This window comes from Tasmannia lanceolata, unplaced genomic scaffold (assembly GCF_043159265.1).
Source record: "Tasmannia lanceolata isolate RefF3 unplaced genomic scaffold, GAP_Taslan_0.1 ptg000015l, whole genome shotgun sequence".
In the NCBI taxonomy this organism is placed as follows: Eukaryota; Viridiplantae; Streptophyta; class Magnoliopsida; order Canellales; family Winteraceae; genus Tasmannia; species Tasmannia lanceolata.
The window spans coordinates 29,417,443-29,476,885 of NW_027518692.1; the positions used below are offsets into that span (position 1 = coordinate 29,417,443).

The 59,443-nt window shown below is 39.4% G+C and overlaps 3 protein-coding genes across 9 annotated transcripts; 2 read left to right on the forward strand and 1 right to left on the reverse strand.

Moving 5' to 3' along the window:
• Positions 1–16,085: 16,085 nt before the first annotated feature.
• On the forward strand, positions 16,086–18,364 carry LOC143846713 (serine acetyltransferase 5-like). Its single transcript, XM_077355233.1, has 2 exons — positions 16,086–16,710; positions 17,836–18,364. The coding sequence occupies exons 1-2, from the start codon at positions 16,101–16,103 to the stop codon at positions 18,210–18,212; spliced, it is 987 nt and encodes a 328-aa protein (XP_077211348.1). The 5' UTR covers positions 16,086–16,100; the 3' UTR covers positions 18,213–18,364.
• An 8,275-nt stretch (positions 18,365–26,639) lies between these two features.
• LOC143846177 (inactive protein kinase SELMODRAFT_444075-like) lies at positions 26,640–35,358 on the reverse strand. The gene is made up of 9 exons (XM_077354597.1): positions 33,574–35,358; positions 32,051–32,202; positions 31,861–31,955; positions 30,332–31,374; positions 29,634–29,794; positions 28,015–28,091; positions 27,757–27,904; positions 27,350–27,499; positions 26,640–27,037 (listed from the first exon to the last, which is right to left on the reverse strand). Exons 1-9 carry the CDS (start codon positions 33,758–33,760, stop codon positions 26,975–26,977), a joined length of 2,076 nt encoding a protein of 691 aa, XP_077210712.1. The 5' UTR covers positions 33,761–35,358; the 3' UTR covers positions 26,640–26,974.
• A 5,322-nt stretch (positions 35,359–40,680) lies between these two features.
• Positions 40,681–49,745, forward strand: LPXA (bacterial transferase hexapeptide repeat-containing protein). Of its 7 annotated transcripts, XR_013234677.1 has the most exons (14): positions 40,681–40,744; positions 40,851–41,007; positions 41,132–41,229; positions 41,813–41,937; positions 42,277–42,385; positions 43,275–43,367; positions 43,467–43,583; positions 43,675–43,758; positions 43,942–44,046; positions 44,201–44,284; positions 44,358–44,490; positions 44,628–45,108; positions 48,626–48,709; positions 49,063–49,745. XR_013234677.1 is itself a non-coding variant. In XM_077354598.1 (12 exons), the coding sequence occupies exons 2-11, from the start codon at positions 40,893–40,895 to the stop codon at positions 44,475–44,477; spliced, it is 1,050 nt and encodes a 349-aa protein (XP_077210713.1). In that variant the 5' UTR covers positions 40,693–40,744; positions 40,851–40,892; the 3' UTR covers positions 44,478–44,490; positions 48,626–48,981. The 7 variants fall into 7 exon arrangements, 2 of the variants coding, with proteins under 2 accessions (XP_077210714.1, XP_077210713.1); XR_013234676.1 differs by lacking the exon at positions 49,063–49,745 and having other exon boundaries at positions 48,626–48,981; XR_013234675.1 differs by lacking the exon at positions 44,628–45,108 and having other exon boundaries at positions 40,692–40,744; positions 48,993–49,745.
• Positions 49,746–59,443: the final 9,698 nt, after the last annotated feature.

Here is a 59,443-nt window from a genome sequence, read left to right on the forward strand (position 1 = left end):
GGGATTTAGAGAGCTTTTTGCTAACTGTAAATAACCTTCTAACAGCCCTCTAAATACTAAAAGACAAGAAGCTTTCGCCACATCAAAAGACTACTTTAGTATCTCCATATCCACCATTTCATCACTCTTCTTACCAATTGGTCCCAATATCCTAAGAACGCATGATCCTCAGCTAAAAACCCCCCTTTGCCCTTTCGCCAACCTTTACTCAGGGTTGCACATTCCACTATGTACAAACCAACATCTATGTTCAAGACCTTGGCTTCATTTTATGAAGGGAAGTGATAAATCCACCCTTTTGATTACTTGGGACACCCTGCAACAGTGTACGTGGCAATCAGCTCCACCGAATCCTTCTGACGCGAAGTACATTAGCCCCTCTGCAGTAATTGATACACTATTGCTGGGTGTCCCGAGTAATCAAAAGGAGCGGATTTATCACTTCCTTTTATGAAGCCTAAAACCCTTGACTGGGATAGAAACAAAATTGGTGACGAAGGACAGTAATAAAAGAAAGAGCATTTGGTCAAAAGGTACCACAAAATATCTCAAATAGTGAGATAAATCCCTTCAATTTTAAACTTATGAAAGGGTACCATTTTGCTTTTTCTGACAGGACTTTTTACCGAAATACCCTTCACCCTCAAAATATACACGTTAAGCCATAAAAACAGGGAGAAAAAAGTGTTGCTTTCTTTTTCACACCTGAAAAATGGGGTGACCAAGAGATGAAAGGGGGGTATCAAACCTGAAAAATTTTGGGTTGATGTCTGTTGGGCCTGGGTTACCAGTACAAGGAAAATGGGGGTACCACATATGAAAATGAGGTGACCAAAAGATGAAATGAGGGTATCACACCTGAAAATTTTTGGGTTGATGTCTGTTGGGCCTGTAAGGGGTTACCAGCACAAGAAAATGGGGGTACCACATGAAAATGGGGTGACCAAAAGATGAAATAGGGGTATCACACCTAGAAGATTTTTGGTTGATGTCTATCTGGCCTGGAAGGGGTTACCAGGACAATGAAAATGGGGGTACCACATATGAAAATGGGGTGACCAATAGATGAAATGGGGGTATCATACCTGGAAAATTTTGGGTTGATATCTGTTAGGCCTGGAAGGGGTTACCAGTAGAAGGAAAATGGGGGTACCACATATGAAATGGGGTGACCAAGAGATGAAATTAGGGTATCACACCTGGAAAATTTTGGGTTGATGTCTGTTGGGTCTGGAAGGGGTTACCAGCATAATAAAAATTGGGGTATCACATATGAAAATGGGGTGACTAATAGATGAATGAGGGTATCACACCTGGAAAATTTTGAGCTTTTATATCCTTTCATGGCTACAGTTTAAAGATAATTGGTAGGAAAAACTCCATTGGGCCTATTGATATTTTGATTGCAGGTAGAAGAAATTCCATAAATGTTTGAAATTTGAGTGCATTGACTCCGAATTTATTTTATGCTTGTGAATTTGTGATCATGACTGTTTCATCAATTCCAACAGTTTCTGTATTCATCTTCTGTCATTAATGGAAGTGTAGACTTAATGTCATCCTCTAGGTCCCAGAATCACAAAAAATTGGTTCAACATTATGTTGATGTTATTAACATTACAACTTTGAGTTTATACTCTTTTCTTGTTATAGGTTTATACTCTTTTCCATCTTTTTTTGTTTAGATGCTGAAGCTTTTGAGGTGGTTCTTTTCAGCAAAAATTAGCATATAATTTCAACAAAAATCAGCAAAAAATAGCAGTTGTAACTATTGTTGAAGATCCAGGAGTTAATTATGTTGGTTCCAAATAGGGGCGGGGCCAGGAATTTGCACAAGGAGGGCATACAATGGTTGTTATAATAATAAATCAGAACCAAGAACACCCCCCACGCGTGCGCACACTCACGAGATATCATTTCCATTGGATGATCTGATCCCTCCAATCTATAGAGGAGCTGTATATTATGGAAACCTATATAGATTGGAGGGTTGGGATCATCCTATGGATCTGATTTTTGGGGCACAACCGATTTACATTGTCGCCCCATCAAATGGACGGCTTTGATTATCTATGGTCTAGGCCATGCATTCATTTTGGCAAAATATTGAACTGTAGGGGCTTGTACCATGTAAAATCTCAATGTAGGGCTGCACATGGTTCGGTCCGGTTCGGTTTAAGGGAATTTCTTAAACCGAACCGATCCCATCGGTTTAGATTTTTTCCAAACCGTAATTGAACCGATTGGCAGTTGAACCGAACCAAACCGTACGGTTCGGTTCACGGTTTATCTGTATTTTACCTATAAGTAATGGGCAGTCATAAATAGAAAAAGACGTAATGGATTAATATTGGACGAACCGTTTGATTTTGGGGATAATGGATGCACCGTTTGAAGTTTGAAGTTGAACGGCAAAAAATACAATAAAGAGATATCTGAACCGGCTCGGTTCGGTTTTCATATCAATTGTCGGTTCGGTTTTGTGGATTAATATTTTCTGAACCGTGAACCGAACCGATTGGATCGGTTTTGTGAAAATTGTAACCGCGGCCGAACCGGTAGATATAAAAACCGAACCGAACCGTCGGTTCGGTTTATCGGTTTGAGCGGTTTTGTTGTGCAGCCCTATCTCAATGGATCCAATGGTTAGGAAAAAATAATATTTATTTGTTTTAACTCTTCAGTTGCAAGCAATTGATCCAATGGTTAGGACTGGTCATAAAGATTTTTGGGCCATTGAAATCCATAATGGGGGTAGAGAAACAAATCTAGGAAGTCAAATACATGAAAAACATAATTCATGTGGAAAAGGATTTTGGATTGGATGTCAGAAAGTGAATTCCAAGAGTATGAAAATAACAATAAGATCTTCATGTACCTTTAGGCCATGTTTGGATACCTCATTTGGATTTGGATTTGAGTTTTGGATACAAAATACGAAAAATTTTCAGGTGTGATACCCCCATTTCATCTCTTGGTCACCCCATTTTCATAAGTGGTACCCCCATTTTCCTTGTGCTGGTAACCCCTTCCAGGCCCAACAGACATCAACCCAAAATTTTTCAGGTGTGATACCTCAATTTCATCTCTTGGTTACCCCATTTTCCAGGTGTGAAAAAGAAAACAACACTTTTTTCTCCTTGTTTTTATGGCTTAACGTGTGTATTTTGAGGGTGAAGGGTATTTCGGTAAAAAACCTTGTCAGGAAAAGCAAAATGGTACCCTTTCACAAGTTTGAAATTGAAGGGGTCCATCTCACTATTTCAGATATTTTGTAGTACCTTTTGACCAAATGTCCTAAAAGAAAAACTAATGATAGGAAGTAAGTTAAGAGTCATCTATTTCGTCAATCCGCACATCAAACTTGACTCGATTCCTTTTATTGAAAAAATTTCACCCTAAACAAGTTGAAATTGTGTCGTCTTGGAGGAGTCAGTGCAATTGTATGTACACATACAGGGGGGCCCAATTCATAGCATGATCCAAACCATTCACTTGTTGGGCCACACCATAAATAGGCTGGCAGGTTAGGATCATCCTATATAGATGATTTATTGGGTACATCCCTATTTATGTGGCGCTCCTGTAAAAATCAAATGAAAGGACACCCCCATTGGTTGCACGTTACCGAAATAATATAAAAGTCGAAGAACATTAAATGCACTTTGGTGACGTGCAACCATTGGGGGGCCCTTTTATCTGATTTTTGCAAGTCTGCCCTTGAGTTTAGCATTCCTCATATATAACAAGGAGTGCTTGACCAGCTTTGCGTCGAGTGATGTTTAAAAAATTATTTTCTAAAGTCCTATCTTGTGGGTAATAAGCAATTTTTAATAAGCACTTAAAAATATTATGCTAACTAAGGACTTACTGGCAAAAATCCATTTATAATATGGTTGAGTTGAAAACAAGTGAACTCATTTAATAGACGAGAGACGAGGAGGATGTGCATTGGACATTGAGGCCAAGACCATGTGGGTTGCCTCCTGATTTTCTACACTTATTCTTGATGGGTATGTCATTCTGTCGCACTCAAAATCGATCATTACTCTTAGCATGCCTTGATAATCAAGGCATGCTAACTAAGGACTTACTGGCAAAAATCGATTTTCTAATCTGGTTGAGTTGAAAACAAGTTAACTCATTTAATAGACGAGAGACGCGGAGGATGTGCATTGGACATAGAGGCCAAGAGTCCAAGACCATGTGGGTTGCCTCCTGATTTTTCCCGTTTAATTCCATCCCCCGGTGTCATTCTCACCCCCTCATTCTGATCATTTTTTATTTGAATGCTGGAATCATAATAGGATACCAATTCCGGTTCTGATTCTGACAATCCAAACACACCTTTTAGGCCTTTGCTTAAACTGCAGGCATTTTTTGGAAAAGTTTGAAAAGAAAATATATTTCTAAATTTTCTTACTTTTGTACACACAAGAAAAGATAAATCTAAAATGGTATTTGCTAGCGTCCATTACATAAGGCATTTCGAGGATGGTTTGTTACATCTAACAGCAGCCACATAGGCCCACTTTTCAGCAGATGTTGTCTTCATTCACGAGGTGGCTGCTCTCACATGCAAAAGGCCATCCGCGAAATGCCTTCTGCTAATATCATTATTAATTAAAGGTCTCCCTCCCCAAAAAAATTGAATAGGGTTGGTTTTGGTTACGTTTTTCGTGGGTAAAAAAGTAGGCAATTTTACGGACATTTTTTCTTTCCAAACTTTTCCACAAAATTCCAGCGATCCAACAATAAATGAGTTTTGTAATTTGGGATTTGCTAGCGTCCATTGCAAAAGGCATTTTGCAGATGGTTTGTCGCATGTCAGAGAAGCCACAGAGACTCGCTTTTCAGCAGATTTTGTCATTGTTCACGAGGTGGCTGCTCTGAAATGTGACAGAGCATCTGAAACAGCCGTTTGCGATGGACTCTAGCAAATCCCAATTAATTTTTTTGAGATGGTCCAATGGAGGCGGCTTATAACTCTCCTTTTGTAAAGGCAAGGACGCCCTTCACTTTAGCATTCTTCTCATATTATTTCCCTCCTCAACTATGGAAATAAAAGATTTCTTGGTGGAATTCTGAAAATGAAATCTCTCTCTCTCTCTCTGAGTGTGACCCAGACCCAAACCCCTAAAACAACAACGGCTGAACCCTTTCATCATATTTATGCAAGGGCACCCCTGAGTTTAGACCAACGTTACTTTGGGGGACGTTTAAAAGATTATTTTCTACATTTATTAAGCAATTAGCTGGGATTTGCTAAAGTCCATCGCAAAAGGCATTTCGCAGTTGTTGTCTCCATTCAAGAGGTGGAGAGGTGGCTGGACTGACATGCGACAGACGAGCTGTGAAATGCCTTTCCTATGGAGACCAGCAATTCCCTTATTTTATTATGCTAAGACTAATCGGCAAAAGCCCATTTATAATAGGGTTGAGTGGAACACTAGTCAACTCATTTAATACTCATTTACCCTCCTGATGTTCAACATGACTTTGTAACCTCGATCTAATAAATTGATCATTAGCATTGTTGTTTTCGGAGAAAATAATATTCCAATTTTCCTTGATTGTAGGAAAAACATTTCCATGGAATATAACTTAACCAGCTGGAAAATTTATTTCTTATGAAAGAAAATTCCATAGATTCAAACAACACCGGTGTAAGTTACATTTTACTATTTTAGTAAAGAGGCTGTTTCACCTCCCTAATCTGAGACATTCACAAAAAAGTGAATGTGCTGATTTTGGTGGTGTGTAAGTGTGTTTAGTAGCAACAGAAGTGAAATGTTTTTCAATGAAAAAATTCTTGTCATAACAATATTCCCTTCGCCCAATTTTGGAAAGAAAAGATTTTCTCTCTGAAAAATTCTTGGGAAAATTATTAAAAAAATGCAAAGTTTTGTCTAAATTGTGAATAAAGAGTAGTGATTTGAAATTTATAAACAAGGTGTTGTCAAGTGAGAGAAGATGGCTTTTAGGACAAATATACCCTTCCTACCTATTTTTCCTTCCATCTTTTTGCATCTATCCCTATTAGGGGTGCAAGTTTGGCTCTGTCAGCTCTGACCCCCCTGAGCCCGAACATGGTCAGGGCTGGATTTTCTAACCCTAAGGGGGGGTCAGGGTTCTTTTTTTTTTTTTACCTTGACTCAGGTCGGGCGGGTTTTGGGTTAATGCCTCGGGTACCCTGACCTGGCCCGACCCTGAGTTTTCTATTATAGAATTGAACCATCTGTGCATGTTTCTTTTGCTAATGTTTTCTATTATCTTGGATCGATGTTTCTTTAGATTATTATTATTAATTGTCTCTGTTGCCCGCATGTTGTTGAATTCATATTGTCTTATTTTGTTCCCTTTCTCTGTTTATTGATCATTTTGTTCCATATGATAAGTGGTTGCTTTATTTTTGGCACTCTTAACAGGTATTTGCACTAGGGTCAATTAGGGTCGGGTCGGCCCGGCCCGGCCTGGCCCAATTAGGACCCATCAGGGCGGGCCAGGGCCGAGATAATGGGATCCAGGGTTGGGCTAGGGTTTTGAAAAACCCGACCCAACCCGACCCTGTTGCAGCCCTAATCCTTATGCACTTATTACCTTCTCACCTACCACCTTCTTCTTCCTCAAGGATTTTCTAACGTGGAAAACTCCATGGAAGGGTTTTGAAAGTTGCCATTTACAATAGGGTTTCGTATTCACGAGGATTTATTCATGATAAACTTATCGAAGCAGTGTTACAAAATGCAAAGAAAATGGATTTTGAGCTTAAAATAGAATTTTGTTGTTTTCCCCATTTTCAAGATAAATCCATTTTCTTTACATTTTTGGATTCTAAAACATCAAAACCTAGCTTCAATTTATGATTGCCTGAATGACACTATGATCACAACGTATATCCCTATTATCCTTGGAATTATTACTCAATTTGAATATAAAAATTCTTGGAATTATCCCTATTCTGCTCGGAAGCCAGTATACGTAACCAAATTATTGGTTCCTTTCGGAAGTCCGAAGGTTTGTTCGGACTTCCGAGTCGGACTTCCGAACAAACGTTCGGACTTCCGACGAAAGGCAGTAGATTTGGGCCTTAATGTTACTTCACGACCAACTCTATAGGATTATCCATACCATGGACGACTTGGATCATCCAATGTTGTGGACGGGCTTTAATGTTCTGTACGACCAACTCCATAGGATGATCCAAACCATTCATTTGATGGGCCACAATGTAAATAGGTTGTGCCCCAAAAATCATTTCCATATGATGATCACAACCCTACAATCTATAGAGGTTGCATAAGAGGTAGTTTCTATTTAGATCGGAGGGCTAGGATCACCCTATGGAAATGATATTCTGGGACGCAACCTATTTACGTTTATAGCCCATCGAATGGACGGTTTGGATTATCCTATGGTGTGGTATGGGCGGGGCCTACGTTGTTCAAAGATGGGCCCACCATTTACAATGGGCATTAGGAAGTCCGAACAAAGCATCTGAAACTATGTTCGGAAGACCACATCTTATACCCCAGAAGTCCGAACAAAGTTTGTTCCAAAAGATCACATCTGATACCCCGGAACCAACTAGGGAACCACATCTTATACAACGGAACCACTAGGGAACCACATTTTCTACCCCGGAACCACTAGGGAACCACATCTTATACCACAGAACTACTAGGGAACCACATTTTCTACCCCGGAACCACTAGGGAATCACATTTTATACCCCGGAACCACTAGGGAACCACATTTTATACCAAGGAACCACATTTTATACCTCGGAACCACTAGGGAACCACATTTTATACCCCAGAACCACTAAGGAACCGCATCTTATACCACGGAACTACTAGGGAACCACATCTTTTACCACGGAACCACTAGGGAACCATATTTTCTATCTCGGAACCACCAGGGAACCACATTTTATACCCCAGAACCACTAGGGAACCACATTCCAAGAGGTTACATAGTGGTTCCAACACTCTAAATTGTGGTTCTAAGAGTCCAACCTGTGTTTGGTACATTATAATAGTATTTTAGTAGTTTTAAAAGTCATCATGGCTCTATCATTGGTGTTTAAACCTATTGGAACCATTAAGTAGGCCTCGGAACTACTATTTAGTGGTTAAATAGTCGTTCCAAGACTGTAAATTATTGTTCTGAAGTGGTTGGTACATTGTAATACTACTTTATTAGTCTTCGAAGGGATAATGACTGTATCATTGGTGTTTGGAACATATTGGAACCATTACGTAGGCCTCAAAACTATATTTTAGTGGTTCCGAGAGGTTACATAGTGGTTCCAACACTCTAAATTGTGGTTCCAAGAGTCAAACTTGTGTTTGGTACATTATAATAGTATTTTAGTGGTTTTAAAAGTCATCATGGCTCTATCATTGGTGTTTAAACCTATTGAAACCATTAAGTAGGCCTCGGAACCATTAAATAGTGGTTCCAAAACTGTAAATTATGTTTCTGAAGGGGTTGATACATTGTAATACTACTTTATTAGTCTTCGAAGGGATAATGACTGTATCATTAGTGTTTGGAACATATTGGAACCATTATGTAAGCCTCGGAACCACAATTTAGTGGTTCCGAGAGGTTACATAGTGGTTCCAAGACTCAAAATTGTGGTTCCAAGAGTCCAACTAGTGTTTGGTACATTATAACAGTATTTTATTGGTTTTAAAAGTCATCATGGTTGTATCATTGGTGTTTAAAACCTATTGGAACCATTACTCAGGCCTTGGAACCAAAAAAAATTTTGTGGTTCCGAGGAGGTTAAATAGTGGTTCCAATATTGTAATTTATGGTTCCTAAGTGATTGGTACATTGTAATACTACTTTACTGGTTTTCAAAAGGATCATGACTGTATCATTAGTGTTTGGAACATATTGGAACCATTACGTAGGCCTCGGAACCACAATTTAGTGGTTCTGAGAGGTTACATAGTGGTTCCAAGACTCTAAATTATGGTTCCAAGAGTGCAAGTTGTGGTTGGGACATTGTAACAGTATTAAATTGGTTATACAACTGATCATAAGTGTATCATTGGTGTTTTAAATATGTAAGAACCATTACGTAGGCCTCAGAACCACTAAAAATAGTGGTTCCAAGAGCCTACTAGTGTTTGGTACATTTTAATAGTATTGTATTGATTGTAAAAGTGATCATGAGTGTATCATTGGTGTTGTAAACATGTTGGAACCATTATGTATGCCTCGGAACCATAATTTAGTACTTCTGAGGAGTTAAATATTGGTTCCATGAGTGTAAAGTATGGTTCCAAGAGTCCAAGTAGTGGTTGGTACATTGTAATGGTGATCATGAGTGTATCATTGTCGTGTTAAACATCTTGGAACCATTATGTATGCCTCGGAACCATAATTTAGTTCCGAGGGGTTTAAATATTCGTTCCATGAGTGTAAAGTATGGTTCCAAGAGTCCAACTAGTGGTTGGTACATTTTAATAGTGATCATGATGTAGACACCCTCATTTTGCTACACTTTAACCAACAATAGCCTAATATATTGATCCGTGGAATTTTATTGGTAAAGTATGCATCCTCAAATTTTCTGAAAAACCAAAATGATAAAGAGATGTACCTGGTGAGATGATTAGATCCGAAAAATTGAAAAATACTCTGATTGGTGAATTTAGTGTGTTAAATCCATGTGAGAGCCCCTCTATCATGGATTTATATGTTTTAGGTCATTAATATCTCGATCTGACTTTACGGATTATCAATCGGGACAAAATAAGCTAGGGTCACTTCACAGCCCGGGCCCTGATTCCATTCCGAGACCCGATTTCCGTAAATCGCCAGATCAAGGGCAAATCTTGACCTGTGTATCTTTCTTTACCAATAATTTGTGATCATTTAATCAAAATTAGATTGTTCAAGGTTGATTTCAAATCCGGATTAAACATCAGATCACTTAATTGAGCAAAAAAAAAAAAAAAAAACCCAACAAAAAGCCACGAATCAATGCGGGTGAATGAGAGCCGTCAAAATAATTTAACCAAATTATCAATTACAATGCTTTTAGTACTTTAATTGTTGTCAAAATTCATATTTCAAAGGTTAGGATCATTCATCAAAAATTGATCAAGTTGGTTGGACCAATCGAATCGTCAATTTGATCAATGGTTGGAAAAACGATTTGCTGTTAAAAACTGACGGCTCGCATTGGTCAAAAATTCTGAAAATAATATTTCTATGGCAATATTGGGCTTAAATGAAAGAGAAAAAATCAACGATTTTAATGGCGAAAGAATTATCGAAATCGGACTTCAAAATCTCCTGAAAACCGCGTTTTTTTATTTTCACATTCAAAATATTTGAAAAATCTTTTACAAGATTCTAGGAGATTTGGAGGCACCATCTCGTCCATTCTTTCGATTGAAATTGATCTCAACCACCCAATCATATTCCATATCATTGCAAAGATTTCAGGATATTTGGAGACCTAATCTCGCCCGTTCTTTCGATCACATGGAGATTGCAGTTAATCGCAACCATCCAAATCGTTGCCATTCTCTACAAAGGCAACCAAATTGGACATTTCCCTTGCCTTGAAATTTGCTTCCAAAATCTACAAATATTCCAAGGACAAATGGCATCATCTTGGACCTTGAATTATTCCTAAATCTTTAGTGCTTGATCATGGCCGCATAGGTGCCTGCCATTTTGAACATAGCCATGGCTTAAATGAAAGATGCCAAAGAAGAGAGAGAATATTCTAGAAAAATCCGATCTTGTCCATTCTTTCCCCTTCCTTTTTCCATCACTCAATCTCCACCCTACACCTCTAGGCCTTAAAGATGGCAACCTGGCTCATCCATCACCTATAAATACCCATGCTCTCTTCTTTCTCAAAGAAAGAAAAAAGAAAAATAAGACTCAAAGAAAACTACTAGAGAAATCCTCCATATCCCCGCCTTCAAATCTTGTCCTATTCAAAGGATACCCAAAATCTCCATCACTTTTTAAGAGGCAAAGGAGAGAGGATCGACATCAAACAACGGGAGAGGTTCGTTTATTTGCTATTATTTAAGTTTAAGATTCATATTAAATTAGAATTCATGTCGGAGCTAGATTTCATGGTCATCTTATTCATGCACCCACATTCATGTTCATCTCTCATCTTCTTTTATGTTAGAATCATATTAATGAAAATTTCATAATCATAGGATGCATCTCTCATCTCTCTCAATCTATCTTCCTTTATTTTATTTTTACAATCTGAAGCCCTCTCCAAACTTCTGTAGAACCTACTCCATTATCAATCGGCCACTACCCTAAGCCCGCACCCTGGTTCACACTCTGCTTCCCCCTAGCTAGCCCCTGGTTGTACCCTGGTTCGTACCCTGGTTCACACCCTGATTCACATCCTGCTTCCCCTGATTAGCCCCTGGTTAGACCCTGGTTCGCACCCTGGTTGCACCCAGGTTCGCTGCTGGTTGCACCCAGGTTCGATGCTGGTTGCACCCTGGTTCCCTGCTGGTTCGCACCCTGGTTCCCTACTAATTCGCACCCTGGTTCACACCCTGGTTGTACCCTGGTTCGCACCCTGGCCCGCACCCTGGTTCACACCCTGGTTCCCCCTGGTTAGCCCCTGGTTCGCACCCTGGTCCGCACCCTGGTTCATACCCTGCTTCCTCCTGGTTAGACCATGGCTAGTCTCAGGTTTGCTCCTAACTTAGACCCGACTCACTTGACCCTAACCATTAACCCAATCCAACCTAACCAGTAATCACACCTAAGCCCGAACCCACAGCCCCTACCCAAACCGAGTCAGCCCAAGTTCAACCCGAGTCGATCCGAGTCAAACCGAGTCAGCCCTTGTTCAACCCGAGTCGATCCGAGTCAAACCGAGTCAGCCCAAGTTCAACCCGAGTCGATCCGAGTCAAACCGAGTCAGCCCTTGTTCAACCCGAGTCGATCCGAGTCAAACCGAGTCAGCCCAAGTTCAACCCAGCCCATCCAAGTAAACCCAGTCCGGCTCAATCTAATTGGTCCATCCCGTACCTAGCCCGACATCGATCTCGGCATAGACCCATACCCGAAACTACACTACTTATCCATCCCAATGCTCATACCCACGCCGATGTATCCAATCCTATGCCCAGAACCCATGGCCACACAATACTCATCAAGTCGCACCCCATGACCCATTTGACTTGATCCAACCGAACCTAACCCAACACCCTACTTCCATCCACTAATATCCAGGTTCACCACCACCAGTAGCCTACAATAGCCATCCACAGACCTCATACACTCCCATGCTCCATCTATTGATGCCTTATCCCCATCCCATACACTATACATCATCACATACATTCCAACAGACCCAACATGCTTATCCCCATACCCTAACCCCTTATATTCCACATCACTCGACCATTCACCATAAACCGACCCAACAGTTTCCTCTCCCATTCGACTCAAGCGAGTCGCCATAACAAAGTCACCTCATTTGAACTTCACCTAAACCAAGCCCCACCCGAACCCACTTGGACCCAACCCAAGTGAACCCCAACTCATCCCAACCCGAACCTAGCATGACCCAACTGAGTCAACCTGTACCCAACCAAATATAACCCAACCCGATCAAAGCAGATCAGCCCAAGCCGACCCAAGTTAACCCGAGTGAGCCCGGGTCCACTCCGAGTCAACCCGAGCGAGCCCATGTCCACCCCGAGTCAGCCCAGTTCCAACCCCAATCTAACTCGGTTCAGCCCTAATCCGATTCAGCTCCAACTCGGACCCGCAACCCGACCCCAATCCGATTCAGCCCCAACTCGGACCCGCAACCTGACCCCAGTCCGACTGAGCCCGGTCCAACCCAGGCCCGACCTAGCTCAATCCAAATCCATGGACCCTAACCCAATCCAAACCCATAGACCCTAACCCGCGCCCAACCCAACCTGAGACTCAATCCCAATCTAACCCGAACCTGACCCAAGGCAAACCCAACCCGATCCAATCTAACTTGACCCAATCAAATCTAACCCAACCCGATCCAATCTAACTTGACCCAATCAAATCTAACCCAACCCCAAACCAAAATCAACCTAACCCAACCTAGGATCTAAACCAACCCAACCTAAGATCTAACCCAGCCCAACCCAGCCATACACCCAACCCAAGACTATTTGGCCTTGTCCCAAAACCCCATCCATTAGACTCTACCCAAACCCAAGGCTCACTTAGCCTTAACCCAAGCCAGTGGTTTACTGGACCTTGACCCAACTCAACTTAACCCATTTCCTGCAACCAAACAGCACCTAAACACCCATTTCCAGCAACCAAACAGCACTCAGGAACCATTCCCTGCAACCAAACAGCACTCAGGAACCATTTCCAGCAACCAAACAGCACTCAGGAACCATTCCCTGCAACCAAACAGCACTCAGGAACCATTTCCAGCAACCAAACAGCACTCAGGAACCATTTCCAGCAACCAAACAGCACTCAGGAATCATTCCCTGCAACCAAACAGCACTCAGGAACCATTTCCAGCAACCAAACAGCACTCAGGAACCATTTCCAACAACCAAACAGCACTTGGGAACCATTTCCAGCAACCAAACAATGCCCAGAAACCATTCCCTGCAACCACAACACCCAAAAATCCTTCCCTGCAACCAAAGAACAATTTGGAACTCTTTCCTAGCATCCAAATGGCAGCAAAGCTACCATCTACATGTCCAAAGCACGGTGGAACTACGTGTGGCTTGATCCCCACCACGGGGTACGTAGGCAATTTGGCACTCCCAAGTTCAGTCGCACCTTTCTCCATCATTCTCGTTCCCCTACACCCTTCTTCATCCCTTCCATTCCCCTATTCACCCTTTCCTTTTCCTTAAACCCTTTTTGCATGTTAGATATTTTCTTTTACTTAGTTGAATGATTAGTTGCATGTTTAGATCTCTTTAAATTATTCTTATCATAAGCTTAGAATCACATGCTAGTTGTTTTGCTTTTTAGTATGCTAGTTGCTTTCTTTGCATGATTAGTTGTGTTTGTTAAATTTGAAACTCAAAAGAATTCAAAAATCTTAAAAGAATCTAAGAACTTATAATCGTCTACGATGAAAAATCCCAATCATAAAATTCTAGGCTCTAAACTTAGAGACCACACTCTAGATTTTCAAAATAGAATTCTTAGAATCCAAAGTTCACAAATATACTAAGAATGTAACTTAGGTCCATTGCATTAAATCTAGGTTCATATAGCATAGGTCACTCCACTTCAAATCAATCAACCTAATTCAACTCAAATCAAATCACATCAATCTTAAAACAATCACATAGGCACATAGGCATGTAGTTGCATGTAGGATGCACTCCTGGCCCGCATAAGTCTAAACTGTGAACGGCTAAAAAAATTAGAATGCATTTAGGTTAATAAAGTTCACATTCACCTCATTTAGGAAATGCATTGAAATTAGATCTTAGGATGCATGTCACATAGTTCGCACATTAATGTAGAGTTAGATGAGCCATTTAAAAGAAATTCGAAAGAGTTAACTTTTGAAATTGAAGACCGATTATCGGGCTGGAATGGTGCATGTGGTGGTAACTCCCCATACCTTCCATTCTTGCAACCAGGTAACGAGTCTAGATTTCTGGTAAATTATGGGTCCTAGATCCCTCATCTAGGTGGCGACTCTGTCACTCACTTTTGCGTGGAATTCGGATTGCCTTAGTGATCCCAAGTTCACGGAAAAGAGGAATTAAATTACACCTTGCTAGGCTCGGCGGCTTACCCCTGCCTTTATGGGTACTGGGTTGCACATTTGATTGCACCCTATGGCTTGGTTGCTGCCTGCTCGGTTGGGTAATTAAAATCAATAATAAAAAACACACACCATTCGCGTAGGTACGAGAGACCAAGAGAGCGTGGCGCCTCACGCGCCGCGATCCTCTCGCGGGATCGGGTCCCACACATGAGTATATCATTAGTGTTGTAAACATCTTGGAACCATTATGTATGCCTCAGAACCATAATTTAGTGGTTCCGAGGGGTTAAATATTGTTTCCATGAGTGTAAAATATGGTTCTAAGACTCCAACTAGTGGTTGGTACATTGTAATAGTGATCATGAGTGTATCATTGCCGTGTTAAACCCCTCCAAGCCCCATACCCAAATCCAAACACTACCAAAAACACAGTGGGCCCACATTGTTTAGATCATCCAAGGCATTCATTTGATGGGCCCTCACATATATAGGGTGTGCCGAAAAAATCAGCTCCATCGGATCATCCTAACCTTTCAATTTGAGGACGCACCATCAGCTCCTAGCCCGACTCGGAAGTTCGAACAAAATTTCGGACTTCCGAATGGAGTCCAGTACAATACCCATTCTACTGGACTCCATTCGGAAGTCCGAAACTTTTTTCGGACTTCCGACCAAATTTTCAGACTTCCGAATAGAGTCCAGTAGAATGAGCATTCTATATATGTGAGGGCCCATCAAATGAACGTTTGGGATGATCCAAACAATGTGGGCACACTATGTTTTTGGTAGTGTTTGGATTCGGGTATGGGGTTTGGAGGGTTGTATGGGGTCTTCTTCATTAGCATTGATAGTGTTTCAAAAGAGGGGGCCTACCTTATACAAATTGAACCACGGGGGGTTTACTTGTAACTTTTCAAACATTAGAGGTTAAGTTGGATGTGTACAGTCCTTGTACAAAATGGAGGGTTAGGATCTTCATGTGGAGATATGCGGGTACATCCTATATACGTCACGGTTTAACAAATGAACGGTTTGGATCATCCTTTGAAGTGAGCCCCACTGTTTGCAGCATATAAAATTCCTGCAGAGAGAGAGATGGGGAAGAAGAAGGTTTTTAAAAGACAAGAGTATTCTTGTCATTTTTCGTCCCTAACAAGACCAGACAACAAAGAAAGGTGGCTAAAAAAAGGTTTTTAAAAGAAAAGGGGGAAGGGTATTCTTGTCATTTTTCGTCCCCCGGCAAGACGTGTCAGCCCTCTTTCCCTTCATTCACAATTTAACAAAAACTTTGCATTTTTTTAATAATTTTCCTTTAATTTTTTTTTTCTTGCTGGCAATGGCAGACAGGGCCTATAAGAGTTCTGAAAATGCAATATCTCACTCTGTCTCTCTCTCTCACTCTGACCCTGACCCAGACCCAAAACCCCTCAAAACGGCCGAACCCAACACCACCATGCCTTCAGGCAATCTCTCTCACCCACCACCCCAACAAATCGAGATAGACATAGAAGAATCAATCCTCTGGACTCAAATCAAAGCCGAAGCCAAAAGAGATGCAGAGTTAGAACCAGCCCTAGCAAGTTATCTCTATTCCACAATCCTCTCCCACCCTTCTTTAGACCGATCCCTCTCTTTCCACCTCGGTAACAAACTCTGTTCCTCAACCCTCCTCTCCACTCTCCTCTATGACCTCTTCCTCAATTCCTTCTCCTCCGACCCTTCTCTCCGCTCCGCCGTTATCGCCGATCTCCGGGCCGCCCGAATACGTGACCCTGCCTGTATCTCTTTCTCTCACTGTCTTCTTAATTATAAGGGTTTTCTTGCTTGTCAAGCTCATCGTGTGGCTCATAAGCTTTGGACCCAATCTCGTCGCCCCCTCGCCCTCGCGTTACACTCTCGGGTTGCTGATGTATTTGCAGTTGATATTCACCCTGCTGCCCGGATAGGTATTGTGAAACTACCCATTACTCCAAAAGATTTAGTTATTTAGAGTTGGTGTTGTTTGATCATTTATAAAGATCATGTAAAATTAGGTTAAAATTTCCATGCAAATGTCTAAAATTTTGGTAATTTCAGTGGAAATCTATAACAATTCCGTGGAAATTTTGTAAGTAAGGGTGATTTCGGCAATTTCAGTTGATTTTTTGGCAAGTTTTCCGCCTTTAGAGTTGGTGTTATTTAATCATTTTTACTTCAACACTCCACTTACCAAGGTTTTAAATTTTGGTTTTGGTGGAAATTTCGGCCGAAAACATGTAAAATTAGGTTAGAATTTTCGGAATTTTTAATATTTCCATGGAAATCTTTAAAATTTCGGTCAAAATGTTTAATGCTCAGTGGAAATTTTGTAAATAAGGGTGATTTTGGCAATTTCAGTTGAAATTTTTGCGAAAATTTTGAATTTCAGTAAAATTTCGGCAAAATCCTCTAAAAATCTGATTCATGGTGTATTTTGTTTCGTGCTTATCCAAAACCAAAATAGTTCGGCCGAAATTTAAAACTATGCCCCTTACCTGTGGCCCCTCTTTTTTTGGGTTTGCCGTACACGTAGACATTCTCTGATACCATGTGAAACAACCAATTACTCCAAAAGCTTAAGCTATTGGAGTTGGTGTTATTTAGTCTTCAACACTCCCGTTACCAAGGTTTTAAATTTCAGTTTTGGTCAATACCAAAATCGAAATGTTTTGGTTTCGGTAGAAATTTTGGCCTAAATTATGTAAAATTAGGTTAAAAATTCCGTTGAAATATCTAAAATTTCAGTTGAAATTTTGTAGATAAAGGTGATTTCGGCAGTTTTGGTTGAAATTTCGGTAAAATTTTAGCAAAATCATGTAAAATTTTGATTCATGGTGTATTTCGTTTCGGGCTTGTCCGAAACTGAAATATTTCGGCCAAAATTTTGTTTTTCGACCGACATTTAAAACCATGCCCCTAACCTGTGGCCCCTCTTCTTCTTTTTTGGGTTGGTTGTACACGTAGACGTGCTCTGATATCATGTGAAATAACCAATTACTCCAAAAGTTTAAGCTATTAGAGTTTGTGTTATTTAATCATTTATACTTCAACAGGTAAAGGCATCCTCTTCGATCACGCCACCGGTGTGGTCGTCGGAGAGACGGCGGTAATTGGGAATAATGTTTCAATTCTGCATCATGTGACGCTTGGGGGGACGGGGAAGGCCGGGGGAGATCGGCATCCAAAAATTGGAGATGGGGTTTTGATTGGTGCCGGGGCGACGATTCTTGGGAATGTGAAGATTGGGGAAGGGGCTAAGATTGGGGCTGGGTCTGTTGTGTTGATTGATGTACCGCCTAGGACGACGGCGGTTGGGAATCCGGCAAGGCTAGTTGGCGGAAAGGAAAAGCCGTCGATGCATGAGGATGTTCCCGGGGAGTCGATGGATCATACGTCTTTCATGTCTGTGTGGTCAGATTATGTCATTTGAATACTTTGTAAAAGGAAAATACCCTTTCTGGTGGGTGATTAGGTAATAATATCAGTATGCTAAATGTATTAGATAACAGGCTAAATGAATACGATAAATACTGTTTTTATCAAAAATAAGATGACTACTCTTTTATAAGTTGGTTCTGTTTATTTTTTGGCCTCTCGTGATTGATTCAAGGTCATGAAAAATGGTTCCTTTTCTGTCTTTTGCTTTTCTAGTGTAGAATTGAAATGATATGAATGTGATCTCTTTCCATGTTTTGCCTTTGAGCAATTGCTCTCTTGATTTATTTGGTTTACTGGATGGTGGTCTTAATGTGTTTTTTTCTCTTCTAGTGCTTGTTGGTTTGACCATTTTGATGAATTGCTCCCTCTCACAATCTGAAATTCAAGTTGACTGCCTTCTTCCACTGTTCACCATTTCTATGAAAGAAATGGGCTGTTTTTTTTTGGAAATAATGTTGGGTTTGGTAGGTTTCTGCAGTAGTCAATCAGTTAAGTGGTTTCAGTTTTGCTATGGAGTGGTGCGATTGAGCATATGAGTGTACTGGAATGCCAAATTCGGTAGGGATTTTTACTTTGGGTCCATTGTTCCCTTTAAAGATGCTTGGGATAGTGGGATTGGGAGCTCTAATTTGTTTAGGATCTATTATGCATGGTAGATGCATGGTGGTTGATGCAGAGGTAGAGCTGTTTGGTCCTAGGCATAACTTATGTAAGATTTGGGAGGAATAGTTGGGGCTCTTTGGAATTTGGATACCTCCAAAAGTTATTTCCATATAATCTCATATGCAAATGGTTATGAAGTGAAATATGATGATTTGTAACTAATGGTTATAATGGTTTTAGAAAAGATATAATTAATGGATTCCAAAGAGGCCTTAATGTCTCATTTGCAGAGAAGATCAAATGAAAATAATCTTCATATTGCCAATGAGGACCAAATTTTGTAGTATTCAAAGAGGCCCTTAGCTTATAGATATTCAGCTGATCATTGCTAGAATTCAATTCACATTCAATGAAACCTGTTTGGGTTCAAGTGGAGGCGAAAAGGAAAAGGAACAGACATTTGATGGAGAAACCAATTGTAGAAAATCGATAAGGGTTGCAGAACTCCTTGTAAGTTATTGATTTGTGTGACCAATTCATGGCAAGAGATGCAATGAATTATTATTTTTCAATGATTGCAAGTATTGTTTGCAGTAGAGTTGAATAAATTTCTTTTCTGGAACCTGATTGTTGGAAAATAACTGATTTGATGGCATACACAACATCAAAATCATCCATGACATACCCATTTTACTAAGAATGCTAGTGTGCTTGTAAAAACCAATGCTACCCATATTACTCTTAGTCTTTACATTAGGAACGTTACACAGACAAACATCAGTCATTAGCAAATACTGTCCCTCCTTAGAGATTTGCACAATTCTTTGACAAGATTCAAGATAGGATATGCGAATCTGCAATCATCTTTAATAACATGAGGTCCGCAAACAGTGTGGTAGATAGCCTAGCTCGTCAAGGGGTGGGGAAGTTGGGTTTGGAGATGTTTGACTTCCTTTCCCCGTGATTGATATTATTCCTTTATATTGTCCTTTATATCTCTTTGTATTCTCCTCTTGTACCTTGGGGTCGACCATCTCTGTCTTCTTTTTCCATTGAATGAAATTGCAGCCTCAACTCAACTCAACTCAACTAAAGCCTTTGTCCCAAACTAGTTGGGGTCGGCTAATTGAATGAAATTGCAGCCATTCCCAAAAAAAAAAAAAAACAATATTACTGCTTTGATCAGAAACATTTTGGTGATAGAACTTATCAATAAGTAACATAGCTATGTTAATTGCCTAATATAGGAAAATATTGACACCAGTCATATCATCTCTATGTTTGTAGAGAAATCAGAAATTTAGTAATTAAAAACTAAGAAGATACCGTAACTCTAATATATAGGAACACATCTGAAATGAAATTTGCTTCTAGTAGTAGGCCAAGCTGAAGTCGTCATTCTACTAGCACGAACTTAATTCGATACTATTGTGATATATAGAACTTCGTGATCTCCAAAAGCCCATTTGAACTTTGTAGACAGACATTGATGCACTCAAATTGTAATGCTAACCACAAAAAGTTTGATTATGCCCTTTTCCAATAATAAAATATGAAAATGAAATCCCTATACGGTTTTAACTTTTAAATTCCTACCGAAACCGACACGAAAGGGCCGAAGTATTTCCATATCCATATCCATATCCACCAGAACTGATGTGGATCAACTTTTGCAAAGTTCGATATCTGAGCACAAGTTGCTCACGATGAAAAGAAAATTTACAAAATTTCTCTAGTGAGATCCAGTTCTGAAATTTAATTGTTGGAATTTGAACGTGGCAGCAAGTTCATTTGACTTAACTTTTTCTGAAATTTGATTGTTGGAATTTGAATGTGGCAGCAAGTTCATTGACTGAACTTTTTGTCATACTCGATTGGACCTGGTAACATATGAAGTTAAATCTCGGTTCTGATGAGGATTTTGACCACCCCTGACGTAGCAAATGGATGTCACAGCAGAAAGGCAAAAGGAACTATAGAAGTAGAATTTATGAGCCATAAATTTAAAACAAGCTGCAGGGAACTAATCTGGAATTTGAATTTTAATGAGATGGAGAAAGACTGATTATTGTCAAATAAAAAAAGGAAGAAGAGAGGAAAGAAAGAAAAAACTATTCAAAAAAAGAGATAGGAAAGATCTTACATCGAAAATCTCCTCCTCATATCCATGAATGGAGGAAAAAAAACTCCACTCTCTTTAGCCCACAGCTCTCCTCAAACACCAGTCACCAATCACACAATTCAGCAGTAAAAGTCCCCAAAGCCTTGCACTTAATGCCTATTTACAGGCAATCAAGGAAATTTCTGGACGGACTGCTGGCTGCTAGATGTCATCGTATGATGTGGCAGTGAAAAGTGGTCCTCAATAGTCCCCTGCTTCCCACTTGGTTGCCCAGCATTATTTCACCACTCTCTCTTCCTTTGTCCACCCACTTACACACATTTGTATACATGTTCTCTCTCTTTGTCCTCCTACTTACCCACTTACATCTATACCATAGAAGCACGAAGGGGTGCAGGGGCGGAGAAGTGTGGGAGCGCCGTGGGAGCGTTAATGTAATATTTTCATCATGTCTTTAAAAATTCAAGTACATAAAAAATAGTAATTTTTAACTATTGTCATATAAATCTTTCAACGTTTAAGCACATCAAAAGGAGTAATTTCTAACCGTCTTCATTTTCTTGCCCTCTCTCCTCATGCCTTATGAAGATTTGCCTTCACGCTTGCTTCAATGAAGTACTTTGAACAGTTGGAGGAGTTTGATGCAAGTGAGTTGGTGAGGGGGTTACTAATGGAGTAATAGGAGTGGGTTGGGAGTGCCATGGGAGCAGTTTCCATCTCTTCAGGATCGTGCTCCCTGGAGGCTCCTTCCGAAGGAGCGCCGAATCGAGGCTCCAAGTCGGGAGCGGCACCCCTAAGGAAGATTCCTGCTTCTAAGATCTGTGCACACATGTTCACTTACCCCACCTTATAAGCCATTGGGATTTTTACCATACACTACACACAAACTAATGCCTAGCCTCATCTCCTTACAAGTACATATCCCTACCAAACACACATGGGACAATAAAGAAGGCAACTATCCTAGGCTAAATGAAGCACATACTCCTCGGTCGTGCCCGTGTCTACATAAGACTCTCCCCCTCTTAGAAAGAGCTTTCCCTCTAGTTTGCAGCTTTCTTTAGGCGGGGTCGACACCGGTCTAAGGGTTGTCAGGGATGTCATCCCTTTTGTTCGACCAAGGAGGCATTGAAGCCAATACCTGGGTAGAATACAAAGCTTCCCATTGTAAGCTCCTTCCGTCGGGGCCTATCCATGTCATCACTTTGCTTCCTTGTTGACAGTGTGTCGCACCACTAGGTCACTTCCGACGGTACCCTTTCTCTATTATTGTTTTGAATTCCAAATAAATTTTCTGCCACGTAGCTCTTCTCATGAGTCAAATGTTTCTGCCACAATGTTCTTCCATGATCAAGAAAATGATCTTGAAAGAAAGCCTCTGCCATGTCAAAATGGTCCTCTGTCATCTCAAGATCTTGGTCATCAACTACCCACACACTTGGCTCAATCCAGCTGGCCTCTGCAAATGCTATCGTCTCCCCATCATCTTGTGTGAAGTACTCCACTGTATCCACGAAGTCAGACTGACAATCCTCCCAAATCTCACTCTATGTACTGAACCCCTCTGTCTCAACTCAAGAATATGTCGTCTGCTCTCTTGGCTCCTCAATGGTAACAAGCTGATCCTTTGTCTCCTCACCAGTGGTAAGACCTCAGGACAATTCCCAATCTGCCCTATCAGCTCCGCAACAATGGCAGGAACCGTAATCACCACATATGCCTCCATCTCTTCCTCATCCTCACTAGCCGCCTCATCCTTAGTGACCTCAACCTCCTTTGGAGGAAAGGAAGACGCACATGCTGGGGTCCGTCGTCTCTGCAATTGAGCAACTAGAGAACGGAGATCACACATCTCTTGTCTCCATCTCAATTGCATGCCCTTATACTCTCTGCGTCACATCTCTGCTTCACGCCTCTATGTACCCTCCTGGCGTCGTCGCTGATATTAGTTCGGTGTGTATAGGCACCAGAAGTGATCACGTACTGGCACCCATCGAATGACCGGAGGCTCTCCCAAGGCACAACGCTCCCTGTCAATGCTCAGCCACATGTACTTGGCTCCTAATTCCACAGTCTCTCTGGCATGTCGTAATGTCCAGTGATGACTTCAATAATATCGGTGATATGCATTGAGGCCATCGACCCAATTCAGACACCCGATCCTACCATCACCACAGCCAGTATTGCCGTAGAAATGAGGTACATCCGGTGGCTCCATCAGTTATGTTGATCAAGAGTGTATATCGGTGCTCAAAATAGATGCCGAAGTGGAAATAAAACCAAGATCAACTCTGATAGTTACCTAGCTAATCTAGACTCAACTAAACAGTCTTAATGTGCTAACAACTGATTATACCATCCGTCCCAGAGTGTGTCCTGCCACCGAGGTGGACTGTCCTGACAAACCATGTCGTGTAGACTATTCTTGCATCTCAATGCTCAGCCAATTGCTGAAATCGTGCTGTGGAATCCAGTCTTTAAGCTTTGTTCTTGTGGAAGTTTCTTCAGCCATGGTTTTAAATTTTGGTTTCGGACCTCACCGAAACCGAAATGTCGGCTGAAATCCGATGACATATTAAAAAAATATTTTATTTATTACAAAATTCCGGCTGAATTTTGAATTTCCTAAAATTTCAGTAAAAACAAAATTTCGGCCGAAATTTCTGTCAAGATAAAGTTCGATTTTGGTAGGACTGTCAATCGGGATGGGTAAGCTCGAAGACCGCCCGTTCGGCCCGCTAAAAGCCCACCCATAATTAAAATGAGGGCAAGCCAAACCAAGCTTGGTCGAAAGTTGAAGCCCGAACTCTAATTTGGGCTGAGCTTGATCAAGGGTCGTCCAGCCCGTTATAGGCCCGCGCCCGATAATATATTTACTATATAATTTTTTAGGATTTTTTATGCCCTTAAAAATAACAGTAGATATTAATTAAATAGGTACCTAAACATTCCCTGTTACTCTATATGATATTAAATGGTTTTCTAGTTCAACACTCAAATAGGAATACTTTCAACAGGTTTTTTTTGGATGGAATGTTCAACAGGTTTTTGGTTGTTCACTTGTCTTTGAGCTAGTATCTGGTCTCCTTTCTCTGTGCTTGCCTTATAGTCTTTTCTCGTGCAGAAAATAAGAGGTGATGTGCAAGCCTGAACCCAGCTCGAAGCCCGTTGTGGAGTTTAGGCTAAGTTTGGACAAGCAAATTTTCTAATTTAGTCAAGCCCGAACTCGGCTCGTAGCCCGTTGTATAGACACGGGCTGAGCTTGAGCACCTCAAGCCCGCCCAAGCTCGGCCCAATTGACAGTCCTACATTTTGGGTATGTTTGATTTCGGTTTCGGTCTCCACCAAAACCCGAAATTTCGGATTTCGGTCGAAATTTGAAACCATGTCTTCAGCTTATGATTCAATTCGTTTTGAACTGACTGGAGTCTGGATTCTGCTGAAGTGAGGTTGGGCTGGATCTTCTGGTTAAGGCACCCCCGGGTAAGTGAAGTGTGTGCAACACTACGCCCACATTTCAGGCAAATTGCACTTCACGTTGGCTGCAGGTTATCTGTTAGCAACTCAGCTCTTGGCTGCAGGTTATCTGTCACTGAATTTGCAAGAAGAGTGATTGAAGTTTGTATTCCATAATGTCCAGCACAGAGGAGATGTATATGGAAAAGAATACTCCAACGTTAATCGAGCTAGGAATCTTGATCGGTATGCAGACATTATAGGAACAGAGGAATGAGGTCAAATCTAGGCTGAAGGAGTTGATACAATCAGTTCCAGATGCCAACTGAGCAAGATCAATTCGCCAGAATCTCGTGAATGTGTAGAGAAAAGGTCTTAGATCTTGGAGATTATGTACAGTTCGGCACAAACTTCCTTCAAATGAAATTGAAAGGAAGAGAACTGCTCGAACTTGATCCCATAGAAGAGCAAGATCTTCGGCCATGATATCACAACAGCAGGTCTGCAATTGAATTTGTCTGTCATTGACATTCAGTTCTTGACATACAAGCTTTCAGGTCTTAATTAAAGTTCAGAGCTACTCGGCATATGGATTCAGAACCTCGGCACCATTAGCTAAAACAAACTTGTCTCTAAGAAAACAGAGAAATGATCATCCAGAATTAAAATCAAACCTCAGTCGTGGATGGTAGTAGGCCCATATAATTAGAAAACGTCCAATTACAGAACTCTACTAGATAAGCTCCCTAATGCTTATCAACTTGGGTTTAGCTTAATCTGATAACACCGTTAACATGATGTGATTGGTCGACACTAATTCATTCATACAGATTGAAGTTAAGTGCAGCAATTATTAAATTAACCTTATAATCACTTACTAATTATGGATACCAATGATAATCTCACATTTAATCTCTTCATCAATTTATAGGCCCATAATCAATGGCAGCTCATTTTAGTCTTACAGGCAGCTCCATAGCAAGGCTTAAGAAATAAATAGTTTGTATCATTAGGTAAGTGGCACATAAAACAATGGGGAATTGTAATAACTTTTGACAGATGGTTAAACCATAAAAGACAAGGCAGGTATCTGTAATTATCAAAACATTGTAGTGTCACGGAAAACATGTTTTTTTCTGTCAAAACCCATTGACGTTGCGTTCAGTTTTCATCCCAGTTACTTTTCAAAAAATCCAACGTGGATTCCGAGAGGAACGAAACTGAAGGGGAAAACTTCACAAAAAGAACTAAAAAACTGTACAATATTTAGGCCGAAGTTTACTTAGTTTTTAAGTACATTGGGCTCTAATGATTTAACTCTCAATAAATTAGCCTAAATTTATAATCTTTAATGGTTCAGAGCAACCACACAGGCTCATTTTTTAAGCAGATTTTGTTTTCATTCACGAGGTGGCTGCTCTCACATGCAACAGCCCATCTGCGAAATGCCTTATGCGATGCTAGGAAATCCCAAAATAATATTGTTCAAAATTCATGCGGTACGCAAGTACATAAAAAATGTTATTCAATCTCTTCAATGAAATTCATTGTATTGATTGCTAAGGAATTCATTGTGATGGTTACCACAGTCATTATGCTGCATGGCAGTGGTAGTGATACCAATGACAGATGCAGACAAGCCAAAAGCACGATATGCGACTTTACAGTAGCAATAAGAGTCGGGGGTGCTGAAAAGACATGGGCAGAACAAATATGAGGAGTTGGAAGAAAGTAAGTGTCACAGGACTAGGCGTAGAAGGGAGGGACGTTGATGGGCAACAACTACCAAATAATTAATACTCTATTGCCTACTAATATCAATTATTAGAACCCCGAAAACATGAGCAGGACAAGGATAAGGAGTTGGATGAAAAAAGTGTCACAAGACCAGGGTAGAAAGGGAGGGGTGTTGTCGCTGATGGGCAACAACCCAGAAATATCAATTATTAGAACCCCAACCGTATTTATCAAAACCTACTTAAAATTGACTAACATCTCGTCATACAATAGTGCTATTTTTGAAGAATTTTAGGCTTTCATACATGTGTGCGCCCACGGGGACGCAGAGAGTATATGCGAAGCCCATTGGTTTGTGATCCAAACAATTCATCTATTGGGCCTTAACTGGAAAATCTCCCACAGCAAACAATACACAAGCCTTGCACCAGCAATTTCCCCAACCAAAATGCCCATGAAACAAAGACTTGGCTTGAAATATCAACCCCATTCTGAAGAACATTCACAAAACAGCAACCAAGTTTTCTTCCATACCTTTCCATTCAATGAAAGTTCTTATCACTTCTCAACAAATTACAAAAACTTATAATGCCTACTACTATACAAGCAAAACCCTACTAAGAATAGAAGACAAAATACACATTGCATCTCACACATGTTGCATGTGCATACCAGCTTATGGATCATCGTCACACGAGGTTCGCCTTGCCCTTTCCCTCTCCCAATAAGCCGCTCTCAAAGCCTCATATGAAAGCTTCTCATTCAAACCTTCTGATGCCTCGTTCAAGATCGGGCCGCTGTATTGCTAATGATGTTGCTGCTCTGACCACACCCTACTATTGTGGTGCTGAATTATAATTGGAGTCCATGACCATGTCGCCCTCCAATATCCGGAGCACCTTTTACCAAATAAGATAGAACAAAGAAGAGTTAAAACTTGAGAAAACTTCACCCCGTTTAGGGAGATATCAGCACAACCACATGCTTTGATATTTTCACCAACTCATGTTGTCTTTAAGTATTTAAAGAGCTCTCAAAAGGTTATTACATACCTACAAAATAAAAAAGGTTATTACAGTTCCCAAAAAGCTCTCCAAAGACAATTAAAAAAGAAAAGACAAGCTGGGTATGTGCAACTATTAAAACATGGTGGTGCTGATATCATTTCCCCCTGTTTAACCAAAAAAAAGAAGATGGTTTCGGATTCTCACCTGAGACATGCGAGGCCTGGAATGGGGATCACGACGAATGCACAAGGACGCGGCATGGAGCATGCAATAGACCTCATGTTCAGGATAGCATTTCCCCAAGTGTGGATCCACGAGTTCATCAATTGCATATTCTTCCAGTAAAGGGCGTGCCTGTACAAAAGAAACAAGGCGGAATATGGTGATTTACTAAAATGCAACTGTGTATGCCTTCTATGATACTGAGGCCCCGTTTGTTTTGGATTTTGAGAACCGATTTGAGTCCAAAACTGAATTTTATGTTTAATTTTGAGTCCAATAATCAGTTTTGGACTCTTAGATGGTTCTCAAAATCCAAAAACAGGCCTTAAGTATATGTTGAATCGAATTTGGAGGAAATTTAAAATCTAGTAATCCCTTTTGGTCTTTACCCATTCTGTCAAGCATTGCTGCCCCTTGGGCCGGGTAATGTCCACAGCTTTTCTCCCTGTAACGAGCTCCACAAGTACCACTCCGAAGGAATACACGTCAGTTTTTTCTGTAATTTGGCCGCTTTGGGCATATTCTGGTGCCAAGTACCTAGATAGGGGCAGAGAGCTTTGTCATCATTTGAAGGCAAACGAAAAAGAAAAAAACATATTGTTGCTGTTCTAGATTTTTTTCTTGGTTAGTTTTAACTTTAGGTTTACCCTAAGGTTCCTATAACTCGCGTCTCTACACCCAGGTCTCCATCTGGTTGCCACCTGGCCAGGCCGAAATCTCCAACCTTCAGAAAACAAAGGTTAGGTCAGATAGCAAACTATTTTTTATGTAGGAAGGCTATGGGACAGAAAATGAAACTCAAAATTCTATAGGAAAGTACAAATATCTATAGAAGTTGCAGGAATTCTCTGGATGCTGAAAAACTGAATTTAAAGGATGGACAGCTCATGTGTAAAGACTAGGTTCCAGACTCAACACGATTTAATCTAGTTAACTGAAACCTAATAGATTGGAGAGAAACACTTTAATGACTTGAATGAATAAAAAAGACAGTCGCAACAATTGGTTCATACAATTACGAATCTATCGCTTTCCAGAAGCAATAATGAAAAAAGCTTGCAGAATTAAACAAGATAAGGAAAACAAATGCAGGAATATAAAGTGGCATGGGGGTTTAGAAGAAGCTGCTTGGAGCATCATGAGAGTTTTGTTGTAGGGAAAATGAGTTTTAGATAATGTGTCGCTTGTGAAAGATGGTCACCAGAATTTGTTGCCACGGATGTGTGCTGCCACTCCAAAAGTAAACACTAAGATTTAAAAAAACAAGCACTTGAGAGCACATGCTAGTGCAGATCCACTATGATCCACACTTTCCGAAAATATATTATACGAGTAAATGCACGATCTTTAAAACTTATGAGGAGCAAGTTATAGTAATTCATCTGCTATTATCAAAAATAATTTTGGAAACGATTATCTGCAAAGGAACACAATAAATTGCTTGTTCTGAAAGCACTGAGAAGCACAGGTGGAGATTCAGGGATATAAATGTGACCTGAACTTTAAGCCTTGAATCACAATCAAAAGAAGAATACCCAGCTGTTGGAAATGGGAAATCTGAACTCAGTTTCTCTGAAAGCTGACAAGTTCAATGTGTGTCGATTTAAAATCTTTTTTGATGGCAGTGGCATTACACTTTGCCTTTTTGCATTCAGACATTCGCAAGAGAAATGGCTAGGGTCAAACTCCAGTTTATTTAGTTCAAGAGAGTTCTATAGTTTTATTATCTTTTGGAACTTCTATATGCATCCAATAATATCAAATATTTATTAGAAGAGTGAAACAAAGTTGAAGTTCACTTCCAAGAAGCATTTAAAAATATAAAAAAGTTGGCCTCCACGATGAAATCATGTAAAAAATACCATGCAAACAGGGGCGATGCCAGAAAATTTGCACAAGGGGGGCAAAAATTATAGTAATTTTTTATCTATCTTAAAATTAAGATAGAAAAAATTTCTATCTAAAATTTTGCACAAGGGGGCAAAAATTATAATAAATTTTGCACAAAGAAGGGAGATAAAAATGGTAACATTAAAATTTTAAACTTATTTTCTATCTTAGGAATGATTGGAAAGGGGGGCATATTTTTTAAAAAGGGGTAGGTATAAAAAAATATTAAAAAATAAAGGTATATTTTTTTTTTCCAAAAAATAAGGGGGGCAATTGTCCCCCTTTCCTTACAAGTGGCATCGCCCCTGCATGCAAATTCATGACAAATATAAATCCCAACAAAGTCTGAAAGAGGAGAGTTGTCATATGCGTATACCAGTGGTTCAAAATCATGGGTGATGAGAATATTGTTTGGCCTCATATCGCGGTGGACAATGCAACCCACTCTACATTCTTCATGGAGATATCGCAACCCTCGAGCTGCCCCTACTGCAATTTTTTGACGTGCAGACCAAGCTAATCGATCATGATTGCATCCTGTAAATTTCCAAAAGATTAAATTCAGAATACTTTCAATGCCATAATAAAAAGCAGAAACACCGCTAACTCTTTTAATTAACAAAAGGCAATCATTGACAATTACCAAATACAACCAAGAAACAATAATAGCATCCACTGACTAAAGGACCTTAGCTTTTGAGAAAGGGTGGTGAAAACAAAAGTGACAATAGTTATTTTAAAATTTTATGGTATGCTTATAATTCTACATTCTGGTCATGTTATGATGGTTAATACCTCCACTAACCAAATTGACTGAAGTCTGAATATATTAGATACCTCAAAACTCCATGTTAAAGAACCTGAACAACGCTAATATTAAGTATTTTAGTAATCCTGGAGGAGGGAGGAGGAAGGTCGTTCTATCATATGAGGATACTGGGGCCATTCTTATAATTTTGGAGCATTTCTTCATAAATGGGCTACAATTAAGGTCAACCAACCTTCTATGGATGATTCGGTGATGCTTAATAAGTTCCAATATAGGCAACGCACCATGGATTGCAAGGAAATTACCATAAAGATGAGAATCCAGAGATCCATTGCAGATATATTCATAAACCAGCAATCTTCTCCTGTTCTCGACAGAGAACCCAATTAGCATCACCACATTCCTATGCTGTGCACAACTTAGAACTTCCACCTCAGAGCAAAACTCGAGGTCCCCTTGAGAGCTAGCCAGTTTGTGTTGCTTCACGGCAACTGCTTGGCCATCCGGTAAGACCCCTCTGTGGACAGATCCAAACCCCCCTTCAGCCAAGAAATTTGCTTGTGAAAACCCACCTGTAGCAAGTTCCAGCTCAGCATAGCTAAACCACCTTGGGGGTTTTCCAAACACAGGTGTTTTGTGTTGACATATCGAACACAGTGGAGGAGGATCAAGAGGCGCATTTCTTGATAGGGAAATTGCTTCTCTAACATTTCCACTGAAGTCCAGATCTGGTCTATAGTTCAGCATAGCAATTCCAGCGTCTCGGTCAAGTTTAGAGAATTTCTCCAGCAAGGCTTTGGCCTTGGAATTCTGAGCTCTATCATTATGCCATTGTGAGCTTTCCTCAATTTGCTTTGAAGATATGCGGCCAGCACTAATAATCTCTGCCATCCATGGATGGAAGTCTAAACTAGTCGAATGAGGACTCAAATTTTCACCATCTGTATCAGAGGTAGTTGCATCCGAATTCTGGTTTTCCTTTGCCATCAAAGACTCCCCTCTCTTAAGGCATCCATTCATTTCAGAGATAAAAAATGGCGATGTTCCGCGATCTGAACTTGATACCGAGGAAGTCCCAGCATCAGTTGCGGTGAATGGAGTCCCAAGCTCCGGACTGCTAGATGGAGTCACGACTGGCCCCCGAATAGAATTCTGAGGTTCATCAACATCTTTTGGAGGTTTTTCAGATGCTTCTTTTAATCCGGGAGGCAATGGACAAGCCATTTCAGGCTCTGTTTTAGGTGATCCAACCAAATTTAAACGAAGAACTTTTGGTTGAGAACGCTTCATAACCACAATGTTGCATTGCAGCTCTTCCATACAGCGTTTCTCCTCCTGCTTCAACTGTCTGTATAGAGAAATTATGGAAGTAAGCATTGACCAAGGAAGCATAAAGGAAAAGATTCAAAATAAGAGCCCACTGAAAAATAATCTAAAAAAAGAAACAGAGGAAACAAAAGCCCACACTTAAAGACATTTAGGGGCCGTTTGGATACGCGGATTTTATACTCTTGGATTTCCTCAAAATCCTGGATGGGAGACGAGAGAGGAAGGAGACCGTCCATCGTTTTCTGATTTCTCGCCCTTCTTTCCTTCGAAAGAGAGAGTAGGAGATCATCCATATTTCCAGGTTTTAGAAATCTTAGGATGGGGAAGAGATTTCTAAAACCTGGATTTCTTACTTAAAATCCAGGATAATGGATTGTCAAATCCAGAATTTTACACCGCTTTCAAAGTAAAACCTGGATTATAAAATCAGAATATCCAAACAGCCCCTTAAAAAACACTTATAACTGCTTGCTTTTAAAAAACACTGTTCTAAACTAATAATTACTTGTCCAATACAACCCAGTTAGCTCGTGCCCTCTTGGATTCTGCAGCTACTGCTCCACACGGAGATCCAGAAATGACCTTTATCTTGACGTTTATCTGTTGAATAAAATTGAATGATAGTCAAGATTAAGCAAGAAACTAAGAAAGGGAAGCATGGAAGGATTAAAAAAAAAGAATATTAAGGGCTTAACCTTGTTCGGGTCATAAACATCATGAAGCTGAAGCATCATTTGGGAACAGGAATCTGTAATGTCACCCTTTTGCTCCGAAATATTTCCTGAATGAGACCTTCTGTGTCCACTAGCACAATCTCCTGCAAATCTGGGGAAACCCCATTTTCTGCCTGAAGAACATTAACAAAGCACTCTGATCAGAAATCACCAGCATCTGAATCTTGTAAGTTCACACAAAGAAAAAAAAAGAAAAGAAAAAAGAATAATGTGGCATGTCTAGGCATAAATTTCATAAGTTATCCCTATTGCAGGAATTGGTTTGGACATTCTTGACGATATAAGTCAATTTCATAATAACTCTAAGCTTCAGACCCTGAGACAGAGCTAGCAAAGAATATACCAGCCAACACCATGCATCACACAAATATCTTTGAGGAAATCAAGACCAAGGGCGATTAAGTGAAAACAATATTGCAGTGACGTGACAGATTCTTACATTTTCTTAGATAGCAAATAGTTTTAAATTTCGGCCGAAATCCAAAAATTTTGCCGAAATATTTCGGTGTCGGTTGGACCGACGGCGGAAGTACATGGAATCGGAAAAGTATATGATTTCGGCGAAATTGAAATTTAGGAATCTCGCCGAAATTTCGTAGTTTTTATCCCTTTTTACAAAATTTCTACTGAAAATTCCAAATTTCCATGGAAATTAATGAAATTTCAGAGGAAGAATTTTAAAAACCGAAAGTTTATAGATTTTTTACTTTATTTCTCCAGAAACCGTCATATAAATCCTTGAGCTAGCATACTGAAAAGATGCATCACAATCATTGGGCAATTCAACATGAACACCAAGAAATAGATGTTTTTTATGCATTGTAAAATGATATGATGTATATCCATAACAAGGTTCAATTGAAGGTCAAACAGTTCAGCACCCAACCTAGCAATGCATCATCTACTGAGGTACCCAGGAAGGGAAATGAACTTACCAAGCTAATCAGCTGCAGAGAGAAACAAGAAGATCTATCAACAAACAAGCAATTGCCTTCCTTCTTCCCCAAAACAAGGCGAGAATGCACCAAGAAGAAACCCAAGAACTATTCAATCAAAACAAAACAAACTAAGACATATCCTGTGTTTAAAAACGCAGATGCGCCACGGAATGAGGCCGAAGAAAATCCTAGTCGACTCGGCACAACGCTGTCGAGTACTCGGTTTACGCAGCTGAGTACTCGGTTGACGTGGCTTGAGTACTTGGTTGACGCGGTCATAATTTGGGAGTGAAAGGAGTTTTTCTTGACACTGTAGGGCACAACGCGGAACGAGGCCAAGGTACAAGGGAGTCTATTCGGGGGAGTCCACGATGACGGGGGAGTTTCAAAACTAAGGAGATAACAACAAATAAGAAAAGAAACAGCAAATATAATGGCGTGTCTTCATCTGATGATCACCATAGCATTAAGATGCCAAGGGCTTAAAAATTAATATCCATGTACCAGAAGGTATAAGTATAAAAGAAAAGAGGAAGAAAATTGTACCAGAACTGTGTGCTGGTACTACAACCAGCAATGTTATACAATCTCCTGGTTGAACAACATGTGTTAAAGCCCATACTAGAGCTGTCCTAGGAATTTCCTTGGAAGCATTTACCGCAACAACAACCTTCTCGGCAACATCAGAGTCCTTATCCTGCTTTCCAGTCCTTCGGTGCAGATTGGTATTCATCACACCTATAAATCCTAATCAAAACCTTGCTCACCAGAACCACCCTGTTAAGCCCATTGCACAGAACTCCATTTCTTTCTCTGAGAAAGGAAACCCAGAAGCAGAAAACATAGAACAGCCAAAAACAGATAGATGGGTCTCCCCAAACGTTTTGGGTTCTGAGTACCTTTTTTTTTTTTTAATATACCAATAACAGCTATCCTTCAAAGATACCCAAATACCCTTTTCTTTATCTTCCTTTATTTTCTTCTGGTCAGTAGCCAAATAGGCTCAGATTCTCTAAATTGCAAGCTGAAACCCTAAAGAAGTAACCCTTTTCTTCTTTCTTTTTTCTTAAAGATACCTTTTGAAAACCTTCTTCTTCAATAGATAAATAAAGTCGCTCTTCAGAACCCTGAGATTGACAATTCTAGGAACATAAAACACGAAATTCCAGACAAATCACTATCTAATCGAGTGGTTTGAGAAACTTTAAAGGAAAAGCATCAGAACAACGTTATTGTGAATGTACCAGGGTCCCGTGCAGGAAAACGACACACAGCTAAAGCAGATCTCAGTATCCTCCACAGTATAACCTGTTTTTGTATTATATTTTATTTTTGTTTTTTGAACGACCTCCAAAGTATAAGTGTATAAACCTCCAAATCAAAGGATCAATTCACTGAAATGAAAAGCATCAGCGAAAATGTGTACTAAATACTAATCTTATCTTCTTTAGCCTAACAAAATCAGGATCAAACTATCCAAATCACAAGGCGAAGAAAATGAAAGGTCCAAACAAATGAAGTTAGGGCAGTTGAGTGCAATCTAAGAAATCTAAAACAATTATCTACAAAAACCTTAAAAATTCTTCATAGATTTTAGCTCAATAACCTCGGAAACCTTCAAATCAAGCACGAAAACCTTCCAAACCAGACAAAAATTCGTCTCTTCTCAACCGCATTCTCCATCATTTCCGGCAAGAAATCCAAAGATATCGTTTCGCATTATTTCAATGTTTTCTTCCCTCACGTCTCAAAAAAAAGAGGGAAAACACTAATTACAAGTTTTCTTTCAATATTTTCTTCCCTCACGTCTCCAAAACACAGGGAAAACAGTGCTATTTCAGCAAATCCGCTTCCCAAAACCCTAAAATAGAGCAGCGAAGCAGTCGAACTGCAGAAAATAGCAGATTCAAGTGCAGGAAAGCGAAATCAGTTAGTTTTGAACAGTGTTACTCGTCTTCTTTCTGAAATTGAAAGCACTAAAGACGAAGAAAACGTGAGTTTTGTATGGAAAATGTATCCAAAAACATCAAAATCCAGCTCAATCCAGACGGTCTTTTATCAGTATCTTTCGTTCCTTTCACATCAAACACACTAGTAAGAAAATGCCAAGGAGAAGAAGAGAGCGCTAGGGTTTCGAATTGAACGGCCTCGACCTACTGAGGAAAAGAGAGTGGAAGTGGAACGCGTAAGAAAAAACAGGGCAATGACAAATTCGCACCCTCTATAGGATAATCCGCACTCCTTTAACGTTAAAAGGGGGTGCGAATTATCGTCTAGGGGTGCGAACGTATCGCCTCCCAAAAATATCAAACTCTTAATCTCTATGCAAAAGCTCATCTCCGCACTCCACTTGCTGATTTACTGGTAATCGTCTTCCAAAGATCGTAGCAGGAGAATAGCCCTGCTTTCAACCAAATTTTCGAAACTAGCCTTCCCGATTATGAGTTATACATTGTAGACTGTTTGTCTTTTGTTGATTTGACTTCGTTTTCAGAAGGGGACAAAAAAGGGGGGAATTGGTAAAATGTAGTCATTTGTAGAAAAAGACAAATAAAAGGGGGTGAAATGCCGGAAGAGGTGGTGGAAATATCATTTCCAATATTGAAATGAGAGTGCTAGAATCAATCACTTGCAGCACGTGCCAAAATTGTTGGTTTTGTTTGGCCTTAATGCAGTTTTAGATCTCCAATCTCAGGCCAAAAGCTCATATTCTGGGATGATCCAAAAGCATTCATTTAGTTGGTCAAACTTAAATAGAACGCACCTTATAAATAATCTCCTATGATCCTAATGCTCTGCTCGGTATAGGTTCATATATCATTAATCAATTTTCCCATCATCTATAGATCAGAGGGCTAGGATCCTATGGAGATCGGAACGCACTATTTAAGTAGGATTCTAGTAAATGGAGTTGTTTGGTTCAAGAGAAAAGTACGGAATGCGTGTACTTTTGAAAAATAATTACGGATTTCGGGTACCTTTGAAAACAAGCGTCGAGTGATTCTTCAAAATCGGATGGGAAAAAATCCCTGATACCCTTCTGATATGATGAGAGTCCTCGTATGTCGCCCTTCCTGATGGATGAGAACGTCAATCATCATCTTTAAAAAATGATGAGAACGTCAATGCAGGGGGTGAAAATATCATAAAAAAGCGTTTAAGTTGCCCACTTTTAACGTCAAGTCATGTATGTCTCTTTAGGCTTAGAACGACGACGTTAGTGAACATTTTATTATTTCCCACATCTCTTTTGGCTTAGTACGTTGCTAGATTCTTGAGTACGCCACCTGAATATCGAGTACGCCGCTGGATTCTAGAGTACGCCGCCGGATTCTAGAGAACGCTGCCTGAATATCAAGGAGTACGCGCTGCAGAAATAGGGTGTAAGCGGAAATAGAGTGTACGCCGGAGAAAATAATTGGTACGCCGGCGGAATCTCATATAGATAGGCGGTATTATTAGAAGACGCCACCGTTCCATATTGATGTCTACGTGTCGTGGATCCGACCGTCTATGCATATTGACGACGGCCAAAATTTAAACAAACCCAAGGGACTCTGGGTTCAAAGAAAGATTTCAAATCCAAACCAAACCGGTTGTGTATAGAGGCGCTAACATTCCAAAAAGTTTTTCAACACGTGTCAAGCATCCATCTGTCTCTAATTATTTCCGACGGTCAAGATAGAAACGAACCCAAGGTTCTGTCGGTTCAAATACACATTTAGATGAACCAAAAGAAGCCTTGTGAAGCGCGCAAATTTAATGGGCAGTAATGAAAAATGAGATTTTTGTTGATGTCGGAAGGGTATCAGGGTCTTTTTCCACCTGATTTTGAAGAGTCACCCGTGTTTGATGCTTGTTTTAAAAGGTAAGCAAATCCGTAATTATTTTTCAAAAGTACACACATTCCGTACTTTTCTCTTGGTTCAATCAATAATGTGAGCCCTACCATAGTTTTGTAGTATCTATGTGAAGTAACCATATTAAAACTCAGGCCCGGTTTGGCTTGCAAGAATTTTGCCTAAGAGTCGGGATGAAAAAAGATAGGGAAATGTTATATTTTGATGAGAGCACTCCTCTTTATTAAAAGTACGGTATGGCCCGAACGATAGGATGATCCAAACCATCCATTAGATGGGCCACAGCCTAAATAGGTTGTGCCCCAAAAATCATTTCCATAGGTTGATCCTAACCCTCCGATCTGAATGTTAGAGGTTGATCCTAACCCTCTATAGATCTGAGGGTTAAGATCAACATATGGAAATAATTTTTGGGGCACAACCTATTTAGACTGTGGCTCATCTAATGGACCGTTTGGATCATCCTATGGTGCGGGCCATACCATATTTTGAACAAAGTGAGGAGTGCCCTCATCAAAATACAGTAGTGCTGATAACATTTCCAAAAGATATTTGGAATTAAGTCTATTCAGTTTTTATTTACAGGGGGCTACCATTTGTCATGGTATCCCTCTCAATTAACCATAATCGTATCATTTCCCTCTAAATTGAGGGAAAAAAAATCAAGAAAATTTTTCGGTCATAAATATTTGGGAAAATTACATTTACACCCCCTCTAGTTTGTGACACATCCAATTCCACCCCTATAGTTTAAAACGTGACAAATACACCCCTGTAGTTTCAATTTGTTTAAGGTTTGCCCCTTCAGTTGAAGGTTCGTCCATAGATTGAAGGGTTAGGATGATCCAATGGAGCTGATTTTTTGGGCACACCCTATCTATGTCAGGACCCATCAAATGAACACTTTGGATCATCCAAATAATGTGGGCCCATAGCCGAATCCAAACACTACCAAAAAATGATCCAAACAATGTGGGCCCACATTGTTTGGATGATCCAAAGCGTTCATTTGATGGGTCCTGACATAGATAGGGTGTGCCCAAAAAATTAGCTCCATCGGATCATCCTAACCCTTCAATCTATGGACGAACCTTCAGCTGAGGGGGCCTACCTTAAACAAATTGAAACTACAAGGGTGTATTTGTCACGTTTTAAACTACAGGGGGGAAGTGGATGTGTCACAAACTAGAGGGGGTGTAAATGTAATTTTCCCTAAATATTTTTTGAATATCACCTGCCATTTGGACGTAGGACTCTCCATCAGATTTTTTTTTGCAACCATTGGGTCAAAATCCGAAAAACTACCTTAGGATATGGATCCAATGGATACGGTTTGAATATGGCTGGTGTGCCCAAAGTTTGTCTATTTGCACCCATGTGAAAACTTCATAAGTTTCCGTGTAGAACTCATGCAACGGTAAAGGACAAGTACAGTAAATAAGTGGCCACCGAGGGCTTCTTTTAGAGACCCTTTTGAACTTAAAAGGAAAAATCGCCAGGGGGAGGCCATCAGAATAAGAGATAACCTCCTTTTAGAGACCTTGATAACCCCCATTTCGTCCCTCTCTAACAATTTTACAAAAGTGTGTACTCCGTTGCCAATTCTTGTATTTTGATGTCCCCCATTGCCAATTTTTCCAACTAATAGAAGGCGAGCCAACTTCCCAGTTCCCAACCGCAGTTAACTCTATTCAAAGTCTCAGACGGCTTTGTGGGACTCATCTGCCGTTATCCCTGTCCGTAACCATGGTTTAAATTTTCGGTTTCAGTAACCGTTTTGGACCCCACAGGGAACCGAAATTTGGTAATTTGGTTCGAAATTTCGGACAAAATTTTGTAACACTTTTTTAAAATAAATAAATAATGGCATTTAATAGAAAATTGAGGCCGAAATCCGAAATTTCGGTTTCGGTCCCCAAAACCATGTCTGTAACCTTGTCAGTATGCAGTATGTGAAAAACAGAGTCAGCTTATCCAATGCAGTGCCATTATCAAAATATCGTAGTGCGGCATAACATGGACATCCAAAAAGATTGCTGAAGTAGTGTTCAATATGTGGATTTATAATCTGATTAAATAATAAGGGAGATTAATGTTTCAACCCCATCTCCCATCATTTCCACCCTTGTTCTTGTCATTTTGCTAAAAATTAAGGCATTTTTTAGAGAAAAAAGACAAGCAGGGGCATGGTTTTAAATCTTGACCGAAATCTGCAATTTCGGTCCACCGAAACCAAAATCTACCTAAATTTCATTTTTCGCCGTTTACCAAATTTCGGTAATTTCGGTCTGAAATTTTGATTAAATGCCATAATTTCAGTTTTCGGTAATTTCGGTCCGAAATTTCGAACCAAATTACCAAATTTCGGTTTTCGGTGGGTCCGAAATGGTTACCGAAACCAAAATATTAAACTATGAGCAGGGGTGAGATGTTCAAAAGAAAAAAAAACACTTTGATCGGATGATGCACGTTTCGACGGTAAAAATGAATTTTGGCAAAAAAATAAAATAAAATTAGACTGGTAAAAAAGTTTTAGAACAGTAAAAATATGTTTAGCTAAGTAAAAGAGATTTAGGGTGGTAAAAAATTTGGTGCTGTCAACAAAATTTAGCATGATAAAATACCAATTAAAAAACTGTAAATTTGTACTTGTAACAACATTAAGGGGCTGTTTGGATACGCGGATTTTAGGACTTGGGATTTCTTCAAAATTGTAGATGAGAGACAAGAGAAGAAGCGGACCAACCGTTTTTTTTCTGACTTCGCGCCCTTCTTTCCGTCAGCAAGAGAGTAGCAGATCATCTTATATTTCGAGTTTTTAGAAATCTAAGGATGCAGGAGAGGTTTCTAAAACCTGGATTTCTTACTTAAAATCCAAGAAACGCTGTCAGGACAGCATACAACAGCTCGATCAAGAATCCTCTTTTACACTGTTTTCAAACTAAAAACGTAAAATTTTAAAATCCGGAATTTCTTCAAAATTGTATATGAGAGACAAGAGAAGGAGCGGACCAGCCGTCATTTTTTGACTTCTCGCCCTTCTTTTCGTCAGCAAGAAAGTAACAGATCATCCTATGTTTCCAGGTTTCAGAAATCTAAGGATGTGGGAGAGATTTCTAAAACCTCGATTTCTTACTTAAAATCCAAGAAACACTGCCAAGACAGCATACAACAGCTTGATCATAATCCCTCTTTTACACTGTTTTCAAACTAAAAACTTGGATTCTAAAATCCATGTATCCAAACCCCCCATAATGGATAAAATCCTCACTTTAACGTTATTCGTTAAGTTTGGAAGACAAAGAAAAACGTTAAAGGGGGTGAATTTATCCTCCAGCGGCGAACCAAACCGGCGGGATTTTATCCTTTTGAGGGGGTATATCACTTCCCTATTTCTATCATTTGAATGGCCTTTGAGAAAGAGGGGTTCCCTTACTCTGTTATCACAAAAACAGTACTTCTCTTGCCTTTCCTTTTTTTTTTTTTTTTTGGAAATGATATTTTTCACTCCCTTTTTGCAGAATTTCCATTTTTTGTTTCTCCTTTCCTGAAAACGTGTCTTCCTACATTTTTTTCCTTTCAAACTCTGGGTCTCAGTATTTTTTTGCTTGGGATTCACTTCTCTTGATATCTAGGGAAAGATAAAACCATATATTGTTTTCTAGGGATTTGGAGGTGAGTAAAGTGAATTTAAATTCCAGATAATGTGTTCTTTTAGTTTGTCTCTTGTAAGTTAGAAGCTCCCTTGCCTATTACTATATGTATCTTTCCTAACTCTGATGTTTGATTTCAGTGTAAGAAATGGGAAGGCTTATATCTAGAATGGGTGCAAAGGAAAAACAAAAGAGGTCTCCTAGGTACGGATTGGACATGATATTCGCACGCATTCTTTTTATAATGGCACTCCTTTCTTCATTGTTTTGGGAAATGATATACCCACTCCCTTTTTTTTACACGGGACAGGCACCCCTAACGTAAACATTGCTCCTGTGGTTGAGACAAGCGATGGTTTGGAGGAGTGTTAGAGCGTTTACCCGCTTGAAGAATCCCTCCTTTTTGTCCATTCCACGCCAAATCTTGTCACAACCTCAACGTTTCACTGCTAGAGCTTCTTTTAGCAGTATGACAAGAAACCCTTCTCTTCTCTTCTTTCATGGCATCTCTTCTTCCTCCTTTTTCCCATTTTTCTTTTGTGCTCAATCATCCTCTCTCTCTCTCTTTTTTTTACTTTCTTCAACTTTCAGATGTTTATGACGGGCAAAAAGATGAACACATCTCTGAAACTAACCCTAATTTCATTCACCCAACTGCAATCGTTCATCCTAGTGCTGTTCTTGGCCAGGTACTTCTTTACTCTCTCTCTCTCTCTCTCTCTCAATTTTTCTTTTTCTTTTCTTTTTCCCTTGATCTTAACAGGGAAATGGGGTTTTAAATAGTTAAAATCTGTTACGTGCCTAGAGGGGTCTCGCTTAGAGTGGAATAAATTAGTTTGGATTTTTATAATTTTTAAAGCTTGCTTTCAAGTTATTTGGTTTGGATAGGAGTCTTGGAGAAAAGGGCTAGGTTATCTAGATTGGCTTGAGTAGAAGTTTGTGAGGAAGTGGTCAAGTGGTTGTCAAGTGGTTTTCTATTTGGTATAGATAATTTGTAAGGAGCATTTTTTCAAATCAATGAAGAATTTTAAACCCAAATTTGTGTTTATGCACAGAGGCTTTTCAAACCAATGAAGAATTTTAAACCCAAAATTGTGTTTCTCTGCACATAGAGGACTGAACCTTCTCTCCAAGTAGGTCGACAGGCTCATCTTCCCTCCATGAATATCAATCGTGTTGCGAACTGATTTGAGTTTGTAACAAAATCCCAAATTTATGCCATTATGCTTTGACACCCACAGGCGCTACAAAGTTATTATTTTTTGGTTTCAGGGTGTTTCAATTGGTCCTTTTTGTACGGTGGGGTCGGCAGCAAAGCTTAGGAATTCTTGTCAATTACATTCAGGGAGCCATATCATTGGGAATACAGAGTTGGGGGAGCATTGCATTTTGCTAACGTGAGTTTCAGTTGATGGTTTTTGTTTGCTACTAAAAATTTTAAAAAATGAATGTTTGTTTGTTATAGAATTCCTTATCGTGAATATTTCTATACTAATGATTGCAGAAATTGAACTTATGTGGTTTTTGTTTGCTATTAAAAAAAAAAAGAATGTTTGGGTGCTATAGAATTCCTTATCTTGAATATTTCTATACTAATAATTGCAGAAATGGAACTTATGTGCTTTTCCTAACGTATGTAGCTTCACCACTTTATGAGTTCTTGTATACAGTTATTTCCTTCTTGTCATCTATATCTCTGAATAAGTGTTTATATGTGTGGGGTTTTGTCAGGCCAGTGGTGCTATTGTTGGTGCAGAGCTTCCAGGGAGTACAATCATTGGAAGCAATAACGTTATTGGACATCATGCTGTGGTTGGAGTAAATTGCCAAGATTTGAAATACATGGTTAGCATGGTTCTATTCACAAACATCTGTACAATACCGGAATGATTGATTATTGACCAATGGAGGCCTGTGACTAGTCATTTATTTTTTCCTTTTTAATTATTAGTATTACTTTTGTTTCAATTTCCCGACTTTTATTGGTTCTCTAAAATGGAGAAACTGTATCCAATAGTTCTTGCTCTCAGGTGACTTCTTAAAATATGTTTAATAAACACCATGATATTGTACAACCCTTTATGTATCTTTAGTTTGTGGGTATATCACTGTAATTTCAGCATACTCATAATTACAAACCATACACCATTCTCCCAAAATTATCACCTCTTTCAATGTTACAAGTGAGCATACATTAGTTCTTCTCACCATAAAGCTCAACAACTAGAAATACATAATTATCTTCTGATCCCTGGGAAGTTGGATGAACTGAGAATTAAAGAATCAGAAATATTCCTATATGAGCAAAAGAGTACGCACCATAATACTACTTAATCATCAGAAAATGATAAGGGGCACAAAAATAGGATGCCCTCACGTGTCCCCTCGTTGCTTTAATGCGCAACTGAATGAACTATCACTTGGCTGCTCATTAAAGCAACCGGGACACGTGGCCAGAATACAATGGACGTCCAATGGTGACATCCTATTTGTGCATTCCCCGGGACATGTAGCCAGAATACAATGGACGTCCAATGGTAACATCCTATTTATGCACCCCCCAAGCATACTTCTTAATCATATATTCGTCAATTGACCATTTAGGTTGGGTTTTCAAGTGATGTCAAGTGCATCCGCATTACTTGATATGGTTACTGTTCAATAGCCATTGCTAGTTATTTGCAAATAATACGGCAGCTTCAATATCTATTGATTTACTCTTTTACTGTTTTAGCTGGGGGATGAGTGTTTCCTTCTTATTGGTGACAATAATGATATCAGAGAGTACACTTCCATCCATCGATCTTCTAAATCAAGTGACAAAACGGTATGCAAATGCTTGGGCCATCTGATATTATTCATTATTAGAAACTTCATTGTGGTTTAGTCTTCTTGAGAAAGTGTTTTGATTAACATTTTTTGTTAGGTTATTGGTGATAACAATCTTATAATGGGGTCTTGTCATATTGCCCACGACTGCAAAGTGGGTAATAACAATATTTTTGCAAATAATACTCTTTTAGCGGGCCACGTGGTGGTGGAAGTAAGTTTTTTTTTTTTTTTTTTTGCATGAATTAATATTTTGCATTAAAGATCTTGTTGCCTTGAAGTTGATTCAATTGCTTCAAATGTAGGACTACACTCATACTGGAGGGGCTACTGCTGTTCATCAATTTTGTCATCTTGGATCTTTTTCATTCATTGGTGGGGGTTCTGTGGTATAAGGATATTTTTGCTTCTAGCCTTGACATCATTGTATACTGTTTTTCTCATGAACAGTTCTGCGGAATGAAGTGTTTTCCTTGATTAGCACCTAGAGCCATTCCATGGAATTAATTCCTAAGTGTTGTGTTTCTTATCAAATCTCAAGCCTTTTTAATTATTTCAATATGCTCAAACAGGTTACACAAGATGTCCCAAAGTACATGATGGTATCTGGAGACAGAGCTGAGCTTCGTGGCTTGAATTTGGAAGGTCTCCGTCGCCGTGGATTCTCAAGCATAGAGGTTGCACAAGATTTCATTTTGGCTTTTCACTCTGTTTAATTTTTGGTCAAATTTTGGTTTGCAACACTTTGATAACTAATTTTTATTCCATTTGTGAAAATTTCTCATTCCTTTTAGGTCTAATTGGTTTTTATTTTTTGGGCAAGAATTCAAGGTCAAAAGCATGAGAAGAGCTTACCAAATGATATTCATGCCTACTGATTTAAAGTTGGGTATTGAAGATCGGCTTGCTGAAGTGGTAAGCGTGTTTCTGTTACACTTTGCCTTGTTTCGCCTGGACACTATTTCCATTTGACAATCCAACTTGACAGGTACATACTGAAGAATTAGCTAAGTTGCCCGTTGTGTGCTCTATGGTGCAATCTATCCGCGACTCTTTTGAGCAAAATCGTCGTGGCATTTGCAAGTTTAGACACTGGAGTGGTTCTTGAAGGACTCATTATTGTGAGTTTCTGCTATATTTCCTCTCTATTGGAACATTTAATCAAAATATTGGACGATAATACTCCCGAATGAACCACATTGGGATTCTAAATAGGCCAAAACACTGTTAATTTTTTAAAATTGACCAATTCTTTTAGACTTTCAGGTCTTTCACAAATTCTGGAAACAGGCAGTTTATGCACCTCAGTAGTCTGCTGACATTCTTTTAAAGCTTTCTTTTCTGTATTCTGTTGGGTGAAGTGATCTTTTTCCTTCAAGACAGTTTGGGGTTCTGACGGATCTTTTATTTTTGGGGTTCTTCTGAGTCTGTTTTGCTCAATTCTCGGCATGAGTGAACACTGTGCTTGAGGCAAATTAGCGAATTTTTGTGGCTCCGAGAGTATCTTGATTGTCACTTTCATAATAAAAAATTGGTACCACTACTCTAGTTCACAGTGATTGAAATTGCAAGGTTGAAGGAAAGTATTAAACTTTCTCAGAGAAAATAAGTCGTCGACTTACTCAAGGAGACAATATTACTTGGAACAAAGCCAGTTGCCACACCGATAGAGATTAACCGTCAGCTACATGTATGAGAACCATTTGTAACACTTCTTGGCAGTTATCGAAGATTGGGTGGTAAGCTAATCTATTTGACTATCAAGCAACCATATTTCTCTTTTGCTATGAGCGTGGTTTTTTAATTTATGCAGTCTCCTCAAGCGCGACATTGGAATGCAATTGCTCACATGTTGAGACATCTAGGCCAAGGAATTCTGTACAGGATCTAATTGATGGTCATATGGAATTTGATCTATCTACAGGTTCAAGTCGTAATGGTTCACCTTCATATAGGACATTGACTATATAGTCCATAAGATATTTGCTTTTGTTGGTAGAGATCTTTTCACGTGGAAGATTAAGAAATAGCATGTGGTAGTACGACCCAGAGGCAGAGTATAGAGGCACGCACACTACCTGTGAGTTGGTTTGGTTGCAGTCCTTCTTAGAAGAATTTGGATTCAAGGTTGAAGTTCGATTGAAGTCATATTTGGTGACAAGGAAGCTACACATATTGTGAATAGCCTAGTGTTTGTTTCATGAGACGAGCATGCACTTTGAGATTGATTTCCATTTGTGTCATGATAAATTCATCAACAAGTGTCTACTCTGATATTTTCTCCCAAGCAGTAAGCTTCGTTAGATTAGATTTCATTTGTTCCAACTTCCAAGCTGGGCAAGCAAGATATTTGTGCTATTGCTTGAGGGGGAGTGTTAAGAGTACGTATGTGTGATAGGGGCCCTATTGCGTTAGTTACTAATACTTGTATTTATATTTATATAGGATGGGGCCCATTATTATTAGAGTACTAACGGCATACTTGTAATTAGAGTAATTTATATCTAATTTAAACAGGGATGAAAGTCGTGGGGTAGGAATTCAGCCCTTGCAAATTCCTTCATTTACATTTCCCCTTTCTTTTATTTGTGTCTCCACTACTTTTGACTTGTAACATAAAAAAAACCCAAAATTTGTTGTCAAAGAAACCTAGAACATCTTTAAGAACTATCTAACTTCAAAATTTATAATGATGGGGACCAACTTAGGGCTCATATTTTAATTTTTTTTTTGAAATGGCAGAATAATAATAAAAAGGAAAAAAGGGAGTGGGCCTAGGAGGACCACAACAAGATACAAGAAACACAATAAAAAAAACCGGGAAAACCAATACAACTCTCACGGAGGAAGGAAATCAAACCACTCCAAAACCAAACGACTGCTCCCCCCCTGCCAACGAATCTGCCTCCCCATTAGCCGAAGCTCATATTTTAATTTTATGTGTCATTCAGGTGTCTTTTATGCCCATTAAGTTATGGGAGGGTTACCATGGTCTTTTCCCACTACTGTCACTAAATTCTTTTGAGTAGGCCTCACACATATGTTATGAAAATTGTGAGTGTCTTTAAGTCATTAAAGGGTATTTTAGCCTAAAAGTGTTACATTGTTTTAGAGTTTTAGAACTTTGTAGTTCTCTTTTTTATTTATATATGGTAAGCCAAATGTCACTTTTCTTGGGATGGATGGATTGGATGAATGAATGAAAATTAGTTTTTTCTCGCTTTCTTGCAAATCATGGTTATGAAGTCTAATTTTCCAAGGTGCGAGGCCTTGATCCCCTTGGCGTGATCCTTGGGATTCCTTTGGTACGATGCCTCAAGATTGCTAGCGTGATTCTAGCACAATTTTTGTCATCTTTGGTAAGATGCCAAGGAAAATTCTCTGTGGGATGCCTTGAGATAAGTGTCCTATTTTTTTTATTTCCTAAAATCTAGATTTTTCTTAGTTTATCTCTTCTCTTCTTGGTTTTCTCTATAAAAACAAAATTTTCGGGAACTTAAAATATTCTTTCTTCTTGCATAAAACCTCAAAACCCTAATATTTCTTTTTTTTATTTGTCCCATCTCAGCCTGTAAACCCTGAGCCCCTTAATCTTGCCCAAAACCCTTGACTGCAGCTTCTCGACATACTCCTACAGCTTCCTGGCATATGTTTTCAGCCTTCCAATCCTACCCTAAACGAAGTAGAAATATTTTCTAATTTAATCACAAATTTTAGGACCCAAAACCCTATTTTCACCCATCCTTTCCACCCCTAGCGTCCCTTCCATAGATTTGTTGGTATTCGAGCAAAGTATTAGTTCTTCTTTTGATTGCCTTTCATCATATACTCTATACTAGCTGGACTTAAGGACTATTCACTTATTACAAGGTCCAATCCCATCCCAACTATACCACACTCTCAACTCCAAAACATTCTAGATTAGAAAGACTCCAAGTCTAACCTAGAAACACCATTCACATTTCCTTTGCACAGGGCCCATCGTGGGGCTAAAATTTAGCCCCACAGACATTAAAATCCATATGCTGTTGGGGCTAAAATTTAGCCCCACAACCCACCAAAGCACACTTTTTTTTTTAATGGTAGAAAATTTCATTCAAAAAGTATAGGGAAGACCAATAGTCTTGAGATCGGCAAATAGTGTGGCCGATAGTCTTGCTAAGGAGGGGGTAGATAAGGAATCACTTGACTTGTTTGATTCCTTGGCTCGAGACTCCCTTTGGTTTTTATTTTTTGTTTATTTCGCTGTTTGCTTTTCTTTTCTGTTGTGTTCGTTTATTTCTTCTGTATTGGCCATCTCATTCCTCATTTTCAATAATATATCTTTTTATCATTCCAAAAAAAGAAAAAGAAAAGAAAAGGGAAGACTGAGATAGTCAATCCGAAACATACAAAGGGAAATAGAAGGAGAGCATGAAAAGTAGATACAAGAAATAAACCCACAACACAAGGAGAGAGGAAATCTAACATCTCCAGTACCTGTCTCACGATCCCTTCCCTAGATAGTCTATCCACTTTGCTATTGGCGGATCTTTTGACATGCTTGATTGAATATGACTGATGACCTTTTCACTTTCTCAAGTATCTCATCAAAGAAGTAGGCAACTCTCTAGGGGGGGCGGGGGGCGATAGAACCTCTTAGCCACCGGATGACATTGAGGGAGTCTCCCTCCACTAACACCATGTCCAATGAATCTGAATGCAAGCATTTTATTCCTTGATGAACCGCACGAACCTCCGCCTCATTGGCATCTGTTGTCCCAATAAAATTTAAAAATTCCATAAAAGTCGTTACAAATCTTCAAAAATGTTAGTGACCCAGCCTGCCAAGTTTTGTAATGAATAGAACCTTTTAAGGACCACTGTTGATGTTATCATGATGTTTTTGTTTCTTGAGGCATACTTTTGGATTTTGATCAACCCTCTTTTTCTTCCAAATCTTCAGCTGAATAATGGGCTTGTTCATGAACTTTGCTTGCATTGGTTCACATGTTTTGTAATTTCTTCTCAGGAAAACTATGTCCAAATTTTATGATAGATAGTGTTATATATTTATATAAACTGAACAAGGAACAAAGGAAGATGCAGCTTTGTTCCTCAAAGTATTGATCAATTTCATGGGTTTGCATTGCATTGTATTGTCATTTCCACTTGATGCAAGCTCACATGCTAATTTCAGTAATTATGTGACACTATATATATTTGTATATTTTTAATTTCTTTCACTAATAACACTCATAAATGTTCACGTGACAGTAGCGGATCTTTTACTTGGACAGCACATTACTATGCAAAGGCGATGCGACAAACATTAGGGTGGAAATATACAAAGCAGTTCAGGTCAGCATCCATCCCCAAGTTCCCAAACATAGTTTACCTTGCAAGCTTGTCTATTGTTTGCTTGAATTGAGGCATTTTTTGTTGTTTTTCTGTTTTTGTAATATTTGGACTTAGGGCTGTTAATAGCATGCCTAACTGATCAGAAATTTGAGATTCTGTAGTCCATTTTATATGTATTTTAGTTTGTGGCTTGAGTTTTCTTTAATTTTATGCTGTCTGGTTTCTGACCTTTTAATGGAAGGTATGTTGATGAAATTGGTTGCTGTTGCTGTTATTATCTCAGTGACAATATTGTGAATATTTTCAAATTTTTGTGATGCATTTCATGAAATACACCGGCGGCATGGTTTAAGATTGCTCGACCTATACCTACCACCCCAATCCAACATTCAAACCGAGGACATCGATGACTCCCGAACATATGAGATGTTTTATAGCAGTTCGTCCCAAGGAATGCGCTAAATGACTCGTTGATAGAATGTTGGTACAACACCAACACTCTTTTGGCCATGGGTTTTAACCTCGTATGACGCCCTTTATGGTGTGACTCCAAGGTACAAGGGGCCAGGCTATGGAAGACATGGAGAAGGGGAGGGATTAGACTATAAAGATTCTCAATGAACATTCTTGCTGCCCAGAATCGATTGAAACACTTCACTGATGAACACCGATGAAAACAACACAGAGCCTTTGAGTAGGGTGATTGGGTGTATTTGTGACTTCAACCATATCGCCAAACACTCCATGGAAGGTTCTAGTGGATGGATTAGTAGTTTTTGAGTGGAAGGATGGGTCTGTACGTGGATTGTTTGTTTTGTGGTGGAGTCTTTTATGGGGAAAGTTATGGTTGGTTGAATGGAGTCATGCCATGTGACATTGTTATTGCATTTAATCTTTCCATTATCCAATCAAGGAGGTAATAGTTATTGCTTTCTTAATTGGTATCTTGTAGGGAGGTGGCCCCTGGTTAAATGGTGGTAATTTTTACACTGGACTTCAATTTTTGAGTTCCTCAGCACATGAAGTGCCTTGTTTGTGTTCTGCCTTGAGGCCCATGTCCATAGATCTATCTCTGCCTAGTTAAGAACTGGACTTCAATTTTTTCTCATTAAGATCTATAGCTATCAAAATAGTATCTACAAGTAGTCAAGTTGGTTCTTGCATGAATGGGAGCCCTACTAGGAAGAAAGAAATATCTCATTTTTTTAGTACCTTTGAGAGGTGTTGGACATAGGGGGATGGAGAAAGAGAGAGTGTGGACCACTAAGTCACTTCAAATCAACTTCTTTAATGTTAGGTACATATTTTTGGAAACGGTGAGCTGATATTTGCAAAGAGAATATCACCATTTTGTTTTCATTAAGAGGGGTTGTGTTTCATGACCTGAAGATGCACCACACCTTCTGACGCACATGCCTATTCGACTATACTTAATAAATATCTCTTTGCCACTGCATATGAATTAGTGAACAACCCAAAACAAAAAATATCTTACAAGTGGTAGGAGCAAAATGCTGAACTTGGGTAGCTAAAAGGGAAAAGTTATACTAATGAGCGTGTGTTCTCTCCTGCAAAAGTGTGGGATAATTGGCTTTTTTGCGAGATTGCCTAGACAGACAGCCACATAGGCTCACTTTTCAGCAGATTTTGTTTTCTTCATTGATAATGTCTCACTCGTGCAAAGGTGCTCATCACTCACGTTGGGTAAATCCTAGATAAATGGGAATTCATTGATATTTTTTTTTCATGGTTGCCAAGCATGCCCTTAAACTCGCCTATTGAATGCGTGAAGTCTAAAAAAAAAAATCTCTCTGCCCTTTCATTATTTTAATCCTTGGTTTGTTGGGTGGCAATGGGTATTTAGGGGGTGTTTGGATCTAGGAAAAATTTCCATGGAGGGGAAGATTCCATGAAAAAAAAAATTCCAGGGTCTAGTAGGTTAGTGCTTTTCAGCAAAAATAAATAAATTTCATGGAAAATAAGTTTACCAAACGCAAGAAAATTCATATTTCACATAATATTGGCTGTTAATTAATGGATTTTACAAAAGTGTCTCCTTATTGGGCAATCCAAACCATTTTATTTGTAGATACTCTCTCTCTCTCTCTAAGAGCTTTAAATTACTCGAGGAAAATGATACTAAGACTCACTTGTTTCATGGTTGTCGCAAGCATTCACCCTAATATTGTCACATGCACCAAAGGGTAATTCTATCATTTGATCAAAAAATATAGGTACTTTTACGTTAAATAAATGGTCATTAATGTATTATTGTATATGTGGCCCAATAGGAAGGGCTGTTAGGAAACTTGTTGACATGGGTGTGTTTTCCTAACAGCTCTCATACCTAAACTTAGGGCTGCAACAGGGTCGGGTTGGACCCTGAGTCAAGGCCGGAAAACCTCAACCCATTACCCGCCCTACAGGGTATTGTGCTGCCCCTGGCCCGCCCTGATTGGGCAGGGCCGGGCCGGGCCGGGCCGGCCCTAATTGACCCTAGTGCAAATACCTGTTAAGAGTGTCAAAAATAAAGCAACCACTTATCATATGGAACAAAATGATCAATAAACAGGGAAATGGAACAAAATAAGACAATATGAATTCAACAAAATGCGGGCAACAAAGACAATTAATAATAATAATCTAAAGAAACATCAATTCAAGATAATAGAAAATATTAGCAAAAGAAACATGCAGATGGTTCAATTCTATAATAGAAAACTCAGGGTCAGGCTGGGTCAGGGTACCCGAGGCATTAACCCAAAACCCGCCCAACCTGAGTCAGGGTAAAAAAAAAAATGAACCCTAACCCGCCCTCAGGGTTAGAAAATCCAGCCTTGACCCTGTTCGGGCTCAGGGCGGGTCACGGCTGACAGGGCCAAACTTGCACCCCTACCTAAACTACTAACGTGAGCTCCAAGGATGATGATTGATGACACACCTATTTCAGTATTTCAGGGAGGGCCGTTCCTTTTGCAACGTATGTCAAACACCTTATTAGTTACCATTTATTCATAATAAGAATATCTATATTTCTTACTATATTAACAAACATACCCTTTGGCCAACACAGTGTAAACAAGTAAAGCTCAGTTTGGGTGTGAATCCCAATAGCATTTTGGGTGCATTTTGTACGTGTATTGTAATCCAAGAAGATTTTTTTGTTGCAATTTCACACAATTTGCATGGAAAATACAATTAGATTGCACACCAAAATTGAGCATAAGTTTGAAAACATGATCTATCAGTAGGTAATGGTTTTGTTATAGTTTTGTTGATTTCAAATTCTCAATACTAATAAGTCATTACTTGCACACTTAGGTAAACTCTGGGCTCCCTTTGCTTAGCTGAGCTTTCCTCCTTCAAAATGAAAAAAATAATCCCATGTGAGATCATACAAATACCTTTGTTTAACCCCCCCTACTTTTAAAAACCGTAAAACTGAAACTGATGCATTTTTTAAGTCCGTAAGATGGGGATATTTCTAGTCTTATTATAAACATGGGATACGATATAATGTACAAAAATAAAAGGGAAATGATAAATGCGCCCCTTTTCATCACTTGGGACACCCAGCAGCAGTGTATCTCAATGACTGCAGATTGGCTGATGTACTTCATGTAAGAAGTATTCAACGGATTTGATTGCCACGTATGCTGCTGGGTGTCCCATGTGATGAAAAGGGGCGCATTTATCATTTCCCAAATAAAATGAGCTCAAATATGTATATGTGTGTATTCATTTATGTACATAAGTGGTTGAGGTGATGGTAATGCAAATAGCAAAACTTCATTTTAAATGGTGTTTTTTTTTCAACAACACATTTTGTTGGTTCAACGTCTAATACTCTGCTTAAATTTAGTAAAACACGTAAACGTATTAAACATATTTTTTTTGGCCAACTTACCAACTTTACCCATGCTTTATTTTTTGTAAATGACAAAAATTTAAAGGGCAAATGATGAGAAAAATGCAATGTTTATTCGAAATTATGAAAAATGGTAGTAATTTGTAAATTATTAAAAAATGGTGTGAGGTGAGAGAAAAAATGTATAAAGACAAAAATACCCTTAGTTTAGGTTTTTACCTTTTACACTGTTTATACTTTTGTTTTTTACTTTTCACACGGTTTTTTTTTACCTTTCTCTTCTCCGACGAGAACTCTCACCGCCGGTGGAGAAACGACCGTTGTCACCGTCGTACGTCCGCGTGAATCTCGGTGACGCACCACCTACTCGCCGGAAAACATCCCCTCTCGCCGGAAATCTGCTTCGTCCACTATTCAAAGGTAATTTTTAAACATTTGATGTAGGGTTTTCTTAAATTTGGGTTTTTTTCGTGATGGGTTGGATCTCACGTATCTGAAGCTGTTTTAAGTACCTCTTTGGTAGTTTGTGAGAGGGATTTGCATGAGTATGTAGTTTTGAAGCCTTTGAAATGCTTTGCAAGGGGTTTCATTTGTATGGATTTTGAAATTTTTGGATTTTAATGGGTTTTGATATAGGGTTTATATCAAAGGATTTCGTTGGGCTTTGATTTTGTGTTTGAAAGGGTTTCGTTGAGGGCTTAAAATGGGAATAATGAGTAGAAAAATCATAGGAGATCTAAATCTCAAGGGGCATTGCGAATCTTCCGCCATTTTTCCTTCGCTAACGATTTGGGAGTATTTTTGAGAAGCAATTGCATTTTGAATCTGTGTCCTTGTATGTTCCTTCTCTTTTGGTAAATGAACTCAACACTAGTTATCTACAAAGCACCTACATGCAAATACACAGATATGTTAAATCAATGGGCTCTGGTTTTTCTATTATTTATACCCAGTTGCTATCTGATATTCTGTAACTTGGGATGGTTTAAGGTTCTCTACAGAAGCACATACATGCAAAATTTTTTTTGCTTTTAGAGTTTCATATTGGAAATGTTATTTTTAAAATGTTAAATCATGAAAGCCCAATATTTAATTGTAGGGATTTATAAGTCAATACAACTTTCCCAGACCTACTTACTTTTAGAAGCATTTACCAAAACTTTCTTGAGAGAGATGTCTTCACTTAATATCAATTCCAAGATTAGCTTACGCTTCAAGTAAATATAAGAAAAAAATGAATATTTTCCATCTCAAACTTATGACAACCTATGCAACAATTTAGCACTCTAGCAAATGGAAACTGAAGTAGACAAGAGCCATCTCAAAGTTGTTCTATATTACCCCCTCTCAAACTTGTTCTGTATTACCCCCTTCAATTCCATTAAATGTTTAATCCATGCCATAGTTTCAAAACTCTCCCACATCATCATGGACTCACCCAAGTCAACTCTTTTTAACTTGGCTGTGTTCTTGGCCGAGTCCGCGTTTTGTCCTACAAAGTCCATCAAAGCTCCTCTGATTCTCCTGATTTATGTGGGGGAGTCAACCGATTACTCAGTCTCATTAACCAAGTACTCAGCCGCATCAACCAAGTCGACTAGGATTCACTTTCGCTGCATTTTCACCCCATCGGCATTTTGAAAAACTGATCCATACTGAGTTATAGAACAACCTGCTAATCATGGAGCAACTTTGCCTGTATTTTTTCCCTTTTAAGATTCCCTCCTGTTCTTGAATTTCTTTTTGTTGGTTAAGGTAATGCTAGCCTCGAACAAACTTGATGATTTGAAGTTCTAATTGGCATTGTGATGAATATTTGTTGTCCCTTTTGTTCTTCAACATCGATAATGAAACTTTCATGTAGTTAATGTATTTTTTTAAAAAAAGGGAAAAATACAGATACACCCCTTGTGGTTTGGCCATTTTCCACTTTTAACCCCGTGGTTTGGAAGTTAGCAATGACACCCCCTCAACTTTATGACATTTCTTAGTAGACCCCCGCTGTTGACGGTCCGTTAGTTTAACCTGACGGAATGAGTAAAACTAAACATGGTTAATATATTGAGGACAGAAATACCCTTATCACTAGTTTGAAGCCATTTGCAGAGGGATTAGGGTTACGCCATTTGCCACCGCCACCTCCTTCCACCGCCACCTTCGCCATCTCCGGCCACCGCCGTCACCTCCACCACAGACAATGAAACCCCACCCCATGGCTACATTAAACCCACATTTTAAGAAAGAGAACATTGATAAAAACAAAAAAAGCCCTAAAATATTAGGGTTTTTGTGGAAATCATGATATTTGGACGTGCTCATTAACGGGAAGACCACGAGGCTTCAGTGTACATATGCATAACTCGCAACTTCGTGTTGGAGGATGCTATGCCGTTAGGCCTACAATTTGCGAATGACTTTACACCCGTGAAGGTCGTAAACTTGGAGGCCCACCCTAGGGTGGAAAAGGTGTGGAAGTAAAGTTCGTAGAGTTCCATCAACCTCACGACAATGCCCTTGTACAACTACCAAGTGATACAAGGAATGGAGTTCTCATGTGCAGCAAAGGTAGGTAGTTCCCATACCTCATCTTGTAGTGGTAAGTACCATGGGCGAGTGGTTCCCATACATGTTCCCCATTGTACATATGAAGAATGGCAAGGATGGGAGAGTCTCAACCTTACAATTAGTTGAAGGCCCTATGATGGAAAGAGCAATATGGGCAAGAAGGAATGGGCGCTTGGAGTGTCCCAGTCGGTCGAAGACTCGATGGGAGGATTGAGCTCCTCATCGGAAGAATTGATGGAGGAATCGTTGAAGGAGGTGGTATGCTGAAGGAAAGAAAAGGACGTCAACGAGATTTGGTAGGGGAGGATTGTCCTGCGATGACAATTGGTCTCCCTTCATATCATTTTATAGGCCTAAACGAGGCTCAACTAAGGTTTTAAACTTCAATTTTGAATTCGGTTTCAGTTGTGAGAGAAACAGAAATGTTTCGGTTCGGAATTTTGCTGGAAATCCTGTAAAATCATGAAAACCTATGGAAATGCTGGACATGTAAGATGAGATTTAGGAAGTGCTAAGCACAAATATCTAATCTCTGCTATTACGTCATCTTGCTTCCAAGGTCCTGACGATTTACTAGCAGCCCAAGCGATGGCGTTAGAGGAGTCCCCTTCGATGATCAGTGGCTCTTGTCTAGCATTTGAATACCATTTCAGCCCCCATAGTAAGGCACGGGCTTCTCTTGTTTTTCTCCTTGTAATCTTTGGAGTTTCGACCATCTTGGTCTTCTTCCTTTTAATGAAAGCTTCAACATTAAAAAAAGAAGAAGAATTAAGGCATGGGCTTCTACTTCATTTGCATCACATATGCCCAGTGGTACAGAAAAAGATAAGATTTTTAAAGATATTTTTTTAATGGCATGGGATTGTTTACCCATCGTAGTTACGGAAGATTACCCCAATCCTTACCCAGCCCGGGCTTCCTTTGTAGCTTCTGTCAAAATTGAATTTGATTGATCCAAGGGGTGGGGTGTACCACTTTAGCGAGGTTTTAAGTTTTCCACTCTTCTCCATGATAATCGTTGTCCGACCCCTTAGAATATCACTCACCGTGTTTGTGGCTTTGAGCTTGTTCCCTCTTCCCCATAGTATAACAATCTTGATATCTAGCAGTATTCTTCCTATTTCTCTCTCGCGCTCCTTCACTATTCAGTTGTTCCTTATTTCCAAAGTTGACATATCAAAACAAATGGGACATTCTTCCATGTGATTCAACCAGCTTCGCCGAAAGGGCCTATACTCCAATTAAGAATGACTTTCTTGATTGATCCTTGAGATACCCTAGCTATGCCAAAACTCTTGATAACGTGCATCCACAGTTGATAGGAGAATTGGTAAGTCAGCAGGAGATGATCTTAGGATTCTTCGCTTTTGTTGCATGCCACATACCTGGTGGTGTCGTTGGTAACTTCCAAACCACGAGGTTAAAAGTGGGAAATGGCCAAACCACAAGCTTCTGTCTTAACTCCACCAAAAACAAGAAATGTAACACCAAAATAAGAACTCTTTATGCTCTGTATGGTTGCCAGGTTTTTTTTGTTCCTGGGAGTTATGTGGGAGAAAAAAATACCCTGGGAGATAGGTGGGAAAAAAAAGTCGTAGAAGTATCCCGGTAAAATAAAAATCCCATGTTTGGTTATGTGGGAGAAAAAAATACCCTGGGAGATATGGTGGGAAAAAAAAAAAACCTTTGTTTGGTTGGTTGCACTGTTGGGTAGAAAAAAAATCTTCTCAAGCTTATTTTTGGTTCCTGAGTTTATCTTTGTTCCTGGGGTTATCTTGGGATGGGATGACATTTCAATCATTACAGAAGTGGGATTAAAAATTTCACCCCAGAAGTAATCATTACAAGAGTGGGATTAAAAAAAACCTAGTGCTAAAAGGCAGCCAAACATGGGATGGGACCAAAATTTAACTTACTCTCCATAACTGACACCACAATCACTCAAAACCAACTCCATTACATAGATGGGAGTGACCCTACGGGAAAATTAACATAAAGGAAAATAACTAAATAACTAGTACAAATTCTGCACGTAACAAGGATCCTCTATTTCGGCATTTTTCAATAGGTTCATCTGGTTTCTCTTTTTGTATATAGTTCGAACCAATTTTAGTTCCAAAGAGTTTCAATAGTTTAATTTTTGGTTTGAAAGGGTTTCAATGGTTTAGGCTCGCATTTATGGTTTCAATGGTTTGCCTGGTTTCATTTAGGGTTTAAATGGTTGCATATAGGTTTTCAATGGTTTCAAGGGTTTCATTTGGGGTTTCCATGGTTTTCAATGCTTTTCAATGGTTGCATTGTTTTGAATTTGTTTGAAGGGTTTCAATTAGGGGTTTGAAAGTTAGAACCGTTATTCCATGGAAGTTGCATCCATGAAACCACTTATTCTGCCGAAGTTGGAACCAGTATTCCATGGACCCTGTATCCAGTATTACTGGTTCAAACTGTGTAATTTGTGGTTCCGTACTTCCTCTATCCAGTTATTGTGGTTCCACTAATTATATTTGTGAACTTTCTAATATGTGGTTCCGTAGTTCCTCTATCCTAACATTGGTTTCAAGTGGTTCGAAGTCTCTAAATAGTGTGTTTGTACAAACTTTCTGAAACATGATTTTCTTTGAAGTATCTTTAATTTCAACTTTTCAACTATCTCCTGCTTAAAGTATCTTCCCCTCCAAGTTATTCTCCTGCTTTGTGCAGATAAGGACCGGAAGCGGCCCCCCTTTTACTTTGTGAACCCCACTAACCACCTAACCCAAAACCCCTATAGTCATGCAGCGCGCGAAGCAAAGAAAGAAGAATGTGAATGTAGATGCAGGGTCTTCCACCCGCAAACGGCGTGGGAAGGCTATCCGTGAGCCCTCCCCTAGTCCTCCCTACCCCGGAACCACTAGGGAACCACATTTCATACACCGGAACCACTAGGGAACCACATCTTATACCCCTCAACCACTACGGAACCACATTTTATACCCGTGAATCACTACGGAACCACATTTTATACCCCACAACCACTACGGAACCACATTTTATACCTCGTAACCACTACCGAAACACACTATTAGACAGTTGGAATGAAAATCACTGCTTACAAGGATCCTTGGAACCATATTTACTGGTTTCAAGGGTTCGAAAGTCTCAAAAATCCCAAAATAAATGGTTATGCCTCTTTCCCTTCTGTCAAAAGACTGCAAAAGAAAATCGATAACGCTCCTTCTCCCAACAAAATCAAATGAAACCCTTTGAAAACAAAAATAAAACCCTTGGTCACCAAAATGAAACCCTTCAAAACCTACAAATCCTGAATGAAATCCTAACAAACCACAATTACACCTTTCAAAACAAATGGAACCCTTTCGAACCCTAAATGAAACCCTAATTTCGTTTCTAAAATTAATTTCTTTCAATCCATCGAAACCCAACAAAACGAAAATCAACATAATGAAACCCTTTGCAAACCATGGATAAACTAGAAATCAAGTGAAACCTTTTGAAACCCTAACACAATTTCAATAATGGTACCAAGTATTTCATATCCAATACCCCAAGAAGAAAACCCAAAAAATGATACCCTACATTAAATGGTTTAAAAAATACCTTGGGAGAGTTGAAGTACTGTTTTTGGCAAGATGAGCTACACTTTCCAGCGACAAGCTTAACTTCCCGACGCGTATGCAAGCTTCCCGGCAACAATAGTATTTTCCGGCGAGGTAAGAGGGAGAGAACGAGTGGAAAAAACGAGTGAAAAATGTTTCAAACAACTGCAAATGGGTAAGAGAGAGTGAAAGTGTAAAACGTAAGGTTATATGGATGGAAGGGTATTTTTGTAAACTTACTCTCCCAACCGTACCTAACAGCCCTTTTCTCATGAATTTTAAAACCCCACCCTTCATTCACAATTTCACAAAAGCATTGCATTTTTCTCATCATTTGTCCTATTAACGTATTGAAAATATTTTTACTACATTTTTTTGAACCAATACCATATTAAAAACATTTTTTCCAGTCCTTTTTCTTGCGTAATCATGTTTTGCTAACTATGGTTATGCTTGGGTGTAAAATAATATAGGTCCCACCCCATGCAGGGATTTAGGTTGAGATAGATGGTGAACCCACTTATAGGTGTAATGTGGTGGGGGCCCACCCGATGCCTGGATTTGTGGAATTGCTGAGACCCACCCTATCAAAACATGATGCAAGTGGTGGGGCCCACCTGAGCCACCCATGCTATGCACGGGCGTAAAATGATGGGCCCTACCCATGCTATGCATGAGGTGTAAAAAATCCACCAAAGAAAAGAT

Coding starts and splice junctions, on each gene's coding strand:
- LOC143846713 (XM_077355233.1), top strand. CDS start 16,101: ATGGCAGACAGGGCCTATAAGAGTTCTGAAAATGCAATATCTCACTCT. Junction 16,711..17,835: donor TCACCCTGCTGCCCGGATAG/GTATTGTGAAAC, acceptor ATACTTCAACAG/GTAAAGGCATCCTCTTCGAT.
- LOC143846177 (XM_077354597.1), bottom strand. CDS start 33,760: ATGAATACCAATCTGCACCGAAGGACTGGAAAGCAGGATAAGGACTCT. Junction 31,956..32,050: donor ATGTTTATGACCCGAACAAG/GTTAAGCCCTTA, acceptor TTTATTCAACAG/ATAAACGTCAAGATAAAGGT. Junction 27,905..28,014: donor CGAGTTATAGGAACCTTAGG/GTAAACCTAAAG, acceptor GCCCCTATCTAG/GTACTTGGCACCAGAATATG.
- LPXA (XM_077354598.1), top strand. CDS start 40,893: ATGGTTTGGAGGAGTGTTAGAGCGTTTACCCGCTTGAAGAATCCCTCC. Junction 41,938..42,276: donor GAGCATTGCATTTTGCTAAC/GTGAGTTTCAGT, acceptor TTGTCAGGCCAG/TGGTGCTATTGTTGGTGCAG. Junction 43,368..43,466: donor CTAAATCAAGTGACAAAACG/GTATGCAAATGC, acceptor ATTTTTTGTTAG/GTTATTGGTGATAACAATCT.